Source organism: Sparus aurata, chromosome 18, assembly GCF_900880675.1.
Source record: "Sparus aurata chromosome 18, fSpaAur1.1, whole genome shotgun sequence".
Taxonomy (NCBI): Eukaryota; Metazoa; Chordata; class Actinopteri; order Spariformes; family Sparidae; genus Sparus; species Sparus aurata.
Genome location: NC_044204.1, coordinates 21,097,894 through 21,167,257, shown reverse-complemented (window position 1 = coordinate 21,167,257; position 69,364 = coordinate 21,097,894). Strand labels below are relative to the sequence as shown.

Here is a 69,364-nt window from a genome sequence, read left to right as displayed (position 1 = left end):
GTTGTTGGTTGTAAAAATCGACATAAGTGCCTATATTCTGTCCCAGCTACTGTTTAACTGTTGAAATATGGCTCAATGTACCTCTAGATTCTAACTATCCATTGTCTTTACAGTTGCTAGTCAATCAGAAAGCTGTGAAATTATGAGAATGTGTCATTTGTTGCTTATAGGACCTGAAACACAGCCATTCAACATCTGAGCTTCCCATCCTAAGCGTTATGCAGCAAAATGGCCACCATGTGAATACGGTCTATGGGGCGACAGAATGAAGCGCATAACAAACTGTACTCAAAAGCGTGCTCGGACCCAAAGGTGAGCTTTATGCCTTGTCTGAAATGCTCTCGAACATTACTTTATCATTAAGTGGCTCAGAGAAAAGACCCCAAGGATGCAGAGTAAGTGGTTAGTCCAGAAAATGTACATCCTGTTCTGGACCTGCGATAAAGAGCCAGACACAGATGCGATCAGGCTCTTCTGCAGGAAACATCTAGGAATATCAGCCCACGCAGTAGATGAGGGCTGAGGTTAGGGTTAGACAGCCCCCAGGAGTGCTAAGTGGCTCCGTGCTTGCTATTTTGAACTTCAACTACGAAAGTCAAAGGGAGATGGATGTAGCTGGCCAGTTCTTACAGCCTGATCAATGCGAGGGCTGGAGAGAAAAACAGGCACTTGCAGAGGTGACTGTTGATCCGTCTGTCCTCTCTTTAATGCCTTTAATGCTAAAGTCAAAGATTATTTTAAAGACCTTTTTGCACTCTTAATAGCGCAATAACATAAATCATGACACTAGGGCGTTATATCCAAGCGTTGAACTGACCAAGATGATCCTATCAAAGAGGAGGTATTTTATTGATTGGAGACGATGAGATGACTTCGAATTGATGACCTGCTGAAAAAGGTTAATTTCCCATTAGCAACTTTATTTCCGGGCCTTTAACCTACCATGTCATACCGAAAGCATGCACCTTGCTTCTTCACGGGATGTATTACTCACTCTAAATCATCTGTTCACTGGCTGAGTTTGTTGAACCCCAGACTCCATTCATTGACACCACATTTCTTCCCAGACGCTGCAATTTTTAGTTTCTTAGTCATACATATAAACAACACAGGAGGATTGTGGGGATGGTACTTTGATGAGGTTGTGAGGCCAGTGGTTTTGAATTTTAACTTGATGCTTCTGGAATAACTTGGGATTTTTCCAAGAAAAGGAATATATTCCTATTTTTAGCCAGTTTTAGCAGTGTGGTGTAGTCAGTCCACTGCCTTGATCCAGCCTGAAACATATCAAAGACTGTTTGATGGATTCTAGACACACAGTCATGGTCCCCAGAAGACGAATTATACTGACATTGATGATTTCTTGCACAACCAGCAGGCAGCATTTGTGGTTTTGAGTGAAATGTCTTGACAACTATTGGATGGCTTACCATGACATTTGATACAGACATTCATGTCGGCCCCCAGTAACAACGCCAGGCTGTGAAGCAATTTTAACATGGTGGCCAAACCCTGTAATTACAACCTCACACTGCACACTGGGCCCAATAAGATGTTTCCACATAAGCTTACATTGAGAAAGAAGCATCACAACCCAAAGAAAAGGACTAATTTTAGTATCAGAATTTGATCCATATGGTTGGATAAAAGTCTAAAAAGATTCCCAAATCATTTTTATAATCATTCAAAATAGGGGAGGGCCAAACCAGAAGATAGTTTGGTCTCTGGTGTGGCCACTGAATACCTAAGAACATGCCCCTTTTACAGCTGGAAGTGGATTTTTGGGCTTCATGCACCACTGAGCAATGATGACCTGCCGACATTCTGTCCAGATTCTCCGTAATACGTCCATGTCATTCCCCATTAAGGATACTAACTTTTGTCATCCTTTGACTTTTAATCTAGAAGTAGCTGTTCAGGTGAAACCCCAGATAGCAAAACTGCACCAGGCACCTTCATGTGGCCCACATACCGTTGGGACTGATGGCACTTGGGCAGTCCACTCCTGTTTGCCAGATTTGAGCCACAAGCAGGCCATAGCATGGCCACATATCAGCCAAGAGAAACCAGGACCAACCCAAAATTGGGCCACACTTTATTAAATTGTGAAGCGCTGGATCTGTTCCACACTTAGGCCAGTTCTGGTTTACTGGCAAATTTGAGTGGACCACCCAAGTGCCGTCATTCCACGCAGCATGTGGGCCACATGACCGTATCTGGTGTGGGCCAGATCTGATCAGATCTAAAAACCCCCCATATCCCTTCTATGATTGCACTGCACTGTCAGTTATAAAGCTTTGCCTGAATGAGTCATCTCCTCCTCTTATCTTACTATCAAGTTGATATGATAACCGAGAGAAATAAAGTTGCATAAAAACTATAAAAATGAGACTTGAGTTATAAAAACAAAATGAAAAGGTTATTTTATGTGAATTTGATTCATAACCACTGCTTTATTTTTTTAACACAGTATGTAAAACAAAGTATAGGATAATATAAGCCCCAGACACAGAGATTTCTACATAGAAAGATATTATTTTGGCACTCGCTGAGAGCCTCTAAAATTATTATGTGGGTGTAGGCCCTTCCGCCCACCCAAAAGACACGACATAACACTTGAAGGGGAAACACAGGCCCTCTACAAGAGCTTTGACCAGGAAAAGCTGGTGTTCCCTGCCTTGGCGCTCTGGTAGCCCTTGATATTTCATCACAGGTAAGCTAGGTTTGCAGACATGGGAGTGCTGTGTGTAGTTCGCTGACACAACAATACATGATGTCGGGGTATCAGTAGCCTCTTGCTGCCTTTTGAAGCCACCTATGTGTGACGGCGCCTGCAGCAGCAGCATTAATACTTGTCTTTGTGCTGAGAGCGTTTGTTGGAAATAGACTCAAAGTAGTGGAGAATTCATGCTTTAAAATGAATTAGTTAATTTCGGGTGATGGAGCTTGTGTCACTCCTGCATGGGCAATTTGATAGGTTGGTCTCACGGTGTGCTGCAAACAACTTCTTTGTAAGTTGTTTTCTCTCTCTCTGGTGAACAAAACGGCAATTACTTTCTGTGCTTGGCCTTTTCACACCTCCCATTGACATTTTTTTTTGAGCCTGTCCATTCAGCTGTTTAGAGGATGGGGAAGGGGGGTTGTATTGTTTAACTACAGCCATTTCCCAGTGAGATTGCTTGAGTCATTCATCTTGTGCCATACAGGTGAATTCACCCCATAAGGAAGAAAAATATGAACACTGACCCGGGCAAATGTATTTTTCTTCCCAAGAATGGCTGTGCCAGGGAGAGTGGGCTCTAAATTGAGAATAAGAGAGAGATTTAGGTACACAGGAAAAAAGAAAAGGATTTGTGACAAAGTGCGTGGTCGGCAATATATGGAGAGGACTAAGGTCATTGGGCCCTGACTAGAAAACGCTGGCATATGAGAGTGATAGATTATCATGACACAATATCTTCAAGAATCAAGGAGGTGACACTGCAAAATTTTGTTCCCCAGAAAGCCAGGACAAAAATAAAAGCAAGTAAAGTGCAGAAGACAGAGAGAAGTAAAGGGAGAGCGTGACAGAGCGGGAGGCTGAAGGGTAGATTACCTCTGGGTTCACCTCAGGTGTGCCTCTTGATCATGCTGTTGGTCTGGCTTAGAGGTTGTGATATGGGGAGTGACTGTTTATTGAAGCTGGCAGAGGTTGTGCTCTCGGAGGTGGCAGCTTCACATGAGCCTCAGATACAAGCAGCGTGGAAAACTTCCAGGGAAAGGAGAGGGGCCATAAACCATCATCCTGGCACATATAAAGGCTCATATAAACGTGCATCGCGCTCATATTTCACCTCCTTATTGGACTAAGCTCTGCGGGCACATCCAAGATATACAAGTGTCTACAAGAAGATAGGCTAAATTATCTCTCTATCAGTGTACCTGCTCCGGGTTACTGAGCAATTTGATGCCTAAAAACCCAAAGTGTAAACATTCCTCTGATGATGGAGTTGGCAGCAAAGCATGAAAAGTCTGAGTGGGATAAGGGCTCAGAGTATTCTGATTCATATCTTTTGAATTCTCTCCGGTGACACAGTTTTCACTGACATATTCTGAAGTTAAACATGACAGGATGAGCCGGAGAAACTCTCTCGATATATATACCGATTTAATGAAGCTGAAGATTTTACTTTATCTCTGTAGTTACGTCGTTGTATATCACGATTTAACTGATGCGTTGGCTATTGTGTGTCACATACGACAGAGGCCAGTGACAATGTTATGGTGGTTACTTTTTCTTCATCATTAAAAGTTTGATATCTCTCTCAAACTCAAAGCCAACTGAGTGATGTTCAAGTGCTGTTTGAACAGGACGTTGACTTCAACGAGGCAAACATTAGCACATCCACCTGTGTGTCATGTTTCCATCATACATACATGCTGATCAGAGCTGGAGCTGATAAAGACCCACAACAAGTGCAGAGTCATTTAACTTGGAAATAAATGCCAATTGTAGCTAGGCTCGTTTCTGCTTCCCCTCGAACTTTAAAGGAGTAATTATTGATTTTTGGCCATTTGGGGGCAGCAGAAACATCCTGTCAACACAACACTGACAAACTATCCCCTCTATCATGCTTCACTATGTTCATCAGCTTGTCTGTTTATTGCCAGACAGGTAGCATATTGCAGGTTTTTAAAACAATGATCCAAAAGATGCCAAAATGATTCAGGGGGAACTGAATGACAATTGACAATGAAGTTAACACACTACGAGAGAACTGCCAAACTATCACAAAATATTAATTAGCACAGCTACAGTCTTATAGTACACCGTTATATTACTATAGTATTAGTGACTTCTGTTGTGATATAAATAAGTCTAATGCTGATGATATTATTTATTCTTGGAGCCCCCTTGTAATCCTGTTCTGTAAAAAATAACTACATTAGCTGAGCATGAATAATGCATTTCAATAATAACATTTGAAACATGCTAATACTAATTAATTAATGCTTAATCATTGTTTTAGCATTAATAAGTGAACACTCATGTGTTGCTCAGGATTCTTTTGATATCCATTATGTATCATTGGCATGGTTGTATCCCTCTGGGGTTTTTTCAGTTCTTTACTGTGACATGTGAGTGTGCTGTGTGTCTCTGAGGTCCTCTGCTTTTCATTAATAAACACAATTACAGAGTCATGTCTCTGCTGATGGTGCTGCAGTGCAGCCAACAAGGTTACTCACAGAGGAGTACTGCTGAGCTCGAGGCGCGGCAGAAAAATTACAGCTCCTATAGCAAAACATCACTGTTTAATAAACTGCCTGAAAGTGTGAAAACTTGGCACAGGAAAAAATGCTTTTAGGGACGGGAACTTTCATGAAAGTGAGCAAAAACTTCAACTGTTAAAAGAAAGTTCAAATGTCAAACGTATGCCATTTCGCTTTAAACTAGCAGTGTGATGTACTATATTGAGATGCAGAAATCCTTACCAATCAAGTGAGGAAGCTAGTTTTCCTGCACAGTTCTTAAAGCTAAAAATGGGTCAAACGACTGCATAATGTGAAATAAAAATACACAGAAAATTATCACCAGATTCTGCAGCTCCCCTCGTCACTGTAACACACGTTTACCGTTTGGATCAGGCAGCTGTACTCAAAAGATACAAGCCACATAATCTGACAGTACACTACCTGCCCAGCACCAAACTGCAGCCAAGTGTGCAACTAGCCGGTGGATGTAGCGGAGCGCTTGGCAACTGAAGAGTCAGATATTTCCTTCAGGAGTTGGTGGAGACCAAAACAGAACTAAAAGGAAAATAGATATCTGATTTACATTTATAAGGTGACAAAAACTATTTGAACTTAATGCTGTTTGCTCACACATCAGTGTCCAAAGACATTAAGTACAATTTTGATGTACTTGTCCTATTTGAGTATTTCCATGGTATGCTAACTCTTCCTTTTTTTAACCATAATCTGTTCCTTTTACTTCCCTACATTTATTTGACAGATATATTTTTATTTTATTTGAAATTTCAACACTAGTATGTTTTAACTCCACTGAGGAGAAGGGTTATTGTTTGGTTAGCTTGTCAGCAGGAGTATAAAAAAACTACTGAAACTTGGATGGAGGATGGGTCTAAACCCAGAATAGACCCCATTAACATTTGGTGTTGATCTTAATAAAAGGGGAAGATCCAGGAAAAATCTTGACATTTTCATTAATGTCTCAGGATATAATGCATGGATCGTGATGTAAAAAAATAGGTGTATTTAGTTGGCTGGTATCTATAGGTGAGTACAGTTTGATGCAGATCCAATTGAAATACAGTAGCAAATAGGATATTACTGAATCACACCTTATTGAATGTAAACTAGACTTTTGGGATTTGACGGAGGTATGTGCTCTATTAAGTGCCATTACAGTCAATTCATAAAATACGATGCGTTGCTGTAGCTTAAACTGCTGAACAATGAAACAGGAAGTCAGAATTGGGTTCACCTCAACCTGCTACAACATAATGCTTTAATGCATCAGTGCACCGTAAATTTTAAAAATCAAATGTTGACCTTTTTTACTTGTGATTATTTCTTAAACTGTAGTATTATTACTTGTACTTTCACAGTTACTGAATGGCTTTGGTTAAGATGCATACCATATAACCGGAACACGTAAATAATATGCAGACAAAAAAACAGTAAGTGAAGAAGTGCAACTCTAAAAAGGCATTGTCATCGACTCCCCTGAACATGACTGCCTTGAGAGAACAGCCCTTTGCATGCTCAAAAGGCCACTTAATTGCACCAATTCTGTGTGGAATCAAAAAATCAATTAAGTTTACCCAAAGAGTTCCATGCAGCCATCAGCAAATAGATGGAAGCAGAGAGTGAGAGAGTGAGGCAAGGGCACAAAAGCAGTACGGTGCAGAGAAGGAGCTCTCCCGTCCTGATAAGGACTCTTAAGACAGACACCCTCAGTGAGAGTGAATTAATCATTGTTCGGGGAAATGGGAGACGTGGTCCAATTTACAGGAGATTTATAGATGGGAAATCAGACGCCACAGCATATCAATTAGCCAAGGTTCCACCTCCGCAATCCCATGTGCAGGAACAATGAATCTTGAGAAGGTATCGTATGAAGTAAAGAGGTCTGAAACCATTTACTGTAACATGCATCGCTGTTTTTTTAACAGCTATGAATCACTTAAGATCATATGATTCCTTATGATGGCCATTTTAATCAATGGGTGGTTCAGATTTACAGGCGGCACCTTGAGATCCTCATCTTCCACCAGCTTGTTGACTCTTACCCCACCGTGGTTAAATATAAGGCTGCCTATTCCTCCTGCAAAAACTCCCATCATCTGGCAGGGAAAGCCTCTAAATCTTGTTATAAGCTCAGAGAGGATAGAGTGGCACACCATTTATGAACGCCGCATTGACGCCCGGGGGATGTTATAAGAATTATTCCTCCTCTTTTTCGGTGCCAAAAAAACAATCAGGGGAAAAACTGGTTTTAATTGTCACAGGCTTTAAAGCTGTGTTTGTCTAAAACAGGACATCAGAGGACACAGAGGTGACTCAGACAGTGGCCTTCACCCCCAGACCTTCTCTTTCTGCAAAGACAAAAAAATCACTTGGGAAAAAGAAAAAAAAGATCAAATAAATAGCTCAAAGCAGCTACTCATCTATAAACTAACCTAAAAAATGGTTGGAAATCTTAAGAGATGCATGTGCCTAACTATCCAGTCCTGAATTATCTGCTCCTCAAAGTCATTGTGCCTGCTGCTCGGATGAAAAGCGTGGCAAACGGCTTAGGCTGAGCCCTCAGTCACAGGCCCTATGAGGGATACTTTGAATGTCTTTCCCTCTTCGATTTCACTATGTTATATTCGAACAATGGAGAAATGATTTCCTCCCTCGGGAGACAGAGCGGGAGCGAGAGGGAGGATGCTTCATATGTGATCAATAGTCCACAGAGAAAGCTGTGTATGTCTATAAGATATGCACACAGAATATTTACATTTCATCACTCACCCAATATGAAGCTGGTTTAGGTTTTAAGTTCAAGTTCATCAGGAAGCTGACATGCAGCGTTATTGATTTATGGCTTGGCAATGCTGCCCTTCAGTGGCAGCTGACTAGAATCACTTTCCTACAGATGAGCAGGAGGACTGAAACAGATGGTGGTGAGGAGAAAACTCACTCTGAGAAAATATAGCAATTCTCACGAGTTCTCTTATAGTAATCAACTTCATGCTGAAAACATTTCACAGTGATGAAACAACCATATTCTGGTCTCCAAAAGTCATTCTTCTCCATTACTTTGCCCCCACAATGCCAGGCGAAACACCAGCGATTACTCAGTGTCTGTCGGTGCGGGCCTCGTATTATGAAGGAGTGCACCCCCCTCTGTAGGTCAAGTGCGTTCAAATGTCAGGTTTTGTCCCAAAGAAATCAAGACAGATGTTTTGTGGCACTTGCCTGAAAACTAATCTAAGCTGGTGATCCATCAAGATCCCTCCCCAAGTTTCAGCCTCGCTCAGTGCACTGGTTTCATCATCTCGAGGCCCAAGGACAGAGCGATCCACAGGCTACCTCTGGTTCCTTTCTTCAGAGATCAAAGTGTCTACATCTGAAGGAGAACAAAAAGTAAGGCCTGCTTTAGATGTTGGGAGTGTAGAAAACCGCAGTGCCACATTCAATCTCGTTACAGCGTTGTCCTCAGCTGGCTTTTTGGTAACATAAATGTCAAACTGTTCCCCGAGTCCAGTTGAGTGACACGTGTTTAGAGTATTTGATGCTGCTGTACACAGAGTGGTGCTGACCTCACCGTGACATTGACTCCCTTCCAGGCCCCGCCATCGTACCGTTCAGCCTGACAGGGTCCAGACGCAATTAAACATAATTGTATAATGTGTAGTCTGTTTAAGGATATAATTTGCAATACTTTTCCACTCTTTGATGATATGATGAAATCATCAACCGCTTGTCCTTTTTCAATAACAACACCGGGCAATATTTACCAGGGCTTCGAATCAATTCTTCACACAGGACCACCACTCCATGTGCCACCCACAAAACAAAACAAAGTGCCAAACAAAGTACACCAATGAAAAATAGCCTGTAAGGCACGCATAAACAACGTGCATTGCCTAAGTGACCGACCCTTCCCATTCACACTCACGCGTAACTGGAAAATAAATCGTGTTGGAAGGTCACGAGAGGTGTTTTTTTTTTTTTTTTTTCCTGCCTCAAAGTGCTGAGTAATAATCACACAACCAACATATAGATTCAGATAAAGAGGGGGGTAATAATCCCACATCCTCTCATCTCTCAACTAGAAGGAGCTGCAGCTGCTCGGCGCGGCCTGTAGGTGCCGCTCCTCTACTGCACCTGGCGCATCCAGCCGTCCAACCTCTGGCCCGGATTGTCTGGGTTCGTAATTGTCGGCGGCCAATCACAGCCGAGGTGGGCGGGTATCCATTGTTACTACAGATAGTGGAAGGAGTTTGCACCGACCTGCCGCTTTGCTGCACCTATGAGCCTCCACGTTAATGAGTAGCCGCGGCCCGCGCCAGACAAACGAGACGAGTATGCGGAGATAAAGCGCGTCTGTCCCGATAATGGCATGCGGTGGTTCCCCCGCGGAGGACTTCCCGGACAAAGTGATGCCCAGAGCTGCGCCCTGCACGTGCAGCAAGAAGTGCAGGGGTCGGAGCGGCAGTGTCGTCTTCCTGGGATTATTCCTGCTGTCGCTGTGTCTCCACGCTGTCACCCTCGTCTGCTATTTGGACCTGCGCTCCGAAGTCAAAAGGGAAATTATCCACCAGAAGCGGGACTCCATGTTGACACTAGCGGGGAGTGACCTGGCTGACCCGGCTGCGGTGCTCTCGCCCGGACACCCGCGACTGGACCCCGGCGGCGGCAGCGGCAGCCGCGGCGGAGAAGGTCATGAGGTAAAGAAAAAAAAAAAAAGAAATAGAAAAGGAAAAAAAAAGAAAAGCATTGTTTTCATTCCTCACATGGAGGCTGTTCGTGTTCATTCACCTCCGTGCAGTCCTCCTGTTCCCGTATCACGGTGTCAGGTTCTGTGTCTGCGTTCTGTTAAGGCATGTTTTCTGGGCAACTTCTTCCACAGTAGCCTGTCACGAAGTTTTGCCAGCTCAGTTTCCAGACAAATATATTAGCGCTCCCGTGCGTGCGTGGTTCAGACTCTTCTCTAGGAGGGGGGGGATGCACTAGAAAAGGTATAAGCTTCATGTCTGTCACCTGGCCAAAGTCTCTCCCTGCTCAGGTAAACACATCCAGTGGGGAGGCAGGCATACCAGAGGTAGCTCTGGTGCAGATGTGTGCCTAAAAGAAAACAAGAAACAGCTTATGAAAGTTAACCTCAAAATGTTCTTTATGTAATATATTTTCCACAATCAAACCACATTTAACCCAATTTGTCTCCCTCCCTAAACAGACTAGAGAGGTGGATGCTCCAAAACTGTAGGCAGCCTGCCCAGCTGGAGTCACAGAGGCGGGGGTCAGTCAGTGTGCTGGAGCAGGTGGACAGAAAATTAACTGGATCACCAGCAGGTGCAAAGCCCAGGGGCTGATGTAAATTCATCAGGACTTAGATGGGGCAGTTGGTACTTGGAGCTGAGCCAGCCTCGTCTCACATGTGTTTTCTTTTTCTGGCAGCGGCCTGATTGAATGTTCATTGTGTTGTCTGTGGCTTTGGCAACAGCCAACCCCCTCTTCCCCTCCTCCACCACCACCAGCACCACCACCACCACATCACCTCCACATACTCCCTAATTTCATCATTACAAAGGGGCCGAGTACAGATTTCTCTGCTGGCTCAATTAGCTCATGTGTCACCGGTTGTGTAACTTTTTTTATTTCAGAAAAAATTATCCCCTCCGTGTGGGGCATTGGCTGGACACTGGAGCCATCAACTTGATAGCGACATGGAGAAATTCATGTTATTCAGGATGGAGGCATTTATTCCTCTGTAGTGAAGATTATTGAGATCAGTGGCTGCTGTTGGCTTTTGATCTGCAACATGGGGGAAGCTCAGCCTATTCATTTAGTCCTCTGCTAAGCTTATTTTAGTTTGGTTTCCCTGGTTAGAGCCGAGCGAGATGGGCCTGGTATTCAGCCCAGATGGTGACGCTTCATGAGGTGAAAGACTGTGGCCCAGCTGTAAATATTTAACAGCGCTGTGATGCTGTCCTTGCCAGATGTCTGCATTAAACAACTCTGATTACACATCCCACAGTTTACATAGTTGGAGAAACAGGAGCATGTGGCATTTGGACGCCGTGGCCGCACTTGTTTCCTTTGAAGAGTCTTTTTTGGGGGGGTAGAGCTAAAAATTGTTTATTGCATTTTTCGCACAAATCCTCATCAAAGGCACTTCAGCAGCATCAGTTAATTTGATGTGATCCGCAGGTTTACAGACAAGTGTAGCTTAACATGGAAAGTCCTTGTAGCAAGCAGTCACGTATAGGACAAACCATACTGACCTACATCCGGCCTGAAGAACAGAGGCGTCTTCATCATGTAGTATCAGAGTTTAACCTCCGTTCAGGTGAACGTAGTGAGCATTACAGCTGAGATGTGTTCTGATAAAGTGTTGCGGCTTCTCGTGCGTGTCAGTTTTCAACCAGGCTGATGCGTGTCGGAAAAAACCTTAGTAAAACGTGCACACAATAGAACATCCAGACACTTTTTTGGCACAATTAGAATGGAAAATAACTTTTCTTCATTTGATATCTTGGTGTTGAGAAACAAATTAATTCAGAAAAAAGTGGAAAACAATGTCGACATGACTTTAATAGAGTCAGATTAAATGTATTTTTTTCATTCAGTTTTAAGTTTTGGCAAATTTGATCCATTTCTGTCTTGCTCTACAGCTAGCACTTTTACAGCCTCGCAAACTCCATTTTTTAACTCAACATTTAGACGCCTATAAACACCTGATCTGAAAATTGTGTAAGCTGTAACTCTACGAGTCTCTGATCAGTTTTCAGACTGTCTGTGAACAGAGGAGGGACGGCTTCTAACTGGGGTGATTTGAGGCAAAGACAGACAGAGAATTTGATCAAGCTAAAGGTTTAACAATGTAACACAATTTGAACCTGTCAGAATGTCTATAAAAATGAGATTTTAACTCTGAGCCCTAGACTGCTGTGCAGGAATAGAAACAATAATGTTTTGTAGTTTAAACTGACACTTGAAAGGTTTATAGATCTTCAGAGGTTTTCCAAGTAATAAATCTCACCGCATTAGGAGAGCATACGATAAAATCATCGGGAAAAAGTAGAAAAATTTCTGGCACGCACTCAAAAGGTGACATACCGCTCGACATCTCACACTTTTTCCAGATCCGTCAGGTTGCTTCTTAACGAGAGCCGGTGATCTGCTCATTATTGAAGTGAACAAACAGTCTTCCTCTTAACAGTCACAGTTGGTATGCCCTTGAGCAAGGCAGTAAATCCCAGCTGTCCAGCAGATCTGTGCAGTTCCCGACAGTAAAAAAAAAAAAAAAAAAAAGCCCCTCCCAGGTGTGTGTACCAAGAGTGTGATGCTGGGCATTACTGAGGAGCAAGTGTCGCCCACACTCAGCCCGACCCTCGTTCACCTGACCTCAGTGTGCAAAATGTAATAAAAAGTCAATTCGTGGAAGAGTTAATTGTGTTAGCTCAGATAGCATTTTATTCTGGAAAACATTTTTCTTGTAACCATTATATGAAATAATTTTCTCCTCTGATGTATGCCTTCAAAGTCTCGCAGAGAACAGATGCTGAAACATCTGGAGCCTAGTTAACGGCTATTAAAAAAGTCAGTTTGATGGGACACAAAGTCCTCTGCAGCATACAAGCTCTGGGGCGTTCCAGAGCTTGAGACCAGAACATGATTAGTGGAAAAACAGCAGGATCATCTGTACAGATAACCTTCATATCAAGAATTGATCAGTGTGGACACAAGTGTCTTAAAAGCACAAGACGGAGGAGGTCGAAACATCAGAGATATGAGGCTGCAAGCTTTTCCATACTAGACTGAATTGTCTTGACAGACGGATGGTTTGGACGCCCAGTAAAGATTAAGTCTAGAGTCACAAACATCTATCAAAATAATAAATTCTCGAGATATTCGCACAGTGCTCAGATCGAAGTCTCTGCCAGCAGTGTTGCAACAATCTGAAATGTGATTGGCTGCTGACAGGCAACATTTCCCTTAGGTTGAGCTCTACGGCTTTCTTAGATGACAACCTATGGATGCCTTTTATTAAATTACCCAAGTTATGGTTCGAAACACATGTCTTTCCAGAGAGCATTTTGGCTGAGGTTAGGACACTCCTTTCTGTGATATTTAAGACAAGAACATGCTGTCATTGTTCTATCCAGAAGTGTGAATCACTGGAGTATTATGAAGTCTCAAGTCTCAGCACCGTGCCTTGCTGTTAAAGTTAGTTACCATCCACATTTACAGTGATGGGCACCAAGTCTGCATCTGGCACTCACAGCCACCAGCCCTGAGTTTCACCTCCTCAACCTTGCATTCTCAACCACAATTTAGTGACTAATTGTCAGTGCTCATCCAAGATTTAGAGGCTTTATTGCTGCCAGATTGTCTGTAAATGGGGAACACTCCAGCTGTAGCATCTTTATCTTCATCAGAAGTTCTGAATGTCAAGGAATTTCGGTAGTTTGAGTGCAGAAATGGGTCGAAATACAAGCTGTTGTTATAGCAAGTGTTTATAGGGCAAAAAGAAGTCTTGTGATCACGAAATTACACTTCCCCGGGGTCACTGATTTTTAGTCATATCCTTGCAGAGCAACAGGGAATCGCGTACTCTACACTCAACAACACCCCCCCACGCTTTGAAGATTTGAAAGCCCTCTAATTAATAGCATTTTTTTCCCTTGTGCTGAAAAAGAATGGTTTACTCAATAGTTGGCACTTGGCATACATACCAACACGTTGTCATCCTGATTTACTGTAACTCTGCGTGCCTTTGAAGGGTATGAAGGCTGTAAATGTTGTAATGAAGTGAAATGAAGCAAGCAAGGGCGCAAAGCTATTTCTCATAGTCGTATAATGGTATATCTTTTTTTTTTGTTATTACTTTGTTGCCTGCATCTTGAACAGTACCAGCCGCATCAGTCTGGTAGTAGCCTAGCAGATCGCTTGTTTGTTTTTTGTCATTCTGCCGGGGCTTAATCTCGGGCCAGAAATTGGCTGTTGACTCATGTTTGGCTGTCAGAACAGACGAAAGTGTAATGCCATATGCCCGAACATACACCCAGAATCCTTTGAGAAGTAAAAGCCCCTTATATGCCAACAGCTGGAGAGGAGATGTGGAGACACCTGTGCGCCAAATGAACAGCAAACGTCGCTGCTCGCGGGAACATCTGGAGTTGTGTGTGTGCCGATAAACCATTCCAACACATACTCCTCCTCCGTCAGGCTGGAATTCCCGTGCTTATAAGGTCAGACATGGCTGGCAGCTGGTCAGGGATGTAGACTTTAACTACTTTGAGCTTGCCCAACACAGCCGGCTGAGGGTGTTTGACATGATACAGCTCATCCCTCACCGCAGGGGGTGGGTTCCCACATCTGAGACGAGGTATAGAAGAAACTCAAAACATAACTTTTTCTTGTCTGTCTCCTTATGGTCTTTTCAGTGGCTCTGCTTGAGAAACCACACAAAGAGGCACAGAGAGTTCACGCTGCTTTCAAGAGAAGGGAGATTTCTCGCCTTCAGGGGGGTTTAACAACTATGTTTACTTGAGCGTCATGGATAGAGACGTGGAGTACCCAACTGGGATAGGCCCCCACATGGAAAAGAGAGAGGTCAAAGTGTCTGTCAGTAAGCTTGTCTGATCCATTCCCAGCAGTGCGAAGAAATGATACATCATTATTTATTATCTTTTGATCCATTACTAAGGTGCTGCACGTGTCACTGCTTTGGAGATGTCAGTTATCCAAACTCCAAGCAGATGTCCAGCGCAAGCACAAGTTGGCTGGTCGTCTGTCCTCAGCCATCGAGAGACTTTATCTCGTACTCTTACCATTATTTATGCTGACACTCCAAAGTGGGACCTAAAGCGCTCTTGTGTATCGGCAAAAAAGAAAGCTTTGGGTGGTCTTGTTGTGTTTCCAGTGCCAGAGTTTCTTTGTCTATCGAATGCTGGGAACCCTCCAAGGATGTGATCACGAGCTGGCTGCTCTAACTGAAGACGACTTTGAACAGTTTTAAACCCTGAATCCTTAGCACGAAACATTTGTCTTGTCATTATTGTCAGAGCCGGTCATGTCTCGAAGGTGTTACAGTCGGGTCACCATGTCCTACAGAGTTCATGTGAATCTAGGTCGACAAAAACCATAAGACAGACATGTGGTTTGTCCCGACACTCACTCGCCCATGGGAACACCCCAACACTGCAGCATAGCATTTCCTGTTTTGGGGGGATGAGCTCAGAACAGCTACATCAGATCCTTTTCTTTGGCTCTGTGGTTTTTTTGGCTTATTCATGCTACCTCTGAATAGGGCTGGGACCAGGTGCCATATGAATGGGTATTGCTCTCAGATTAACCGCAATTCATGTCCTCCTTTTGTATAAAAAGGTGAATTTTAGAGCAGTCTGTCCAGGTCACTGTCTCAAACGCCAGAGACCGAGACAAAAGTGAATTGGGTTACAGGATGGGTTACAGCCCCGATGGGACAGACAATGACTTGGCTGCAAATGAATGCGCTGGCTGACAGTGTCTCACATCTTTTCAAATGCCCCAAGTTGCCTCTGTGCAAACATTATACCCCCAAGAATAGAAAGGCCACTTGTAACACGGTTTTCACTCTTGTATCGCTCACCTCTTTTGTTTCCTTCACGGAACAGGATGAGGCGATCTTGGCTTGTTTCAATATTCTGACTCTTGACTTTTCTGCTACATCAACTCATTCATGTTGTCTTTTGTTTTTCACCAGGAGAAGTTACTGCACAGAAATGGCGACTTCCACGCCACAGAGGACAGCAGGGGCATAACTCAGCGAGCGAAAAGGAGTCCCGGCAAGCAGCCAGAAACAGGCACGTTCTCATCTTTTTACTACTGCCGTGTCATCTGTCCTAACACCTCGATACAGAAGCTGACACTTTAGCTTTATTGTCTGTATTTTTCAGGCTCAAACTCCAGATTCGGCCCATTTTTTGACAAGATAAACTCAACAAACCATTGCTCTGCAGTGCACCTGCATCAGTCTGTTCTCCGGATATATACTTGGCAGCGGCCTGGTCGACTGTTGAGCAATGGTTTCTGTAACTCATGTTTGTTTGGAGGGGATTCAGTACAGTGTAAATAACAGGCTTTTGGTGGGCTTAAGGCTCTTAAATTTTGAAAACAGTTTGTTAATGGTTTCTCACTTTTTTGTGGAATTGATTTTTTACTGCTCTGCGCTCACTTAACAAAGCGGCTCCACCACATCATGTTGCCGAGTTTATAGAGCGAGAGATTAAACGGAATGGGATTGATTATTTCTTGGACAGCAAACAAGGACAACAAGGAGTTTGGGAGGGTTTCACCAATTTGAAACAGACAGCAACAGACCGCGTTGATTTCCCCCGTCTCGAAATAATAACAGGTCCCCCGAAATATCTTCTGCATCAGATCTGGACATTAGAAGCCAGCTGTGGTCCAACGGTCAGGTCTGAATCGAACTGAGAAAATAATTTTAAAAAAATTGTAGAACATTTGCAGTCAGTTCTAGGAATCAAGGGCCAATTTCTGAGAGAGACTTTGATGGCTTTCATTAAGTCCGCCAAATTGATTTATCGTAATCAATAGCTCCGCAGACAGCCACATGGCCGATATGTCTGAATTTGCTTTTGTAGTTTTTGTTTAGAATGTGAGCTATGCAAATAAAAAAAGCGAGGCCTTTGAAGTTTCATGTCTGAGAGCAACAAGTGCAGCATGATCACAAGGCATTCCAACGTCTGTGGCGTGACACTGAATACTTGGGGGGAAGTTTAGTGATTGTGTTTAAATTAGAAGAAAAAACTCACCTTTGAGACTTTCTACATAAATCAGTAAAGTCCCGAGCCTCTAAACACTAATCATTCCCAGGTCTCTCCCCTGCTCTCAGCGCACAGACAAAGGCTTTTGTAATCTCTGCCTTAGATGTGTGTTTTTGCGTGTGTGTGTGTGTGTGTGTGTGTGTGTGTCCGCGCGCGTGCGTGCTCGCTCGCTCGCTCGCCCATGTTCTGGGCACTCCTAACGGGCACCAGATTCCAGATAGGGCTGCTCGTTAAGAGAAATCTCCGCGGATGCATCCAGTCATTTAGCCAGAGGAGAAACACTGGCCATATGTTTGAGGGGGACTCAAACTGTGAGGTTTTAAGGTTAAATGGCCTTTGTAGTTGTAATGACATGGTAAACACAAGAGCAGCGAGACGGCTTTTTGAAAAGGATTCCTCAGCACACACACGCAGATGCACACTAAGTGCATTTTGTCTTTCAAGCCCTGACATCGATGCCCCACCAACATGCATGCACGGACACACACACACAAACACACATGGTTATAAAGGGGAGACACACTCACACAAACGCATGCACACACACAGACACACTTTAATCTGCATTCTCCATCTGGGCTTAATTCAAAGAAAAGGATTTTGGCAGGACAAAGTATCTCTCTAATGATCTTCTCCAGTTCCACTGCCTGTGAATGCTTAAGGCACTTGTTCATACAGAGGAGGTGAAACCACACTTACAAATTACTACACTAGAAGATACCACAGACTGACATACCTCCACTCCAGTGTTCAGTGCCGAACATCTGAATCTGTTATTTTAGCCCGTTCAGGATACCTTCGCGGAATGAGCGGGATACTCGAGATGTTATCCGAGATGATAATTGTTTGGGAGACCGTTTCAAGCTTAATCATACTGTTTTTGTTTCTTACAGAATCAACTGGAAGGGAAAGAGGACAGAAAGGGAAGAAAAAAGGTAATACATAATTCAGCCTCAATTTCAGTTTTCCAGGTCATTGATTAAACTCATGCCTTCTCTCTGGAAGTATCCTCGAGAGGTCATCCAGAGTCCAATAACAGTGTTGGCTCAAAGTGAATGACAAGCTTTCAATATTTGATTCTGTCCATCATGAATGTTACTCCTGCCTCTTGGCTTTACAGCCGGCACAGATGCTGTACACACTATAATCCAATTCCTGGAGATAAATATGTGATTTCAGGCTATATAAATACAATTGAACTGACTGTCAGAAGATTTACTGCTCAGTTTTTTTTTGTTTGTATGCCAACCATTTTGCTTTCTCTCTTCCCAGGGAGAAAACGTTCTGTGCCAGGCCCCCCCGGGCCCCCTGGGCCCCCGGGTCCCCAGGGGCCACCGGGTATCCCTGGAATCCCCGGTATTCCAGGAAGCAATGCTGTGGGGCCTGCAGGACCCCCTGGACCCCCTGGGCCACAGGGACCTCCAGGCAGTCAAGGTCCAGCAGGTATAAACCCAAAATAGTAATGACACGATAACACGCTGAGACAGCCAAGACTCAGGCCGGAGTACTGGGAAACACCACCCGAGTTGAAAGATTTCATCTTAGATTACAGTATTTTCCTGCATGTTGAGCCGTTCCCACACTCAAAGAGGGCTCAAGTTGACAAAAATCAATGAACTCATTGCCTTCGCAGTGAGAGTTTCTGATGCAGGATGTCAAACATGGTGTGGGATCGCAATGATCTATCTTTAAACTATGTCTATGTTTGTCTTGCTTGAATCATCGACTCCTCTGTTCCTCAGTGGTGTTGAAGGCCATTTTATCATGTCTCTCTCTTATTGTTGCAGGGGTTCCAGATAAGACGAAAACAAAGGAATTCCAGGTAGAGTGTGTCACCTATTGGAAATTAAATTCTGTCCCACATAATGTCCCTGATGAGCCAGCTGTTTTGTTGTTTTACTGCACATCCCGATCGCTCACCACAGATCATTTTTTGTTTTACAGCCTGCAGTGGTTCATTTGCAAGGGCAGGAGACAACCATCCAAGTGAGAGAAGGTGGGTCTTCTGTCTCCTCTTACTTGTAGTCGCGCCACTGTGTTTGACACAAAACGATAAACACGCTTAATCCCTGTGTATGTCCCTCATCAGAGACATGAATCTGCAACTTTCCTACTAAATACATCCCTGCCAAGCCGCCGGCTTATACTAGAATAAATAGAAATACTGTAAACTGTCGACATTTGGTTGATTCAAAAATGTTTCAACATGCCACATTCAGCCACTTTATTCGGTCACCTTACGGAAAGTTAACACAATCATCTACAAGACTCAGATTTTTTGGGTTTGAGGGCTAAATGTTGCTACCATTATTTACTATAAGATTATAGTAACCCTAACGTAATCCCAAAGTTATTATAGGATTAGTTTAAAGGCTTATGTTTCAAGTCAGCTCAGGTCAGGAGCACAAGCCTCGCATGCTAGCAGATGCAGGTTATCGTGCAATTTGTCAGTATAAATGGAGTGTAAGCATCATTAGCAGGTTTACATTTTCTGTCAGTCTGGAGCTCTGGTTGAAGTTAAACACAGCTGATGTCAGTTTATATTGACTGTTTGCCTCTTGTTTATTTGTTGTGACATGTTTAGATCTCTCTGAAGGCATCCTTAGGAACTGGAAGATGGTGTCCATCCATCACCGTGTGTTCAAAATGCACTCTCGCTCTGGAGAGCTGGAGGTGCTGCTGGATGGTGTCTACTTCATATATAGTCAGGTAGAAGTGAGTACGGTCCTTGACGTAACTCTTATAATTTACAGTTCAAAGCCAAAGTACTGGCAAAAGCCTGCTTGCTCTGCTTGTCCGTAAATGTTGATTTACATTATGAGACATATTTCTTTTGCCTCTCGCTGTGGCTAAAATTGAACATCTGTAATTTCCATGTTGACTACTTTGATACTCCAGTGTGGGTTTCAGCTTTAAAGTAAGTTTAGAAATATCATGTGGACTTATTTTGACTACCCCTCTCAGTCTTCTGTGAATTTTCTCTCCCCTTCTCCACCAGGTGTACTACCTCAACTTCACCGACATTGCCAGCTATGAGGTGATGGTGGACTCCAACCCGTTCCTCCGCTGCACCTGCAGCATAGAGACGGGCCAGCGCAAGTTCAACACCTGCTACACGGCTGGGGTGAGCCTGCTGCGCGCCGGCCAGAGGATCTCCATACGTATAGTATATGAGGACACACTCATAAGCATGACCAATCACACCACCTTCCTGGGAAGTGTCAGACTTGGAGAGGCTCCATCTGCTGGACAGAACTGATAACTGCACAACACGGCAGCCCCTCTGCAGAAAGGAGAAGTCGGATCAGTAGCAACCAACTTGTAGCCCGAGTCTTGGCCCTGTTTTAAAGGAAACCCTCTGGATTATTAAAGTTGAGGGAGCCCCCTAGTGACTTTGGTTCACTTTCACAGCTCTGTGTTAAAAAGGACAATGTGGACTGTTAATGCTTCCCCCTCACATTGATTGTGTGCAAAGAGATCAGCCTTGATGAGCCTCATCGAACAAAAGTTTCTATTTATAGTCACCATATTGTGTCAACACAGACAGCATCTCTCTTTATAACAAGGAAGGACACTGCGCTGACATATACTTAATAGTTACATATTTTGAAGTGCTGTTGAATGATAATCTTGTACCTCCAAAAACCCCAGCCATTCACAATGTTTCCTTTGCAGCTGTTGGCCTTTTTTTATTAATTTAATTATATTAACAGTTATAAGTGGTTTAAAGCTTCTTATGCCCCATTGTTATAAAAGATCATATAAATGCTCAAAACAAGTATAAAGTTATCAATGCAAAGCAAAATCCACTAAAACTGGAGTTATAAGGTATTCACAGAGCGACAGCACTATATATTTTGCGCACATTTGCACTACAGCATCCCTGCAGAATACCAGTGATATGTTTTGTTACAGTGCTATTGTGTAGTTACCGTATGAATGAATCCATGTGGAAAAATGATAGTTGTTTATACGTCTATGTACATATTGTATATAAAATGGGATATACTTTTGTAAATGGAGTTGATTGATGGATTAAAATGTTTCATTTTCTGTCTAAACCCATTTGTCTGTCCTTTGTGTTTGTGGTGCGGGTGTTATTGATTTAAAAGGTTAAAAACTTTCTCTTTCAGATTTGGACTTTGCTGGCACGAGTACTGACAAGAAACAAAAGATGTTCTCCGAGCGAGGCCTTTTGTCTTTATTAAAACGTGGCTTTTTGCTTTGACTGTGAGTTTCACAAGACGCTGCAAATTTGGCTGTAATCTTCATGCGATCTAAATGAGTTCCATCTTGAGAAGGCAGAGAGGAGATAGTTCCTCATTTAGAAACTCATTTTGTAACTGAACATGTAGGTTTCCGGGGGTTAACTCATGTGTGACTTCACCCATTTGAGTAACTTGAGGACATACGGTCCGTCTCACTCGTCTCACAATGCTTTACAATGCTTTATTATCACTAACGGCGTTTATGTTTTGTCTCAGTCTTTTCCTGGTGCACAGAGCCAGCGTTTTAGAAAATGATTTTCGCAAACTCCAAGGGAACATAATTCTACAATTAAATCAGCCACGTTCTGAGGGAGTCAATGGGAAAATGGCCAAGATGTCTAAAACAAGGGAGGTATGTCACTGATTATGTAGGATGGAGTCATCTTGGACAATGTACTACTGAGATTTATGCCATTAGTGAGTGTTCAGATAGCACTGCAATAATAAATTTTCTCCTAATGCTTTGTTTTCTCTTAGGACATAAAACCAAGTGCTTTGCAAAATGCTCACAGCTCTGTGAACATGTCTTCTAGGAGAGTAAAACGGGAACAGAGCAGCTGCAGAGGTGGGTTTGCGCTGAGAACTGAGAATGTGTCCATTAGTTCCACTTTAATCTGGTAGTGAGACCATAAACAGTACATGCTAAGTTAATAAAATTAAGTATTATGTTTATTTCTTGCTCTTGCCAGGTCCAACATCATTCCTGCAGTTAAGGGCTAACACTAACAAACAGCCAGACATGAGAGGTAAAACTAAATTCAAGTCATTGGCCAAAGCAGCGCGCTGTATGTCATTATTTTGAATAAGTGTTTCTTGCTTTCTCCCGCAGGAAATATAGCAGTGATCCCTTGGACTGTTTCTGCGCAACGAGGAAATACAATTTCTCAAAAGGAAAACAGAATTGTTGTCCAAGAAGACGGTTATTACTTGGTGTTTGGACAAGTATTGTGTCACCGTAACTCAAGCATAACTAAGTTGCTTTTACGTCAGATTTGTTCCAACTATTGAGCTAATGTTCTGCTTAATTCACAGGTTTGGTTCGAAAGCCCAGGCAGAGTTATGGGTCATGTCATCCGAAGCTGGGGCACTGCGGAAACGGCGATGACGCCAACAGAGCTCTTGCGTTGCCTGCAGGAGATGCCCGACGACGCTCGGCATCATGCAAATACATGCTATACTGCAGGTCAGTGAGGCTCCACGAGAAACAGGCTTGTTCGCTTTTGCGTCCAAACACCAAGTAATAACCGTCTTCTTGGACAACAATGCTGTTTTCCTTTCGAGGACTTGTATTTCCTCGTTGCGTAGAAACAGTCCAAGGGATCACTGCTTTATTTCCTGTGGGAGAAGCACTTGTTCAAATTAATGACATCCAGCATGCTACTTTAGCCAAAGACTTGAATTTAGTTTTACCTCTTATGTCTTAAGTGTTAGCTGTTAACTGCAGGAATGAATAAAGCTTTAATTTCATTATTAATTTAGCATGTACTGTTTATGGCCTCACTACCAGATTAAACCCTGACTAATGGACACATTTGAAGTTCTCAGCAATGAGACGCTTCAAAGGCACCCCCACCCAAGTAGTCTGGCGCATAACCAAGCATAAAACCGCACTTTTTTTTGTATGAATGAAACAAACATGGGATGTGCTTGTAGGCAAAGTTTTGTTTATGCTTTGGATCCAGGTTAGTTAGTCTGTGCGCTAAGCCAAGCGAATCATCCGTCGGCTATAGCCATGTTTACAGTGCAAACATGAGAGAGGTATCAATCTTCTTTTAACGTCTCACGTCATTCTGAAGTTTTTCCGAGCCGCTTCAGGCAACACGAGCCAAACTAGCTGTTTCCTCTCTATGTGATAAATCAAGATAACCGTGCCATAGCGTTAATCCACTGGCCCAAAATTCATATTCCGTGTTATTTGATTTCCCACCTGTAATTCTCGAAAACCTGCCACCACCCTGCCTCAGACTGACATTTTGTTTCTAACTCAAACAATCTAATTGGAACCCTGACCAACCATCTACCTGCCCATCAGAGGGACAATGGGCGGGTATTTCTGGACAACTGAGCTTTTTTGAAATAATGGAGTGCTGGAACAACTGGGGATTGCCAAAGATAACAAGATGATAATGTTTACTGGCATTGATCTCCTCATCTAACTCCAGGCAAGAAAGTATATTTCTGCACAGTTCCTGAAACGTAATGCTGTACCTTTAATTTCAGCTGCCTCTCCACCATTTTCTCAAAACACCAAATAAGGAAATATCTTTTGTGAGAATGGTTCATCCCTAGAGTACAGCTCCAGAAACAATTGAGTCTACAGGGTCTAACTAGGGGGCTTCAGACTTGCTCTTTACACTGGTTGTTCTGGTGCACCTAACTATTTTATGTAGGTGCACCCAATAAGAGCAGACATTTTGATGTGATCTCTAAAGACATTATGTAAATGACTGTAAACAGCGATAAAGGTGCAGGCGATGTTTTAAATGCTTGACCAACACAAATAAATGAATCAAACTCAGATCACACTTACCAAGTTCACAGGTGCACCTAAATCTAATCCAGGTAGTTTTAGGTACTTGGATTGCGTCCCCCACCACATACAACTGGTGCCTTCTGCATATGTTTTCGCCCCTGCCCCTCAAACATCCTGAGTTCACCACTGATTGGCTTATAGAAACCATTAATTGACTGATAAAAATGTGTTAATAATATAGTGTTTCCTATCATCTTACTTGTGGAATTGTTGTGGATTTGCTTTTATTTTTTTGTTGTTTCCCGACTAATGAAAATGTTGCGATGCACATGACAGATTTTTGGGCGCCCGTGAGAGCAAAAACAGTCACAGCCTGGAGCTCTGTGTTAGGACAATTACAGTGACATTATAATTTCACCACCTTGCATCTCCTCTGATGCCTTCATCCTGTATGTGTCCTCTGTCACAGGCATAGTGCAGCTGCATCGGGAAGATGAGCTCGAGTTGGTGATACCAGACAGGCCCCTCATGGACAAAGTCCTCGTCTCCATGGACGCGGACGCAACTTTTTTTGGTGTCATACAGCTGAACTGAAACAAGACAGTATGAAGGTGATAACGCTGTTGGCAGGATGTAGGAAACTGACACTGAGCGGTGTGAGGGGATGCTGATAAAGGCATATGTCACAGCAGCAGGAAAAACTGTCAGGACACATCGTTAATCTCGTGAAGATACATCCGTGAACTTTTCGCCTCATCTCCTCTGTCAGCTCTTTGAGGACAGCTACTTTTACAATCCTGTGGCTTTAAAGCATCAACGTGTATATTTCAGGTCGTCCACCTGGGCTTGTGCTGTAGCATTGTTTATGTGTGCTGCCGCCTCCTTTCATCAGTCTATTTTAGCATGTCTCTTTATACCTCACTGGGGGCTTCCCTCCAGCTCCGGCCTCCGCACCTTCTGTTTATTTGTTCCTCTCGTCTATTTTAGAACGGCTTCCGTTTTCCTGAGACTATGTCAGGAACAAACACAGGGATAAAATTTATAACGCTGGGTAAGCGATTTCCTGGTCGGCACGAACTCCTCAACACTGTAAATACTTTCATATGTCATGATAAGATTAAAGTTCTTGTAAATGGTATTGTAAAAAAATGAATTCTCAATTGTGCATTTGTGTTCATAGCTCATTTTTTAATGGTTGCTTCTGTATAATTAGTTACATTAAGCTAAAATAGGACCACCTTTGGCTTAAGGAAAAAAACCATTTAATTTTAATTAACCATTCCTAACTCTGATGTTTCTTTTCATTAAAAGTGATAAATCATCAACAAAGCCTTTATTGTTTAAATATAGTATCCACAATGCCTATCTGGTGTCTGCAGCTGTTTTCTGTCTCCCTTCTTTTTTTTTTTTTTTTTTATGAAGCATGGCTATAAGAGGGTGTGAGTGAGTGTGTATATGAGCTCTGACAACAGTTAGTGGTTCGGCAGCAGGAGCAGCAAGAGAGGGAGGATGATCGGACATATGTTCTCTCATCTCCTACTGCTCTGGTCACTCAGCCGTGACCTCTTTATAACTGGGCTGACATATCACGAGCCAAAGGTAGGCTAACAAATCATTTAAATGCTAATTCTTTGTTCTTAAAGTCTCACATTCTACTGGCATGAGATCCTCAAACTGCTTGCGTTGTTTGACTTTAGTTTCCATGGTTCGCTCTTTGATTATGATTAATGTTCCTCTCATTTCAAGGAGCAGTCCTGGAACAACCAGAATCTCTCCTCTGTCCCCCTGGACTTGGATGCAAGGCTCAGAAGACTAGACCTGTCCAATAACTTCATCAGACAGTTGCACACACTTGCTTTGCCATACTTGGAGCAGCTGGACCTGAGCTCCAACCAGCTGGATCTCATCTCCGAAGGGGCTTTTGAAAACCTGGCTCGACTTGAGGAGTTGAATTTGTCCAGAAATGTGCTGAACAACAACCTTGGCAGTAACAGCAAAGCCCTCCAATCCGTCAGTGGACTGAAGATTTTGGATTTATCAATGAACGGTCTGAGGGATGAGGCAGTGGAACGCTACCTACAGAACAAATCTTCTCTTGATCAACTTAAGATGAGTGGTAATGCATTAACAAGACTTTCGTACAGCTTGTTTAAGGAGAGTAAAGGTTTGAGGTCCATTACTATTGAGGACAATCAGATATCAGTGATAGAACAGGGGACATTTGAACCGTTGAGACACTTGGAGATGCTAAACCTGGCCAGAAATAACCTCGCACACATCTGTGATTTTAAATTACATCAAGTTAAATATATGAATCTTAGCTGGAATTCCATTGAGTTCTTTGTTACGCAAGAAGACAATCTGTTTTACAGGCTTGAAATTCTTGATCTCAGTCACAACAAACTCCTTTATTTCCCAATCGTTCCGAAAATGAACCGTTTGAAGTATCTTCACTTGCAGAATAACATGGTTGGTGCCTTAAATTCAGAGGCTGCAATGGTATCAGAGGCCAATGCTCTTTACAGTGAGATTATAAAGGAAAGGACGGTTAGAAAAAACAACCTTCACTCAAACTGGAGGCTAATGCCACTGATTTATATCGACCTGAGCTATAACCACTTCAGGTCTTTCCCACTGGAGACTTTGAGCCTTCTCTCATCTTTAGAAACTCTGAATTTCAGTCACAACTGTCTGCAAAACATCATCTGGAAAGTAAGAAGCGCTAACGCATCAGGATACCGTCGGCAGCTTTTTTTCTCCTCCTTAAAGCACCTCAACATGCAAAGCAATGGACTTGTATATATTTCCCCGCTCTTTCTTAAAGCACTCACACAAATAGAAACATTAAATCTACAAGACAATTCTGTGCAACCCTGTGCCTCCATGGATCATTTGCAAAGCCCTCAGTCAACACAGCCAATGAATACCAACACATCCTGCATTGTATTCGGGCAGTTAAGCACTCTTAAACACCTCAATCTTAAAGAAAACAACATAGAAGTGCTTCAGCCAAACACATTTCAAAAGAACTCTTTGATTTCTCTGAACCTTGCACGAAATCCACGCATGGTGATGCAAACAAAAGCTTTCGAAGGTGTGCCGAAGACTCTCCAATCTTTGATTATCAGTGAAATAAACATGACAAGCTCAGATTTTTCTCTACCCTGTATGCCAATGTTAACTCAGTTGAACATGTCTAGCAACCGTCTAGATATGATCCCCAGCAGTTTAAGCTGCTCTCCTCTGAGAGAAATCGACATAAGAGATAATCGCTTTGTGTCTCTGAACCATTCTCTGATCCGTGCTTTATCTGAACACCTCAAACTCATATATGTTAGTGGGAATCATTTTAACTGCTGCGACAGTGAATGGTTGACAGTCCTGAATGAGTTGGAGATAAAGCTGCCAGATATCAATGACACCGTTTGCTTCACAATTTACGAAAATGTTGCGATGACGGGATATCGGAAAAAAACTTCATCGGATTGTTTGTTTCATCCAAAATCACAGGAAATTCACTTTGGACAAATGATCATAATTGTTATATTTGTAGCTGTGATACTAACAGTGCTGATCATATCCATAAGGAAGGTGTGTTGCACACAGATATCATTCATAGTGTAATGTCTAAGATCTACTGTCGGTCTTTTTGCACATGGTTCTATAAAAGCAACCAAATGCACTGGGGAGCAAAAGTGCAGTAATTGAAGCATGATTCCTGTTAGTTTCAGTATGCATGATCTATTTTACTATAAACAGAAGTGGGGGCTTCAAGGCTGCGCAGAAAGTAACAGACTTAAATAAATACAATGCAATAAAATCTTCATCCTCTGACACAATGACTGTTTTCTCATCTTCATTCAGGCTCTTTCTCTTTTATGACCCCCCTGCAAATTACTGGTCTGCAGGACTGTGTGACACGTGCAGCCAAAATGTTGCAACTGAAATTGGCTTTATTGACTCCCAAGCTGTTTGGTTATGGTGCGAGCCAAATCTACTAATCAGGCGGAGAATTTTTGCCCGTCCTTCATTGTGAAATGTTAGTTCGTGACAAAAGGTTTAACCTTGGCTCAAATTTTGATGACATCTGCAAGGCCTTGCACAACATTCCCAGAATTTGGAACTGCCAACGCAGATGGGAGACCCAGTATGAGTTTTTCTACAAAACTATGTATATTCAATGAAATGAGCTTATTTGACAGTGTGTGTGTATACAAATCCATGTTAATATATGTCTCTATCTTCCTCTGCTTCTGTTATAACTTATGTGGCTCTGACCCTGGGAGACTGTTAACAAATACAGTGGTAAATGTGGCAACAGTACGTAATAAACATGCTGTACTAATAACCAGAACGTGTTGGCAGTCTTCATTTAACAATATGAACAATCATTCAGAGGTCTTACTCAACAAGAAGTGCAGATACTTGTGTATAAAAAGACGCTGAAGGACTAAAAATAGAAGAACTGATTCAACTTCTTTAGTCAAGTAAAAGAAAATACAGGATCTGATATGTACTTGAGGTATAAAAGTAAAAAGTGTCCCTCTGATGGTGTTTTTTTTTTCTGTCAATTTGTGTGCAAAGCTTACTGAACTTCACATCATATTAATATACCTCAAAGACTTTAAAAGTGCATTATGTAAGAACTTTAGTAAAACATTTTAAAATTAACCAAAATTATTAACAGAATGTGAAGAAAAGACGCCTAGTAGTCTAGCTAGCTGCATGGTTACTTGAGCTAACAAGCTAACAGTAGCTAAAGTCGTGGATGGATTAAGGGAATACAGTTTGCAGCAGTTGGCAGTTATTCTGGTAATATCCTACCCCAATGTGTTGAGAGTATGAATTCAAGGTGACCACTTCTTACGTATTGCACCTTTAAAGGTCGAATCTGTAGGATTTGTTGTTGAGTCTCATTCCCAGGATATCAGATGTCTACATTTTGGGCTGGTAAAGGACCTGAAGGTTAAAAACTGAATGAGCAATGATTCCCCTGAAATGCATTAAAACTGATGTAAGGAGTAGAAACTACAGCTAAGTTTGTTCAAATGTGAGCAATAAAAGCAAAACATTTGTAGAAAAACAGATACTCAGGTAAAGGACAGATACCTGTAAATCTACTGGTGGGCCTATACCCACCTCTGCTCTTACTGTATTCAATGTGAGAAACATTCTCACTTGAATCTACTATTCTTAAGAAAATATGCAAATAATCATTTGAATTAGATTAAACGAACAAAACATGAACAAACTTTGAATTTTTTACCACACTGCTGATCCACAGTTGATTGTTTGGTGCCATCTGAAATGAAAAGATATCAAAACTTTATTACAATTTCAACAAGTAGCTGAGAATACAGCAACTCCTGTTGCAGGAGGATATCCTGTTGAGCATTCCTCTCACTGTCTTCTTATTGACACATCCATCTCCTTTATACTGATGCAAAGTGTCTTTTTTTGCAATTCTTATGCCCATTAGCGATTTGTCCGCTGTGCAGAGCCCAGGGCTGATGCCAGCAATAGCACCAAAAGAGCCAGGAGGATGCCTATCAATCTTGCTCTTGAGCAATATAACTGTAGGAAATGTTGCCCCACCCACAAGATTTAGGTACTAGATCAAGTAGCAGCTTGACAAGTTCAAGCAAAGAGCACTCAAAGAAAAGAACACTGTGTGGGTAGTATTAGGTGTAAAACCATAGGAATGCAAGGAGCAAATTGTACTCATTCTTCTGCCCGGTGATTACTGTTCGATGGCATTTAGACATTAGCAGCAGCTTGTTTGTAATCACAATAGAGCAGGTAATGGAAGGCTGTATCATTGTCAAGATCTCCCTCTAGGCTAACTGTATTTCCAGTAAAGCCCATGTTTACAAGTACAAGACTAAACTGTGGAAATCTCTCTTAATGAGCATAATATTATCTTACATCAGTGATATCCGTTTCCTCAAATCAAGCACAAGTTACTGACATTGCCATTTATTTTAGTTAAAAAAATCTGTTTTATCAGTTCTTCTGTAAACCTCCCTCTTGTAAAAACTAAAAATGCTATCTCAGCATTCGGCCAAGTTGTTTGTTCTGCTCTCATGTTCTATTCTCTTTCCTCTGTGTTCTATTTAGAAATATGCTGACCTGGAATTGTAGTTTTTCCAAACAAATGCATCCTGCTCCTTCGCCCGATACTCTTTTTGGTAGTCTATAAATAGCATAAAAGAAAAATACGGAAATTCACCTTATGAAATCGTTTACAGTGTCTTGCCAATACATATTTTCTTCTAATTCTCTTCTCTTAAGTGGATACAACACATTCAGGACAGGACACAACAGGATCTGGACTTAAAAAAAGCTCCATTATGTAAGAACAAAATATGAAAATAAATATCAGATTGTACTCCGTATGGGCAGATACTCAATGTCCGAGAAAGCAAGAGTGCAAAGTATGACTGGGACAGTCTCTGAGCTCTCTCAGTGTTCTGGTTTACAGGCCCCTTGTCAGAATAGGCCCCTGTGCCTGTAACCAGTAGGACAGTTCAGTTGTCCCTTCATGGCCACATCAGAAAGGAGCTCTCCAAAATCTATTGCTGTAGAAAGCGTTCTCAATTACAACCCAATACCAGATCGAATAATCTGTGGTGACACTGACGACTGATATTTAGTTGATTCTCACGGCCATTACTGATAAGATAACAGTTCATTTAAATACACACCTTGGGGCCAATGAAAGGTATAAATGAAGTGAGCAAATATGGAGGATTTGGTTTTCTCCGCCACTGGTGGCCTGCAAACAAACTTAAAGGTGTTGTAAAAGTTACCAATATACTACTGGCTGGAATTTCACCAGTATGATAAATAGCTGATTATACACCATTCAATGAGTTAGGGTTATTTTAGTGTTTCACTTGATTGTTTATTCTGTGACATATCTCAATTGAATGTGTTTTGAGAATATATTTGGTCCTCAAACATAATGAAACATATTTCATTTAGACTTTTATCGCATAGCTACGCATATGCATATACCATATCTCAATATTACTCATTTTGATTTATGATGATGACACATTTTCAGTCATACATGCATTATTTATTTCATCCCAGCAGTGATGATCTGTATCCAGGAGGGGTTATAACTAGGTTGTTTCCTTGTGGTCCACAGATTTGTTGAAGTCTCTTGGTAGACAGTTGTCAGAAAGAGGACACCTGTTAATGTTGGATTATTTAATCCATACATGAAGACATCTTTTTTCTAAAATTGTCTGTGGTGACAGAGAAGCTGAAGAAAGAGCAGGACACCCACTAGAAGGGAGGTTTCACCACACATTTGCTTTTCTTCAAATGAGTCAACTATATCGGCTGCAGACGCAAAACCAACGCTTACAACATGGCGGACACTGACTGCTCTACCGGATGATGACAGCGCAGGACGCCCGAGGTAGACTTCAGCAACCCCAAGCGGGAGCAGGAAAGTAAACATTTCACCCTCTGGTATGGTCCAGGACTAGAAAACTACCGCTTTGGACAAAGAGTGCCATCAAAACTGTTAATAACCAACGACTTTTACGTTTTATTTAGTTTTTAGGATTCGTTCTAGTTAGCTAGCTAAGCCAAACCAACGAAGAAGAAGCTAGCTAGCTGACGTTAGCCACACGGCGCGCCGGCAGAGCCAGGAGCTTCAGCAGCTGAAGCACCAACACAGTCCCGTCCCGCAAGACGACCATGACTCCCCCTCAGCAGGCCATCCACCGCCAGCCGCCCCCGGACACAATTAGCCAGAAAGTGCAGTTAACTTACAAACTGTTTCTGCTGGAAAATGCCCGGAATACACTTGAACAAGAGCTTCTCAACCTCACCAATAAGGTAATGGTAACGCCAGTTCAAAATCCACACATCTTTGACATTGTTACTGCTGTCATTAGCTGTTAATTTATTGTAACTAGCTAGCATTTTTTTAACAAAGCTATGTTGTGTTTTTTTTGTTTTTTGTTTTTTATTCTGCATGTAATTGTTGTCAGAGCTGCAATGAATGCATCTTTTTTAAATTCATATTATTATGGTTGGATATTTTTTAACTGTGGTCTATAATATGGCAGAAAGTCGTGACAACAGTACAAGATTCCCTCCTTTTTGAGCTAGGTTAACCAACACTAAACCCAAAAAATATTCACTGTGTAATTGTTACTTGTGTTGTTTATTTTTTTTAATTTGAAAGATTTTAAAGTTGAATGGTGTACTTGTACATTCACCAGTAACTTCTAGCATTAATGATTTGTCTCCTCATCACATTTCAGAAGGATTAAGATAGTAAATGTTCACCTAATTATCTGATAAAGTATAAAATCACTAGCATAGTTGTGGATAAGTTCTCTAAAAAGCTTGTGACAAGCCATTACCTTTATGTTTGTATAACTGAGAAAGTCCTTCCTTTGTTCAATGTGAATTTCAGGCCTATGAAGAGGTTCAAAGTTTCTTCAATTCATCTTCTCCCACCAGTGTATTCAGTGACCTTACAAAGGCTTTGGACTCAAAATGTCAAGCAGTTGAAAAGCTCTCTGCTTTATTAACGGACCTCACGGTTGGTAAGTCAAGAAGTAATCATTTGATTTTAGCCTGTAACATGATATTTCAGATACTCATGTGTAAGACAAATATACCGTTTGATCTTGGATCCCACCAGCATTATTTACACAGGTACGGTCTAATGTGTGATGTTGGAAAAATGTTCCTCTCTCTTTTCTGCTTTTCTTATCTTTACAGAGCCTCACATTTACATTGAAAATGGAATGAGAAAAAAACAACTTGAGCCTCTTGGAAACAAAGGGAACCAGATAACAGATGTTTTCAAGTTTGGGCCCATGTTGCAGAACTCGCTGATGGCGAGCTCCATAGCCAAGGCAGTCCAGGTGCTTGGAGCCACACTGCCCCTTCAACAGTTGAAACATTTCCTCATCTCCCAACCCTCGGCCGTCCTGCAGGAGGACAAGATATGCAGCAATGCGTCCAGCTACAATGGCACCGTTGTGACTACTAGCTCATCCTCTCACTTAAAGGCTGAAGAACAAGAACATGCTGTTGTTTTTGAAGAGGAACGCCCACCAGATGCTGGGATTCTTCCACCTGTCATTATTCAGAGTCCTGAGATTAGCGCAGAGAGGCCACCAGTACTGCTCCCTCCCATACAGGCTATATTCCCAGAGATCAGTAACCCTAACCCAATGAAAATAACACCACTAATTAGGTGGGGATGTGAGGATGATGTCCACATGCAACACCAAAAACAAACATCCTCACAGCTGCTTCACTTCCTCAGAGCAAAAGCTAAAAACATGGGGGCACTAGAGGTCGCTGTCATGGCGTGGAATATTAGTACATACACTTCAAGTTCACCACAGTCAAACTCACCTATCAAAACCCAAAGCTGCCAATTGAAACAAGTTGCAACGGATGATCTGATCGACACACAGGCTCCAAAAACCCTGAGCGCAGACATGGAAAACCAAGCCCCAGTGTTCAGAGTAAAAAGAGTGGAATCAAGTGGCTCTCTAACCTATGCTTGTGTGATTGCAACAAAGACTGAATTGTGGGATATTGGAGACATCTTTACAGAGGTTGGACAAGGGGCTTCTGAAACTAACCACTTGGAAATTGAAGACAAAAGCGGAAATATAGCAGCTCAACTGGAGAACTCCTGTGTAAACATGCAGTGGGAAACCCAAAATCTGCAATGCACAGAACCGGAACATGAGGGCGTTTCTGCTAGTTACAAATCACAAGGAATCAACAGTATCAACATTCCTGAGTTCCAGATTAAGAAGTTTGAAGAGACTGAAGTTGTGGTGTCGCATATTGTCAGCCCAGGCAACTTCTACATCCAACAGGTCAGCTCCATCATGAAGCTGCAGGCCCTTGTCACAGAGTAAGTCATTCAGCATGGATTCTAATCTCTTGTCTGCTTTTTCTCAGCTTTTCTAAACCCTATGATCACATTAACAGAACTTAAAGAGCCACTTATCCTTTTTGTTCAATACTGCTTTCTTTGTAGATTCCCCCCCCACCCTCTTTTTAATAATCCACATGTTTCTGGTTGTCATTATTTTTTTCTCATTTGCAGCAGCTGGAAAGCTACGACATCATACGCGGAGCAGAACTGCATTCCAGACATTGGAACCAAAGTAATGGGTTGGTTCCCTGAGCAGGAACAATGGTGCAGGGCTCAGGTGACAAAGATATGTGGAATAAGTGGAGGTGGGTTCAGCTCTGTGTACTGGGATGGTTTTGCAGATGCACACCTCTAGATGGTAGCAGTGTCACTTTGCTTGATTGTAGCCTCTTGGGAATTCCTTACTGATTTTTTTTCTTGTCTTTTTTTTTTTTTTTTTTTTTTTTTGGCCATGCTCTCTGTTTTTCTGGATGTTAGATAAAAATGCCACTGATGGTGCTGGGAGTGAGACATCTGTCAAAGTGGAGGTGAAGAGGCTGGACTACGGTGACACTACCTGCCTGTCACTGTTAAAAATCAAGGAGCTGGCTCCAGAAATGGCTGCCCTACCGCTTCAGGCTTTACAGGTCTCACTGGCAAATGTGAGTGGTTCCCTGCTGATAGTGTTGGCTTCATGATTTTACCACTTACTCATGAACACGTTAAGATTTCCAGCAAAAGGCATGCAGATTATCCCTCTGAGGATTTGCATACATGGAAATGGTTAATGTACTGTGCTCCGCTGGGAGTGTAGGCTCACTTACAGTATTGGCATTGTTCCACGTGATTAGTCACAGCCTTATCACTGCTCAGTGATAAAGGAAATGAATTATCTCAGTTCATGGTATTTTGTCTGTTTCCTCCTCCCCCCCAAGGTGACGCCTGTGAATGGGAGTGATTGGTCTATGGAGGCTGTGGGCTGGTTCCAAGCTATGGTCCACAACAGGACGCTCTATGCCAGACTTTACCCACAGGGGCCTAAAGTTACAGTTGAGATGTTCTTGGAAAAGGGAAAGCTCGGAGCGATGAGGTACTTCAGAATGAAAAACAGGCAGTTATCATGATTTGTTATGTGGAATTAAAAGATATGTAAGAATTCAGGTGAACTATCATATTGTTTCTGTCAGCAAGTGCCCAGTTGTCATACAAATATATAAAGTAAATTTGCCTGGCTAATTGTGGGATATGATCTTCAACATTTTTCTGATTATCCACTTTGGCTTTGATGCAGCCACCCCTCTCTGTGGAGTCACCGTTCTATTGCCTGTCCACAACACTGATTAGTTACATGTGACAAGTAACAGCTTATAAAAATTGAATGATCTGAATCTGCAAAGCAACTTGTAACTAAAGTAATCAAATAAATGTGGTGTAACAAGTACAATATTTCCTGCTAAGGTGTCATGGGGTGGGCGTATAATTTTGCAGAAAATTTGCGATTCAAGTACCTTCTTAATTTTTACTCATGTAAAGTGGGTGGCTGTAGCTTAGGGGAGAGCCAGTGTCTTGCTATTGGAAGGTTGCTGGTTTAATTCCCCTGGTCTGCATGTCGAAGTGTCCTTAGGCAAGATACTGAACCCCAAACTGCTCCTGATGTGCTTGTCGGCTCCTTGCATGGCAGCCACCGCCATCAGTGTATGAATGTATGTATGAATTACTGTAAGTCGCTTTGGACAAAGGCGTCTGCTTAATGCCCCAAATGTAAAGAACTTAAGTAAATAGTAATTTCTCACATTCAATTGCTTGTTATTCTAGATTTTGACACAAAAAAAATATTTTTTTACTGCAGATGTATATAAGGTCCAAATATCATTTCCTGGCCCAAATTTTGTATTGGCCCTGGCAAAATACATGGGTAGATCCCTATCAAGGTAGATAATTAAAGTGTAGTAGCTATTAGTGGTATAGTGACTGAATATATGTGTAGAGCTGCAATGATAATTTCAGTCATTTTCCAAGCAAAAATGTCAAATAGTTTTTGGTTCCAGCTTGTTGAATATCACCTGCTGCTTTCATTGTCATGTGTGATCTTCATTCTTCAGTGAAATGGGTCTGGGTTTTGTTGGACAAAAGAAGCAATTTGAAGACGCAATTTTCGGCAATAGAAGATTGTGATGAGCATCTTTAACAACGTTTTGACATTTGACTGAACAATAACTTGATGATGAACAATTCATAAGTTGCATCCATAATAATAACTATATATACTGTATGGCCAGTAACTGTCCAATATCACGACTGTCCAATGGTATTCTCTTTGTTTCAGGAGGGGAGCATCACTGTCTCTGAGACTGACTGAGAACGGACACGCAAAACACAGCAAACTGAGGAATTATGGTGTCAAGAAAATAAGTAAGTAGAGCTTCAGTTGGGAAAATGTTTACCCACAATTGTGCATCTACAGTAGATGGCAGTGCAGCCTGTTTGTGACCAGAGCAGCAGTCATTTGCATGCAAAATCTTCCTACAGTGCCACAACTCCCATTCTTACTCCAAATGTGTTGGTGTTGTTTTTGCTTTTCAGGCGCTGTTCAGGTAAAAATGAGACAACAGGACTCAGAGTGGGGAAAATACCTCATCTCCTGCTATACTCAGAGCAAGAAGTAGTACAGAAAGCAGAGAGTGTGAGTAGTTTTTTCTTTTGTTGTCAGTTTTGTCTGTCCTGTCTGACTTTCAACCAGAGTAACAACACTGAGATTAAACATTTAATGATTCTTATATGAGAAGTCATCCAGTTTTGATTGACCATCTGTGTACATGTGAACACAGTGGACTGACACACTGACAAACTGCTGTGATTGGCACTTGGCAGTACCATGATAAATCGAAGATATCTGATTGATAAGGACATAAATTGTAAATGTTTTGAGGTAAAACTGGATGAGTACGAGTAAGTCAATCAGCTTTCTTGTGTATTTTTATGTTTTATATTGCATTCAAAGCTACGTGTAATAAATGAGTGTAACACTAATGTTTTCTATCTCACAATTGTAACTCAAGAAAAATCTTTTTCTAATTTTTTGTTAACCATAAATTCTTCTTTTAGAGTCAGACAAATTGTGTCTATTGTCTTGCACTGTTAGAAAAGTGTGAAACACAAGAACATTTTTATGTATGTATGATGTAGGGGACATGAATACATAGTTTTGTATGTCTGCATTCTGTACGTTATACTTTTGTGCACAAGGGTCTCATGTGTATTCCAGCAATTAGACAGTGCCAGTTCAGTCACATTACCTGCACATTATCAAGTAATGCTTGATTTGTCTGTATTCTACATACAGAAGATCCATGTTTTTATATTTTTATGTCTAACTTTTCTTTGATAATAATTATGAGAGCCATGTTGCCTGAGTTAATATTGAGTTCTTGTACAATGGCAGATCTATTATTTTGAATGTATAGCACATATAGCTTTGTTAAGTAATAAAACTGCATTATCTACAGTTGTGTATGTCCCATGTATCTGTATTGTAGACTAGTGTGTCTCCTATAGAGAGAATATTAATGAGGTGAAGTTCATTCAAAGAATTACCCAGCCACCCAAACCCTCCCACTACATCTGTCGTAAGTGACGCAGATATGCGTATGCCACAGTGAACTGCTGTAGGTCATCTGATGGCACATGACAAACGACCACATTGTGTTTTCACTTGCATTCAGTTTGTTGCTACTGTAAATTATTGTTTCTACTGTTACAGGGAGGAGTTTGACCAGAACAAACTGTGAAATCTCAGTTCATAATGACGCAGGGTTCCCCCGGGTCCTTGAAATCCTTTAAAGTTTGTGAATCAATGTCTTTAAAGCTTTTTGCATATAGATATAAACAGACATCATCTATTGAAAGTGCATAGATTTCCGTATTTTTGCAAGAATATAAGTTCTTTTGATATATTTTTTTTAAATTGTTGTCTGTGAGCCTCTGTAATGTCTGCTCTTGTTCTCATTATTATATTTCTCAGTGTTGTAACAGTAATCGAGCCTGATCTGTATCTCTTTAACTCCTTTTAGGGAGTCAGGGCTGGAAGTCATTATATTTGATCTTAAACAAGGTGTCAGAAGCATGATAGAATAAATGTATAAAGACACATAATCTGATTTGAAATGATAATTGTGCAGATTGAGTTTTATCTCTCATTATTTAATAGTTTGTTGAAAGCACACTGTGCTTTATAGCAGAGACATAACTGTGAAGTAACACAAATGACAAATTAAATGCGGTATGATCAACTATGTCATGTGCTCACAAACCAATGTCAAACAATGAATGAATGAACCAAATTTTATAGAAAAGTAGTTTTGTGGATAATTAATTTTTCTGGTAAAAACATTAGCAGCAGCAGCATCTGGCACACAGCAGCTTAATTAAATTTCATGTTCGTGACTAGAATATATTTGCCCAATTTATGGTATTAAAGCATTTTAAATTTGTGGCTTGGTTACAATACAAAAAAACAGCATGAACGAATGAGAGGACTGGTCTTAATTAAATCTTGTGTATAAAGTAAAAACTGGCTTTGATTTTCCACTACTTATGTGTTTACATTAGTTGACCAGCTCAAGTATTTGCTGGATGAATCTGCAAACCCGGTCCGTGACTCTGTGCTCCTCAATGACAGTGGCTCAGGTCAAAAGCTTCCTTCACTCGCCTGCCCTGCCAAGCACAATAAATAATGTGGCAGGCTGAGGCCTTTTGTGTCCACACAGATTCCTTCTTTTGCCCGGGGTAGGCGGAAATCGAGGCGTTTGATCTGAATTCTAAAGAGTCTTGTTGCAGCCCAATAAAGGCCGCCATTGTATGTAAATAGTTTATATAAGAGCATATGACTGCTACGGTGCAGGGCAGTGGCTAGTGGCGGAGGAATGATTAGCATTTTCCAAACGCATGCTGTTCTCAATCCAGCCTTTTGGCTTGCTAAAAAACACAATATTTTAATTCATTTCCTCCCGATTTGTACACATTTTTGTGTACCACCACAGCTGAAGGTAAAATACATGTTCTATTGTTTGATTCTGTTTTATACTAACACTCAGTGTGCAGTGAGGTCAGACTTTATGTGACTAATGATTGACATGCCCCATTGCCTGGACTTGACAAATATATACGATGTTGTTGAAATACTCATGACCCTTTTTATGGTAGAAATATTTGGATGAATCAGCTTTTAGAGAGTGTAATGATTTTTCTCAGGCTAATCTGGTCTGTTGCCTTTCGTACAAACAATAGAGGGCTCTCAGTCATCTTAAAAAAAAAATCTCATAATGAGATGGATGTCTTGCTGGTTACTTGGAGAAATGCGTTGGCAGTCTGTCAGTCTGTCTGCAACTGGGCTGTAGGTCAGTTTGGGAGTACAGTATTAATACAGGGTGAGCCAATCACGTGGCTCGGCGAATGTTTCGCAATTGGTCTCGTCCCGTTGCGTCTTGTGACGGTGCACGACGGTAGGCCATCACCCCTGCTTTTTATACGGCCAGCGGGCTATTTGGCAATTCTTTTCTGTTGTTCCTTGCTCTGCCAAATCCAGCTTGATGCTCAGGCCACACCTCAAGATGGTCTTCTTTGGACCCGGCGCTGCTTACGCCGCTTGCACCGCCGGCTGAGCCTGGTAAACCTCTAAAAACTACTAATACAACAGTTAGACTTTTACTAAATTACAGTATCTTGTGGACAATGGTAACAATAGGCTATTTAAACTGATTAGCCATTTTTACAAATGTGACTTTTTTCAAGAACTGAATGGTATTTTTAATAAATTATATTATTGTCATTATTTTATTTTTCCTGGGAGGTATTTTGATTAATTTTGATAGGATCTCATGCTAGAGATACAGCTTTGCCTACGTCCTACAACCCTTAACTTGACTATACTTGTTATTTTTGCAGACCTGGAGTCGAAAATGAACTGGGGGTCCTTTTATGCCGTGATCAGCGGCGTAAACAGGCACTCTACTGGCATCGGACGCGTTTGGCTGTCTGTTATCTTCATATTCCGTATCCTGGTCCTGGTGGTTGCTGCCGAGAGTGTTTGGGGAGATGAGAAGTCCGGCTTCACCTGCAACACCCAACAGCCAGGATGCAACAGCGTCTGCTACGACCAGTTCTTCCCCATCTCACACATTCGCCTGTGGGCACTCCAGCTCATCCTGGTGTCCACCCCCGCCCTGCTGGTGGCCATGCATGTGGCCCACCGGCGCCACATCGACAAGAAGATCCTGAAGAGGGCGGGCCGCAGCAGCCCCAAGGAGCTGGAACACATCAAGAACCAGAAGTTTCAGATCACCGGAGCTCTGTGGTGGACTTACATGATCAGTATCATCTTCAGAATCATCTTCGAGGTGGCTTTTCTCTACATCTTCTACTTGATCTATCCTGACTTTAAGATGGTGCGTTTGGTAAAGTGTGACTCCTACCCATGTCCCAACACAGTGGACTGTTTTGTGTCCAGACCGACTGAAAAGACCATATTCACCGTGTTCATGCTGGCAGTGTCCGGGGTGTGTGTGCTGCTTAACCTGGCCGAGGTGGTGTACCTCGTAGGCAGAGCCTGCCAGCGGTGCTTACGAGGCTCTGACGAAGAGTCCAAAGCAGCTTGGATCAGTCAAAGATTGTCTTCTTACAGGCAAAATGAAATCAATCAGCTGATAGCAGACCATACGCTCAAGTCTAAGTTCACTGTGACCAAAAAGAGCCCGACTGAGAAGGGTGAAAGGTGTTCTGCTTTCTGAGACTGCCCTGCTCCCTTTACACTAATCATCAGTAATCACACTTGATGGAGCACGTTGCTCTTTAATGTCACATGATAAACTGTAAACTTGATAATTGTCGACATTTAGACTTTATTTGTTTCATTTTGTCAGTTGCTTATTGATTCATCTTTTGTTGTCTTTATCAGTTTAACTGACACAGGTAGATGCTGCTGTTGCAACTTTTCTAAACTATTCAGAGCCAGTCGTGAAGGTTAAAGGACCATAGCAGTGTTTTTGCAAGTCTGTGCATAAGATTTACATATAGAAATGTATAAATCCCAAAGGAAAGTCTTGTGCCAGAGATTACATAAAGAAAACATAAGAAAACAAAAACATCAAACTACAAAATACAAGAGTCTAAAGGGAGTACAGTATTGAGCGGTACTAAAAGTTTGTTGGCGTTGACATCGGTGTCAACAGTTTATCAAAGCTCAAATTGTTTTGTTTGATTTAGTGCTTTAATTTGAATACAGTATGAGAAGCAATTTTCAAAGTTTAATGAGCTCTAGAAACCATCCCTGTGTGCATCGTCCTTTATTCCTTTTTGTCAAACTTTTACCAATGTTGCTTGATAATACAGATCGAATTATCTTGTATCCTACAGCCCCGATTAAAAAAAAAAAAAAACCTGCAAAGCTGTATAAAACACAAACAGAATGTAATAATTAGCTCAGTTGAAAACTAAAAAATAGAGAATATATTTAATGTTTAAAATGCTGATTGTTATTTTTTTAAATCAGGTTTGTGTGTTCGAGGTGTGGCAGGTTGGCAAATTTGAAAATAACGAGCTGATTTTTAAAAAAACAAAAAGAAGATCACATTAACATGTATGATTTCACATCATGGAGGTTTCTGTGTGGAAACAAACAAATGTCAGTTTCTCCCCAGCACATAAATGCACCAGTGAGTAGATGATTGACACATTTGAGCTGCTTTATCGTGCAACAGTAATGTAGCTTTGACACAAACAGGGATGGTTCAGGGCGCCCTGGTTGCTCAGATGGTAGAGTTTGTACAGATTCTACATTGTTGCCACAGCAGCCCAGGGTTTTGAATTCAACCTGTGGCCCTTTGCTGCATGTCATCCCCCTCTCTCCCTTCTTTTCCTGTCATCTCTTTAAACTGTCCTGTTGAATAAAGCCATAAAAAGGCCAAGTAAAAAAGAAAAAGGGATGGTTCATCTATTGAAGAGTGTTCCATGAATTCTTAACAAATATATTTGTATAATAGCAAATAAGGGAAACAGGCAGCTGCTGAGATCACGTGAAAACATTATGAATCACTGGTACGGCCCTTTTAGATATGTAAAGATTGCCATAGAGATTAAAATGCTGGATAGAAAGTGAACTTTCTATTTACATCAAAAGTATTGTTCATGTGTACCATATTTAATTCAAGTATGAGTCACAGCCAGGTGATGAAGGAGAAGCTAATTCATGTGAGTAAAAGCCATTAAATGTAAGTAACAGCCTTTTAAGCCAATAATGGTATGCTTCAAATTTATTAGACACTTTTAGTTATTTGATTTTGTTTAACTTTGTGCAGATGGCTGCGACGATTACGTAACTTGGCAAACTGCTCTGGAAATACAGTTGGTGCTAGAAAACCAAAGGAAGTTAAAAAAAAAATACTGTTGAGATAAGGACAACGTGATTGAAAAATAAAATGTAATAGCATTACACTACCACTATTAATAACATTTAGTATCTTGACAGAGTCGTCAGAGCAACTGTGTGACATTTCAGTAAACCTTCGAAAACCTCCAAAAACCAGTGCAGATATCACACGATATTCAGCAAATGAATCTGGCAAAATTGCAATAATTAATTTGTACTTGTGTGTCACTTGTCTGCTGTGTCACGTTTGGAGTATTGCAAATCCCAGTACTGTACATACATCTTTGGATTTGTATATCTTTGAATTCAATTGTGAATACCGCCTACTGACTTCAATGTGGCTTCTGTTTGAGGTGCTGTTTTCTTTTCTTTTCCTTTTCAGAAAAAATGTTTGAGGTTGACCTACTTTTCAACAGAGACCCACCACTGTCTGATTGTTACACTTGCTTTCCCCTTAATATTATCCTCCGTAGCATATAATTCAGTATCTCTGTGGTCCGGGAATACGCTGGTATCTGTTTCTACAACTGTTGTATCATACTGTAGTGCACACGAAAACCCTGATGTTGACCTTTATGCCTAAATGTACATATTTATCAATTCACATCCGGGTAAACAATCCAGTTAATACTGTATATAATATGGGTTGAAACTATATGTGTACATTATGTAATATAAAATAAACTGGCTGATCATTTGAAAACATTTAAGTTATTCAGCAAAAACGTGGGTTCTTTTTAAAAAAGTTGCACCAAATGGGTAAAATGATTAAACCTGTCTCACAGACGTTCCTCCTTCCTGTCGCTGTGATTTGTAACTTGAGGATGCAAATGGCTACTCATCTCCAAATCATGCTCCCCATGATAGGAGAGACCCCTCATGCTATATTTAGACCCCAGAAGCACTTGTGGCCAGACAGACTTAGCGGGCAACATCATTGGCCAGCTGCCGTGTCACTCACTGTAACAAGAGAGTAGAGGGGCTTTAGTAGTTTACATTAGAGAGTGTACCCTGTGCCAAATTTAACCTCATGGGGGTGGAGGGGGGTGGGTTTGTGGGGAGGGCAGGCTGGACATGGTTGAGTGTGTGTCCAGCAGCAGGTTACGTGTGTGTGTGTGTGTGTGTGTGTGTGTTGTGGTGGTGGTGGAAGACTGGCCTGGATCTTGAGCAGTATTTGAAAGCAGAAGACAAAGTTGGTGGGTTTGCCGGTGTGGAACAGAGGTTGTGGCGAGCAGGAGTCCACTTTTCCTGTCCATTCAAGGGCATTGCTGGGGGCCCGAAGATCAGCTCTGGACTGAGGCCTGTCAGCGAAGCTGGCGGCCTCATGGACCCTCGGAGACGTGCAGGGCTCCAACACAGGGGATGTATAAGCTGACAAGGTAGGTTTATTAAGGAAATGTGACTTTTTCGCGATTATTTGTGTGTTCAAGTGGTTTTAGCAGTTATGTAGACATTAATCTTACATTTACGCTGTGGTCAAAGGCTGTTGTATGTTTACAGGAGATGCAGGTGTGAAAACTGCTCCTTTATTTTTCTATTAAATGTATCATATTATTATCTTGGGGAACACATAGTTTTAGGGTCAGATATTGAGATCCTGCACTTATTTGAAGTTGCATTCAGTCTGCAGTTGTAAAACTGTCAGAGAAGTGTGTTCCCGATCACTCCCTAAACATAATTTCGGCACACAGTTGCATACCGTGAACTTGCTGCCCTGCTAATGTACAGCCCATCCATCACCAGCAGAATATATTTATAACATAATGTGTTACAGGAACTGACAGTACCCGCGTTACTCAACTTTTTGTAATTCGCACTTCCACCACGTCTCCCCCGGTGTTTGATTTCAGCCTGTGTAGATCATGTTGCTATGACTCGGGGCCATGAGGGCCAAGGAGCCGCAGAACCACGACTGGAACCTGCCTTCCCTCCTGTCTGCACTTGCCAAATATATACCCTCCTAATGTAAATATAATCCTGTCTGCCTCCATGTGGAAACAGCCACTACCTGCTCAGCAGCAGAGTACCCCGGTTGTACACTCGATTAGCAGCCCGGCTCCCAAGGGACTCTTTTTGGTCTGAGCTGTGCTGAACTTGGTAAGATGTCTTGGAGAGATTGTTGTCTCCAGATTTGACTTTTCATGTATTTGCTTTGTCTCTACATCAAATTGAGAACCTGTTTTTGGTTGTTTTCAGTCCCAGATCTGAGCTCACACAGCCATGGGGGACTGGAACCTGCTGGGAAAGCTTCTAGAAAAAGCCCAGGAGCACTCCACGGTGGTGGGCAAGGTGTGGCTCACTGTCCTCTTCATCTTCCGCATCCTGGTCCTGAGCGCCGCCACAGAGAAGGTGTGGGGCGACGAGCAGTCGGGCTTCACCTGCGACACCAAGCAGCCCGGTTGCGAGAACGTCTGCTACGACATCACATTCCCCATCTCCCATGTTCGCTTCTGGGTGCTACAGATCATCTTTGTGTCCACGCCCACGTTGATCTACCTGGGACACATCCTCCATCTGGTGCGGATGGAGGATAAGCAGAGGGAGAAGGAGAAGGAACTTGCACAACATTCAGACAAGCATGTCCTTATTGGGGATCACAAGCACAAAAAGGCTCTGGTGAGGGACGAGAAGGGACGAGTGCGCCTGCGGGGGGAGCTCTTGTGCACATATGTCTTTAATGTGGTCTTTAAGACCCTGTTTGAGGTGGGCTTTATTGTGGCTCAATACCTCTTGTACGGCTTTGAGCTGAAGCCCATGTACACATGCGACAGACCACCCTGCCCCAACGTGGTAAACTGCTACATATCCCGTCCCACAGAGAAAACCATTTTCATCATCTTCATGCTGGGAGTTGCCAGTGTGTCTCTGTTCCTAAACATTGTAGAGATCTACCACCTGGGCTTCACCAAGTGCAGCCAGGGCCTCACCTTCAGGAGACGTCTGAATGCCTCTGGGGTCATCCCCAAGGAGCCCAGTGAGGCCTCGGTGCCGTTCGTGCCAAGCTACGACGACTACTTCCACCAGGTCCAGCCGGCCTACCCGCCAGTCCCCAGCTACGACCTCTCCCCTCTCCCGGACGGCACAGACTCGTCCTTCCACCCGTACCACAGCAAGGCAGCGTACAAACAGAATAAAGACAACTTGGCAGTGGAAAGGAGCAGCAGCAAGCCAGAGGAATGTGACCTGAAAGGAAAGAAGGGAGCAGGATCAGCCCCTGGGTCACCTACGCAGGCCAGGCCCGGCCGCAGTGCCAAACACAGCAACAACAAGACTAGAATAGACGATCTGAAGATATGAGGAGGTTTATGTTTCTGTGAGGGGTCTTAAATTGCTGTGAGGGGATCGGATGTTGTTGGGAAGCATTCATACATGCTGAACTGACCCCGCCCCCTTCGAGGTGGCATAGATTTGACTCATTCCAGCTGAGAAAGGGAGCGACGGAAAAGCTGCATTCGTACAGTAACATGTGACTGAAGACTGATGTGGTTCGGTAATGAACTGAAGGTTCTTCAAGGTGTCCTACAGCTGGGTAGTTTCTTCTTCTTTTGAAAAACTTAATTGGGTGTCACATTAGACTGCAGCATTAATTGTTCTCCATGCTTTCAGTCGATGTTGATTTGTATTGGTTTGTTTTTCTAATTCATTTGTGTTTTCACGATTCACTTTTGTCACTGAGAAGTACTGTCTGCTCAGGTTTTACTCCCCCCCCCCCCCTTTTTTTTTTCAACGTGTGATGAATGTGAATGAACTCAAAAAAACGCAACTCCGTGTATAAATCTTGCCTGAACTGTGGGAAACAGAATCCAGGGCAGAGACTTTGTTCAGCAGCGGCCTGATCTCATTCGAGGGAAATCAGATAGGGCGAATAGTTGAATTGAACTTCCTTTAACTGTTTTGAGGTCACCATCTAGCATAGTTCACTTGCTTCGACTTGAAGAGTTGCACAATACCTGACAACACGTTGGACACTGGAAATACTGTACGTAATTCCAGGACGCGCCTCAAAAAAAGAAATTGCACTGGTCTCAGGAGTTCTCACATTTTGTGCTCTCTGTTTTTATCGTGACAGCAAGAAAGTACATAATTATAAGCACATTGATTTGTTTATCCGTGTTTGTATCTCTGTTTCTGTCGTTTGTTTTCTGTAAAGCACTTGGTGACAGCCATATTTGTAAAACCGCTTGAAATAAATCTGTCTTAAATTTGCAACGCTAGCAGTGCGTTTGTGATCGAGGTCTTTATCAGGAAAAAGGGGAACTATTTCACTGGAAAATCATGTTGCAACTCATTGTTTTTTATATTCCTGCAACAGATAAATCAGGATCAGCTGAGAAATGGTGACATTGATGATGATCCGTTTCCGTGCACCAGGCCTGTTCAATTAAATCTGGACCAGCAACCATAAATCTGATACAGGCAGTGTTGTCATACTTGAGTAATAAGTTAAGATATCTTGTTAAAATATTACTTTGATAAAAGAGATAGTCACCTATACAAAAAGTACTTAAGTAAAAGTCTCTGATGACCTTAAGATTCAAATGTAATTTTCGGACAAAAAGTGAACGTAAGTATCAAACGTAAAATTAAATTATACGTGTATTGATATGTTGGCATATACTGTATACTATGGGTTAACTGATTATCAGCCTGGCCAATTATCTCTTCTGGCATTCAGCATTTTTCTGATTATTGGAAACAATGTATTTTTTTTTAATCTGATTGCCTTTATCTATCACTGGACATATATGACAATGTAAACAACAAAAACCAAACAACATGTCTGACACACACACATATATATGTGATAAACATTTAAATCACTGTATAATGCCATTGCTTTTGTTTACTGCGTTTATTTTGCATTTGTTTATAATCTGTCATGACCAAAAGCTAAGAAAAATGAATTAAAGTCTCACATAGGCTTCTGAAAATGCTCGACCCGTCCACATTCCCGGATGGTAAAAGGTTCTCCTTAACAGTTTTAGGAACATTTGAAACAACATTGCATAATAGGAAAGAAATGAGCTGGTTGATCAAGATCATTACATCTATCCATGTCCTGAAACAGAAAAACAAATAAGACAGCAAATAATGGGAGGAAGGAAAAGAAAAAACATGAGAAAATGAGCAAATTGTACTAAAGATTGCATTATTTATACTGACACTTTTTAAAATCTTGAACATCCCTGCTAAACAAGACAGCTCAGTTCTGTGTAACTCTGCAGCCAACACACACACACTTTGAAACACCATATCCCTGAAATTAGAACCGGGTGTAATTTGAGTCATTAGCATCTCCACGCAAACATTTCAGCAGTTAAAAACCGGCGTGCTCGAGCGGGAACAAACATGTCATGTGAAAAGCCTTTGCTGTCTGCAGTGTCCAACACATGCACATCTCACTCTCACCCCTGCCAGGAAAGCGCAGCACACACATGCAGCCCTGGTATGGAAACCTTGAAATTAATGACATGGCGCGCTCATGACGAGGAAACGCTCTCATACCTTTGGGCTGATGTGATTTTCTGTCAATGCTGGACGCGTCAGGGGGGAAGAACAAATAGACTTTTAACTTAAAAGTATTAAAAACAAAAGAGTCGAGTTTCTGAAGCTTAAGTTTCTGTAAGTGTGAAGATATGATTGAGTATAGTCTTGGCGTGCTTGTTCTTTCCTCTGGAGTGTTGCAATGCCAGAAACAATAGTCTACGTTTCAGATCTCCCAGACGAAACAGTCACGAGTATTATTGGTAATGTATAGCTCCATAAATCAGTAAGTGAGCCAGAGGAGTCTCGTTCTAAAAAAAATGTCACATCTATATTTCCAAATGAAAATAAAAACATGAAGGTTACTCAAAGAGGCGTGCATCATCTTAAAATATAATAAAGTGATCTAACGTGAGACGAGGGGTTTATGTGTTTTTTGAAACGCTGACAGATGAATCGAGGTGAGTTATGAGTACAGATGGACATCCAGCGCTTTGAAATCAAATCCTTTTTAGAGTTAAGGCCAACACTTCAGATTGTAGTAGCGTCGGAGAGTCAGGTCGTTACAGAAGACAAACAGCGTAGCATATTTTTGCAGTGGTAGAGCACGTTACAATACATATGTAGCTACAGAAGTTTAATATCAGACTACCATACCGCGCATCACCTCGTACTCTGAAGGCTTTGTCCGAGTCACTCAATAAAACTGTGATCTGTTAACATCAGACGACATGAAGCTGTTTTTATAGAACTGCCTCATCTTTGATCAGTGGGAGCTTTTGTATTTTTTTAGCTCTGTCAAGTGAATAGTGGTGATTTCAGTGCAGTTTATCTGAGGGACAGCACAAAAATGACTGGTCTGGACATTGTGTTTCACTTTGGCCCTCTCCAGTGTTATCAGTATTTTCTTTGGATTCTCCCCGTCACTATGAGAGAAACTGCAACACTCTCCACACAAGATAGGAATTAATATAACTGAATTTGTCAAATTCAATTAGCCTTCAGTAACTAAACATGCACATTACAAAGAATTTGATCAGAATTCCCTTTTTATTCCTTTATTTGTCCCGCAAATGGGGAAATTAGATGCTGTGTCCTAATCGGTGGCCTCGACCCCCCTGGTATGATTGCTATTCTCCCACTTCACCTCATTCTCAGTACTGAGGACCGTGTGCAAAATATGCTTCCATCTGATATTTCACATTAGATTCTACGTATTTGCATTAATGAAAATGAGATGAACATAAGCCAGACAATTTTGACCATCTGTCAACGACCCCTCCACCCCCGTGCGTTTGGCCAATCCAAGGTTTTGAGCGGTTGATGAAATAATTATGGGAAAATAATGGGAAATGGGAAAATAACATGATTTTTCCAGTCATTTCTCTCTTATTACTAATGATAACATCAGCATAACAACCTGAGTGAAAAGTTGCATCTCTTAGTAATGTGCATCTCCCTTTTGTTTTAATGACCAGGAATCGAGCTGGCACGGACTCAACAAGTTGTGACTCATGTGATCCCGGCGCGATCTGACGGCATTCCAAAAAAGCTTCTTGTGATGTCATGAAATACTTGGCTTAGTCAGTGCTGCGAGCTGCCTCCCCATAAATGTTCAGCGTTGTAAAATCACGCTGGGACATGATTCATCGGGTTTAACACACACTTGTGGAGTCCGTCGAAGACGTGCTGCCATTAAAGCAAAAGGGGGTACATCCTGAATACTGAGGTATTATGACATTCAGGGACACTTTTTTAAAAGATTAGACTTTTCCCCTTAAATTGGTAGGCCTTATATTCACTTGACCCAACTATATTACCTCTCCCTTTTCTTGAGAATTTTTGTACAGTCCCTATAAACTTGACTTTTAGTCTAAGTCATTGTCTAGTGGGTTCTTCTTAACTTACTCATTAGTGACGAGGGGCCAATTTTTGAACTCTCAGATACAAAGAGAAGCTCGGAACAGATGTATAAAGTGCTGTGAAGGGGGCAATAGTCGTCAAATTACCTTTCAGTTGAATCAAAATTCTAATGGCATAATCCAACATCTATATTTATATATGAAAAAAACACAATACAATGAATGTCAGCTATGCTTTTGAAATCTATGACGTTAACTGAAGACGTATTTGATTATGTAATAGAGTGTTTTTAATTGTGGGGCACAGCAAAACAAGGAGTGTCAAGACTGAGCATATTCCTACAGATCTTCCTAAAAATCTGTATTCATATAACCTTTATTTACTGGGCTTCAAGTTTGGGATAAATAAATAATGAATAAGATAAAACAGTGATCTCCCCAGTGCTTGTGTTTCTTCGGTTATTATCTTCTCAGAAGCACCTGAGCAGAGTTTCTTGGGAAATAACAGCGCAGACACAACACAATAAAAGCGCCGCCCTGGTTATGCTTAATGGTGGATATAATTCAATGTGTCCAGATGAGTTATCCTATCACTTCGTTCTTTTTGTACCCCGTGGTGTGCTCACATTATTTTCAAAGCAGCTGCAGCACGGTACTCTACTGCCCTCTCCCTTCACTTCTACTCAAACACTGTGCAGCTGCTCGTCTGAGGGGGTTGTGTCTGCTCGGCATGCCATCTGCTGGGCAAAGGAAATCCAAGTCATGGAGACGCAGAGTCACTTTTAATTTACATCTTGTTGGTATATGACTGAGTAGGTATTATGATGTATGTGTATATATATCACTCAGATGCTCCTCTAATTTGTTCAATTCTGTCATATATACAAGGCTGTGTATTTTGGGACATGCAGGATGAATAATAAAATCATTAGGCAGTGTTGTTGTAGTGTTTATTCAATCCCTGACCCAGTGTACTGTTCCGTGCTCTCTGGCCTGTTTCTATTTTTTTTTGTTTGTTTGTTTTAACCACACTGACACTATGCCCCCAACCTGCTAATGCGCGATAAATGACAAACAGCCAGAAGCAAAGCCTGCCCTTGCATCAACTTTGTGTCACCGCGGGTGTAAGCGTATGAAACATCAGCCAGATGAACGCGAGGCTTCTGATGTTTGCTGACTGAATCAGTCTGATTGCTTGCAGGCCTGTCACCTCATCATCACCAAACACCAGCCTTGTTAAACTCAACACAGACTTGCACAGCTCCGGCACCCAAAACCTCTGCAACCCAGAATCCATTGTGGGAGCAACACTGAGAGAGAGAGAGAGAGAGAGAGAGAGAGAGAGAGAGAGAGAGAGAGAGTCGCACAGCACAGAGGAAAATGAACAGAAATCAGCCGCTGACATGGTTTTTGAGGCAGAAAACATCATTATGGCCTGGCATCTGTCAGTTTTTCTTCTCGGGCTTCCATGTTGTGTTGTTTGTGGGAAGTGGCTGACTGTTTGCTGCCACCATGTGACAGCTGAGACACTCTGCAGAAGTCAGGAAGCTCATGGGCTGTTGTCTTGGCAGACTGGAGACAAAGCTGGAGTGGCTGTGGCCACATGATTGATTCTTTTCACTATAATCTCTAACAGGCCCGGACAAATCAGGGAAATCAATTCCGAACATCATCTTTCTTTCTGTGCACATCTCATAAAATGTCATCAGGAGCATTCAGCTTTGAAAGTGAATGGATCAGGGGATCAATTTTAACAGTTTTCACTATAGAATTTTGTTATTGCATCTCAGGCTTGTCTAATTTCTTGTATAACACCTTTTTACTGCACTGTCACTGTCTACCTGCCTCACCCTGGTGCATTTATTTATTTATTTGTTCATTTATATTGGATTTATTTAACTAATTTTAGTGTATTATTTCCAAAAAACTATAGAGGACACATTATACAGTTTCACCAACCAAACATAGACATCCCATGGATAAAACAGGAGCAGGAAGAAGAAAAACCTATAATAGCTGCCAATTTCTTGGTTCCACCTTTAATTACTGTGACTTTGTGACATCACACTACATCACCATGTTAAACATTTGCCTATTTTATACCTAAAGTATTAATTAGGCATGTAAGAATGGATCTAGCACAGCTGCTCTGTTGGTGTTAGCAGTGCTGGGTCAGGCGTGTGTAAGCTGACCAATCAGAGCAGACCTGGTATTCAGGAGGGGGAGGGCCTTAAAGAGACAGGAGCTAAAACAGAGTGTTTCAGACAGATTGAGAATACAGAGCAGCAGCACAAGAAAACTGATGTGTTTTTTGAGCACTAAAGCATGTAAAGCCATTCTAGTAGTAACCCAAAATAAAATTATGAACCCGAAAATGAGCAGAATATGTCTCCTTTAATGCAAGCTCTGTAGATTTTCAGGCCTAACAACAAACTTAAATCAACTAAATCTTTAAATTCCAACACGTGACTTGATGAACAGTCTGTGGGTATGTTCTCTTACATCCACCTTGTTTATAAGTCTTATGGCTCTTTTATGTAACACATTCACAGGTGTATTATGGGTCATATAACGCATGTGTTTCCTCACACCTCCATGCGGTAACCAAGATACTGAAGAGTAAGTGAACAGCACTAATCTAAACTGTCCCTTGCTGTCTTCAAAACAGCGGTTTCTACACACTTTTCTTTTATCATATCTAAATGAGGTTTCCCAGTAAGTTAGTCATTATTTGTCTTTTTTGATTAATGTGAACACCATCTGTAACCATTTTTATTTGATCATCCTCTTTTCTATCACCAAAAAGCACAAATTTAGTTTGATTACAAATCAAAGAAAAGATACCTTCATCAAACCACCTCTTTTGAAATTGTCATTAAAAGGTTCAGTATGTAAGAATTTGCATCCTGTTACATTCACACTCAAAACAAACAGGGGGCAGCATATCACAATCACAAGAAATAACGGCCAACTGCCGCTAACTGTAGCTGCTAACTGTAGCTGCCGTTATATAGTTGTTTTATTTAGCCGTGCAGCTAGCTGTCCAGACTGGGGGTTCGGAGCACTGGGGGAGCGCTGGAGTTTACACAGCTAGCACAGGAGCTTTGACTGGGACAGGCAGGGGCTTGCTGGTTAGCATGCTAACGTCAGTAGACATCTCCACAACACAATACACAGGCATCATAACATGTAAACCGTTATTTCTTCACATTCTGTTAAGTTTCCAGCTAAAATTCTTACATATTGCACCTTTGAATTCTGCCCAGAGCAAAAAAATATTTGTGTACATGAACAAATGAAAATGATCCTCTAGTATAACAGAATCAGATTGGGGTGTATTGCCAGGTAGGTTTTCACACGTAAAATTTGCTATGTTAAATTGGTTCATAACAAATGCATAGTGTGAAAAAAATAACATGAAGATAACAGCAACTACTGCCAGTGAAGAAGCATATACCGGCAGTCAAATATGAGAAACATATTTTAGAAACTATGAAAACACTATGACCATTATTTAAATGAAAGAGCTGTATAATTCTGGGCAAGAACTCAAAGTGCTAAGTGTAAGAGCCCAAGAGATGTGCGTTAATATTAATATTGTTTTAACATATTTCTGTTGCTGCGGGTCTCTGAGAGCCACAAAACATAATGTCGTTGCATGCCTGCCTACAAAAACAACTAAAGTGTCTTGTGTCTTTCTGTTGAGTTTGCCTCTGGGACGAAGACTAGAACAAATCTGACTATGACAAAGAGAGAAACACAGTGCCTCGACTCGCTTACACATCCAGTTTGTTTTCATCTGATTTTGACTTTGCATAGATAAAACTAAGCCATCCTCCTCCAGAAAGGAAGACTCCAAGTAAATAAATGCATGCACACACACACACACATGCGCACGTTTAGGTTTTGTGTGGCTCACACAACAGATGGTAGGGAAAGTCAAAGCCTCTTGTGTGATACGGCCTGTTAATCACACGCAGACCTCATTTAAAAGGTTTATCCCAGATTTTATCGCATCTTAAAGATGAAAATCTCATTTTATCGAGACACTGACATATTTTATACGTTGGCAGGATGAAGCTACAAACCTTTTCAATGTAAGATGGCTTATTATACTGGTATTATAAATTAATAAAAGATATCATATAGAGTAGGACGGCTGAAGAGCATGACATCAACCTGTTTTTGTAGGGTCTGTATCATCTGTATCTTTATGGAAAATATAATCCACAATCTTAGAAAAAATAAACACCACTGCATTTATTTGAAATAACAAAGATGAAGCTTTCGGAAACATTTCAGACAACTAAAACGTTTGAATTTTCAAGTTTATTAGAGTAACTCAACATTCTCATCTGCATCACGCCAACCTCACATACATCTGTATCCTCAAATCCACCAAACATCTTCAATACAAACTCATTCAAATACAATTTAATCTTGCAACAATTTTACTTATTCAAAGATCCAAAAATATCACAGAGCTACACTTCACAAACTCTTAAAAACAGAAAGAAAAACACTCATTTACAAGGACAAACGGATGAATCAGAATGATTTTGATCCAAAATACAGGCCTGGAAGGGAAGCACATTATGGAGTATTATGAAGTTAAGAGTAATCTTTAAATTGTCTGCAGATAAGAACTGAAATTTGAGGACAGAATAATCAATTCAGTGGCATGAACTCTGACAGAATGGATGGAGAACATTTTGGAATCAAATCCTTTAAACCCACAAAATTCAGCGTGTGTGTGTCTGTGTGTGTGTGTGTGAGCAACCAAGATGTTTTCCTACATGACAAACTCTCCACTGTGACAGGACTAATAGCATTCAGCCGAAGGGCAGCTTATAACAAAGCCTCTTAAAAATAGGGGCTGTCCTATGTCAACAAAAGTAACATTTTCAGAGAACAAAAAAGTCGAAATAGCGGGCCTGCTGAGGCTGGTGAACAAACACACCCAGCACTCTCCTCCCCCCAATGCCAGGGAATAATAAAACCGTTTCCTCCTTTAACCTTGGGTTAAAGCCTAAGCGCAAACCAGACCCCCTAACAGTCTGGTTGGTAGATGGTGCCGAGTTTAGTGCTGGAGCCCATGGTGGGGGGGGGGGGGGGGGGGCTATGGATCCATGCCCACGTCTGTCCGTCTCCTGCGGTCTCATGAGCCGATCAGGACACGCCTTAATCGTCTTTGCCCTTCCCTTTAGGCGTGGTGCCCTCATTCCAGGCCACGTAAACAAACAAAGCCAGAACCACATGCACGGCGAGCACTGCGACAATGGCTGCGTAGAAGTAGCTGTCGGAGCTTGACATCTTCATTGAACCTGGAAGAGGAGGTGGAGAGGAGTTAAACGTGATCAGATAATGCATTATACTACAAAGAAAAAAACAACAACAGGAGTATCTGCATTATTTTTCATGTGAAGCATCAACATCTGCATCTCTTATTCACTTCAATTCAACGCTTCGGAACAATAAGAACGTGATGATTATCATGAGGTGATCAATGTCCGGGCTCACCGTTATCGAGACCTCTGGTTGCGTTAGGTCATAGACGGCATTTTAAAAATCATTTAACAGGGCAGCTTCGTGGCAGAATCAGATAGTATCTTCACATACCAGTAAATGTAATAAAAGTACCCGCAACTATTTTAATGTGTAGAGCCTTTGCAAAAGAATTCACCGCCCGTTGGGCTTCTGCACAGTATGTCCTCATTTTCCAAATGACATTTTAAAATGTTATTGTGGTTGTTTGTGATGGATCAAGAAGAAATCATTAATGATAATCCTCCTAATACAGTCTGTTAAAGAACATTCCCAAAGAAACACATCATGACAACCCAGGAGCTCATCAAACTGGACAAGCAGGGATGAAATTATGGTGAAGTACAAAGTGGAGTTCGGTTGTACAAAAGGAATGACACAAGCTTTGAATACCTTAGAGAGCACTGTTAAATCCATCAGTGGAGGATGGAAAGAATATGGCAAGAGAAAGTCTGCCTGAAGTATGTGGGCATTTATCAGAGAAGCGACCAAGAAGCTGATGGAAACATCACTTAGCCTAAAAATTCCTAGCAGGGAGTCCGGGCTTCAAGCGTGAGTTAGGAAACCTCTTAAAGAAACTCAGGAACAGACAGAAAGTTTTATCTCTTACAGCAGCTGTGGTTGACCCAGTCGCTACGTGAGACACGTTCTTTTAAGAGCTGTGACTGGCTGATCAACAAAAAGGGAAGAAATGTACTGTTAGTGGTAACAGGCACCACGTGGGCAGTGACATCGATGGCCTTATCTTAAAATACAGACTCTATTAAGACATGATGCACCAGCTGATGAATAGATTTTAAGCCATACTTTGGAAGAAGCCTAAAAAAAAAAAAAAAAAGCCAAATTTCACAGTTGCGACAGAAATTTCTTTAGCATTATTACACTTTTCAAAAAACAGTTTTTCAGATGCCAAAGTATCTCAGTGTTGTGATCACATTAATTTCTGGCATCACAGCATTATTGCGTTGTGGATGCCTAGACTGAAGCGATTAACTAATTTCCATTCAGCGTTTGGAGAATATCTCTCCTTCCTCTTTGTCTTAAAACGAAGCTCTCTTGAGAGCTAACATGCTTTATGAATAACTTCTTTTCCCCTTACCAGGATCTAGTTTTTATTTTGAGGAAAACTTCTTACAAAACATTATAATTCTAAGCGCTTCCTTAGAATTTTGTCACGAGAATAAACTCTTGGTACAAGAATTTTTTTATGAAAGTGGCTCCTGGCCTTTATGCAAGTGTGTGGAGAAGAAAGCAGTTATTTAAAAAAAGAAAACAGGAGAAGTTCCTTTTGGAGTTTGTCACAAACCATGAGGGAGACAAAGCAGACATGTTAAAAAAGGAGGTCTGGTCAGATGGGAACAGACTTGAACTTTTTTGGCCTTGGTGCAGAAAGCTATGCTTGGCAGAAACCCAACCCTGCACATGAGCCCGAGCACAACATCCCCACAGCGAAACATGGTGGTGTGGCAGCATCATGCTGTGGAGATGATTTCATCAGCAGTTACTGGGGAACTGGTCGAGGAGGAGGACAAGATGGATGAAGTCAAATGGGCTGTGCAATATGAAGATAGACTGACGACAGAAAAAAATAATTGTTTCATATTTTTGCTTTATTGTTGATTCTGTTAGTCTGCTTCTCTTGGAAAGGGAACTGAAGCGGGCAGATTTAAGCAGTTTGTGAATAAACCTCCCTCGTCCTCACCACCCAACACCACTTTAACTCTTTTAACAGTGTTTTCTATTCATCTTTTTATTTTTTGCACATTGCTATTTTGTACACAGGTTGTAAATACAAAGAACAAAATACTCACAGCAAGAGTATATTTGTTGAGTATATGAGAAATCGTCTTTTGTCATGTTGTGATTTTATTTTAATTATCAACTGAATCTACAGAAAAGTGTGTGTGAGAAATTAAAGAGCATATGGGATTTTAATTCTTTTCTCATAAAAATGTTTGTGTGTTAATACGGTTACTCACTGTACTTCCCACTTGGCATACTTATGTAATCTGGAGGTACAGATGAGACGAGCCTGGTAGAGATTGCTCAGCTTTGCACACACACACACACACACACACACACACACACACACACACACACACACACACACACACACACACACACACACACACACACACCTCTGTATACATTGTGTCTATGTATACAAAGATCTTCTCTGTCAACAGGTGTCCGTTTGTATGAAACTCAAGTTTAAAACTCAACTCAGTTTACTCTTTTCTTCATAAAGGGAAGTTTGACCTGAACTACTATTCCACATCAATGTGCTCTATCATAATACGTCTTCTGTATATAACGTTTTGGTCATGTTGCACAGTCGGGTTCAAAATCTACTTTTTTGACAGACGGCCAAATGCCCTGGGTTTAAATGTCCCCAGCCCTTCGGTAGATTAACTTTTTTTGAGTGCCTGGTGAGTAAGTAAATCTAGCAGCCAATGGCATATTTTACCAGTATTTGGCTGGTGCTGACATGGAACCCTGCACAGAGGCCTTAGCCAAGTACATGGCAATTCTGGAAGAAAACCTGCTTTGAGACTTGAGCGAAGTTTAACCTTCCAGCAGGGCAGTGACACTAAGCATACGGCCAGAGTTACACTGGAGGTTCGAGGCAAACAATGTTAATGTTGTACGCTGACTCAAAGCCCACACATCAATCAAACTGAGAATCCGTGGCAAGCCGAGACTGTTCACAGACCGTCTCAATTAAATCTAACCGAGTTTGAGCTAATTTGCCATGAAAAATGGGCAAATATTGCAGTGTACAGATGTGCAAAGCTGGTATAGACATACCACTAGACTTGCTGCCGTTATAAATGATTGAATATGGAGGTGAATACTTCATCCAACAGATGTCTGTTTTCTGTCTTAATCATTGTTTGTGTCCATGTTGTTTTAATCAGATGACAAGAAGCCCCAAAACAATCAATTTGAATTTCAGGTCGAAACACTACAAATTGTGGAAAAAACAAGGGGGCTCAATACTTATGCAAATCCCTGTCATCTCCCCAATGTCAGCATGAAATAACATCTAAATAATGTGTATAAATGTATTGATTCTTTAATATTACAAAGGTAGTTTGCATCAAGAACTGCGTTGCTATAGCATTAAGACACTTCTCTGGGGGAAAATCAGCATCACTCATCAACCTTACTGTTGACTTTGTTTATATTTTTGGAATTGTGCATATTTGGATTTTGGAAATGTTTATTTGTTGCTACTACTCTACTCTCATAATCAATTAAGTATTTCAGTTTTTTCAGGCAAAAATATCAAACACTTGTTAGTTCCAGCTCCTTACATGTAAATATTTGCTGCTGTTCGGTCTCATGTATGATAGAACATGGTAGTTTTGGAGTGCTGGTTGGACCAGCGAAGCTATTTGAATAGATCACTTTGGTTAAAACAAAGTTAGAGGTTGTGCTCTGCGATTGATAAGCCATAACCTAAAAATACTGTGGCACATTGCTTTGCAAAAATTAAAAAGTCTTTTCATAAATAGGCTTAGCACCTATGCAGCTCAACTCAGGGTCTTTGTCAGGGTTGGGAGACACAGACAAACTCACAATAAAATATGAATCCTGATATGATGCCCGCGATATCTACATATCACAATATGAGCCATTCTGTGATAATTGATACAATGCAAGACAATCATCCAATGATATATCAAGATATCTGTCTCAATGATGAATACAAAATACAACTAAAAAAGGAAACCTGCAGGAAGTATGGACTTATTCACGCACTGTGGTATCGGCTTCAAAGAAGCTGATGCTAAGAGATGAAGCACTGACAAAAAGTACACAGAGCCTCTTTGTATCACATACATTGAGTGCAACTTGTCCATGTTTGTCATCAATCATGTGCCAAATATTTTGGTAAAAATAAAGATTTTTGGCGCCAGCGTATCAATCATCGCTTCTGAAGAGCAAGTATCGTGATATCCAAGCGCAACCCCGAGTCCTCATCAGGGCCTGACAAGCCCATATATTAAAAGCCTTGGTGTATTTTAAAAGGTTATGGCTTAATGATCACAAAGCAAAGTAAACATATAACCTCTCTCTGTCCTTTGGCTTCATAATATGTCCTTGGATCAAAGAGGACCTATTTATTGATACCTGCATCTGTGAAGTAACACAAAAGTTTGTTTTTAGGGGAATTGGGGAATTTTGATGAGCGCGTCTCACTTTATCTCCATTTTATACACCAAGGGATGCACTGATTAAAGATAAAAAAAAATCAATAAGGATAAGGATCATGGGCTGTAGCCTTGTGTTTATTTATTGCTCATGCTTGCACCTTCTACTGGCTTAAACTACAGCTTCTTCACATCTCTTTCCCACGGGAAAAATAAAGTGTAATCTTATCTATCTTGATTAAAAAAAAAGGGCAGTTCGAGCTCAACATCCCTCTTTCATCCAATTTTTCTGTCATCGGGCTGCGAAGTGCAAACACAAACAAGGTAGTATTGTGTACCGTACCCTCAAACACGTACGCCTTCGTGGCGAAGTACAGACCAATGGGCAGCGTGACCATGAGGACGGTGAAGAACAGCAGTGTCTTCAGGGCTGACACCAGGGAGCCTTCGTTCCTGCAGGAGGACAAGATTTGGTGAGTCAGCAGAGACGAGACAGCGACCTTACTGTTGAGGAGCTACGCGACTGTAACATGCCGACTACTGATGTGGGGATGTCCCTTGGCGGTGATGAATGGTGCGTTCAAGCATTAAGCCGCACTCAATGAAAGCTTTTTTATATAAGCTCTGGCACATGGTAAGCATCAAGGAGCCCAGGGAGAACGGGCTGTTTGAGGCCAGGCATCTTTCCTTAGACAGCAGCTAGTGCATCAAGCTAGGTAGCTAGGTAGCTAGGTAGCTAGCTAGCTAAGCTTAGCTGTTGGTTTAAAGTAGCTGATTTATGTCTCACCCTCTGTAATAAGGCGGCGGCCCGGCTGCGGCGTCTGAAGCTGCTCTGACAGATCCGTCCATTGCTGGGCTGATGGGAGGAGAGATAAAGATATGAAGGGTAAATTGAATCGGATCAAGTCAACGTTTCGCCGTATGTGTTGTGTTGTCGCTGCTGAAATCCACTCTTCCGCTTTAGGTCACGGGTCCGTCACATGACACCGTTTGACGCCAATTAGTCTCGCGAGGCTAGACTTTAAGGCGAGAGTGGAAGCCTGGTTCATGTCCTGCAGATATAACATGTATTTTTAGATCAAATATATGCGCTTCGCTGATTTATGTAGAGTTGTCAACATTCAAGCAATGTGTGTCCTTTGTTTTGTAGAGTTTTCTGTCAGGGTCAATGATAGAGAAAGTGTTCAGATCCTCTGCTGGAGTTAAGGAACACTAAAAATACTCCATTATAATTATATTTATGTACAAGTACATAAGTATTATTATTAGCATCATTGATCTATGTATGCAAAAGTATAAAAATACACATCAATTCTGTAGAAGCCTATGTATAGTTGGATTAGCATTAACAATCAACAGAAAGCCTGCGCATGAAGTATTTGAATATTGTAAGGAAGGGTAATTTGTACAGCTTTATAAACGTTTGATTATTTTCATTTTATAACGATAAGTATATAAACTTAAGTAAGTAACAAGGATAGCTTGCCGGTTAAAGAAAATTAGTAAATTGTACAATATTTACCATTAAATGTGTTGAAATATAGTGTCTGAGAATGGAATTAATCAAAAGTAAAGTACAAGTACCTCACAATAGTACTTCAGAGTGCAATATGTAAAATTGTATTTGGTTGAAAACATTCTAAAAGTATCAACAGATGGAGGAATAACAGTCTTAGCCATATTAGCCATTATTTTGTGTTGCATAGCATGTTTAGCATGCTGACCTGCTAGCTGAAACTCCTGCACTAGCAGTGTAAACAGGTTCACTAGCTAGCAGCAGCTGCAGTTAGCAGTTGCTCTGGTGCTGCCCCCTACTTTTTGAGTATGAATTGCCTAATTCTTACATAATATTCAATTATAACCTCTTGGGAAATGGCAAAGAAAAAAAAAATAGCCTAAACATTATCATACAAATAAAATAGTTAATGGGAAGGATCTTTTAAAAAATGTATTTTTAAGGCTTCTCATTAAACTTTAACTTAGGCTACATATAGTAACACGTTCTTTAACGTTCTTTTATACTACTTGATTGTATTAACCAATCTCCATATTAAAGGCTTTTAATTCAATACAAGATATTATTTAGGTGATGATTTGTGAAATGTTATGATATTATGCCGATAAAAATATGGATGTCAAATACAGTCATCTGAAATGAATACAAATGTCGCCTCTGTTTTTTTTAAATAGGCCTAATAGAAAATTTTAAAAACATGTGCCAATTAAAATATGTTAGTTTGGCAAAGTCTTAACATGCCTACACAGTCCCAAGAAGAGGTGGCAAAATAAATGAAAAATGACTGTGTGGGTAGAGCCAGTGTGTGCAGTGCCTTCAGCCTGTTTTCTCTTTTGTCCTGCACATTTTCCATAGATGTAGGAAGATTGTATTACAATATAACCTCTTTTGTCCAAGGTGACCCACAATACAATCGAAGTGTCTAAATCAGCGTCATAAAATGTCTTCTTTGTCCTTGAGAGATACAATTTGAGTGTTCTTTGGGCTATCTCTTCAGAATATTTGCTCTCAGGAGCACTTTAGACTTTTTTATGGATTGATCACTGCCTTTCTTTTTTCCATAAATAAACAATGTAATGGGTAAAAAAATAGCCACAAAAACAAGCCTGTCATGTTTGGGAAAGTAGATTTATCAGTAAGTTTGATTCTTGTCGGCCTCTTTCTTTGGTACAGAAGCACACTGATGTACCAGGGAAAGGTCAAATTGGGACCAAATAATGATTTGAAAGTTTAGTTAAGCTTTGCCAAGTTTTCTGAAAAGCAACATGAACTCCACCAATGTAATACATTAAAATGTGTTGACATGTCTCGGGGAGTCACACTGCATATGTGAAAACAGTAGTTTAAGGTGTTTAAGGTTTTGCTCAAGAGAAAACTGCATGTAATCTGATAAATTGCCTTCAGTGATGCCACTCAGTGGCCAAGTTGCATTGTGGGTAATATAGGCAGCAGGTTTTGAAAAGGAAAAAGAATGAGTGGAATTAAATAGGTGAAATCTCTGGTTCTGCTGCATCAGTTCTGATCATTTGTTTCTAAACTGTCATGAGTCCAGCAGTGTAGTATGAGGACTGCTTTTTCGATACCAAGCCTACATTACCCACAATGCAACACAGCGACTGAGCGACATCATATTAGATGCAGCTTCCTCTGGAGCCACAAACTTTACACTACTTTTCATATATGAAGTAGTACTCCAGGCTGTGAAATGTAATCAAAGATATGATGGATTTAAATGTGAGTTCATCATTCAAGGATCATTTATTGCAATTTTAAGTTACATCTCTAGTGATATAACATGACATGATATGGCCTCAGTGTCCCAAGTGGCTGTCCTCGCACAAATAACATGTGCAGTGTGTGCTTGAATACCCTACCTCCCTGAATAATGTAACGCTGTAGACTATTTCACGTTAAATTGCAGATGTAACAGAGAGCCCTTTAGTCCATTTCGTGCCAACTATATACATTCGGTGTCGTGCTCTGACTGTGTTTTCTGGTTAAAGTCTCCCCGGCTGAGTGTCAAGAGGTGGCACTTTCTGCTCCAGTTGGCTTTGTTCTCACTGGTTCCACGCTCAGCAGGCCCCCCCCCCCCCCCCCCCCAAAAAAAAAACCACATTTCATTTGAAAGGACTCTCAGAAGGGACCAGCTAGATCCACTAAGAACAATCCAGTGATGTGTGTTCAAAATAATCATTTTTGCTTTCTGTGGTAATTTCACTCCCGAGTAGTTACTCCGACAAAAAGCCTCATATGTCAGCCGCTCTGTGGAGGTAGAGGATTGTCATGCTGATTCATATTAATCTTAAGTATGTTCCTGCACGATCTACCAAGAACGATTGTAAAAATGTGTTTTCTGCCTTTTTTTGTTTTGTTGGACGTTGCACATCGGAGACAGACAGGAAACACGGGAGAGAGGTTTTCTGCAGCTTGCTTCACTTACGCACAGATAATGTGTTTGCGTCTTTTCATTCAACAGAACCACACGGAGACATCATGAGTACAGATGTTAACAATACATCTCTCAATATGAACATTTTTTAGAGGCATGGTTTATATACAGTATTAGGAATGTTGTTATTATGCCTAACAGGCTTTGCTGTCAAAACCTTAAACATCACTGTACCTAAAAACAAATTAGTAAGATTATGTAATAGGCAACACATTTTATTTATTTATTTTGTGGTAAAAGCATCCAATTAGATGCTGATGTGAAGGGACGGCCTGTGAATTTTGCACTGTTTTATGAATGATAAAATACACCTCACCTCCCAATATTTTTCCTCTTACCTGAAGTGCTTTTTATCCATCCAGCTTACTTTGGTGTGAGTTGATGACTTCTTAAGGTAGGGACCACAGAGATGTCTGCCCTCTCCAAAACATAATGGTGCCCAAAGCGGCCAAAAATAGCAGCGTCTCTTTCTAGAAAGCATGACCCGGTTACTCGAGATAATCCATAGGCCTTGTTGTGAGCAGTTTCGCATAGGAATTAGTTTCTTTGCGTGGCACTGCGCAGAAGACAGGTATCTTACTCAGGTGACAGGTCAGATAAGTGCGGATGCCATTAACGTTTACCGTCACATGTTACAAAAGAGGGAACCTGATGCAGGACTCAGAGGGGCAAGCAGGCCGAGAAGAATAAGCGAGCTATCATGAGCTGATGTCTGCACAGGCAGGGGAAAGTCCAAGGGAAAAAATACGTAACTGAAAACAAACCAGAAAAAACACTAGGAACAAATCAGGAAACACAGGGAAGCAGGCACAGGTGAATATGTGGATGGAAACCAGCAAAGAGTGAGGGAACAACATGGGCTTACAGTATGTACAAGCTAAACTAACAAAGGGACGAAGTGCTAATGGAGAGACAGTGGAAACAGGGCTGATGTGAGACAGGTGCGGGGGGGAGTCAGGCTGGGGAGGAGCACAGGAACACAGGAGGGAAGCAGAACACTGGGAACACAGATGAGCAGGAGGGGTGAGGACAAGACACAAGAGGATATAACTACTAAATGAAACAGGAAATAACTAAACCCAGAACCGAAACTGTGACAATTACATCCGTTCCGTTCCATTCCGAGCTCGAGCCCTCTGTCCATGAGGAGATGCACGTGTCCTTCTGCTCTGTGATAGGGTTGCAGAGTGCAGTTTGTTTGTTTTCAAACATTTTAGCCGTCCTACAAGTAATTACAACCCTTTATTCCAACAGTACAGAAAAAAAAACATCTGATCATTTGTGGGTGCAATAATTCTAAAATAAACAGCGTCCTCTTTTCCATAAACAGGTCATCAGTAATTACTTGGTCAGAATGATATCCTCTCGATACACTTGGATATACACAGTGCTTTATTTTCTCTGGACACAGATGCAAAACTAAAAATTAATTAAATACTTTATTGCATTGAGCTTTGGGAATAAATCGTAAACCACCAGAGAACGAAGTCGGTACAGAAACAGGACGCACATGTTCACCCCGTCATGGTGGGATTATGAATTTTAACTAAACAACCGCCTCTAAAATTGAAGCCTGACAAAAGTCGTGTTCTCAGTGGAATAACAGTATAGACCTGGTCAAGAGGTCTTCTACTGCAAGTTCAATATTAGCTTCTCTTTCCTCGCGGATCTTGACCTCTGACCTCCTGGAAGTTTTTTCCCATGGCTGGCTCTGTCTGGGCTCCCCGAGCTATGTCTTCTGCATTCCACGTGTCACCAGCGCTGCTTGTCAAACGCGAGGCGCCCCTTGACTCCACACCTGTTGTTTTCATCAATCGGCACGGTGTCCTTCGGGAGACATTTTCGAGGCTGCGTGACGGGGAACTATTACTGTCAATGAAGTTTCCATTTGAAATCAGAGTAAGCATAAAGCAACGCTTTAAAAATAGCTGCGCGCTATTTATAGTTCTGTAGGCCGCTGCTAACGGTGAGAGGATTCATGTCAACAGGTTTTATGTGCCAGCATTTTCCTCTAGTGCCATGCAGAGGGGGAAAGAAAGCATGAACCTCAATGGAAGTACTGCACTTACCCACAATGTTAATGTACTGTTACTTGACTTGAATATTTCTGTTTAATGATACTTTACACTTCAACTCTGTTACATTTCATGAAGTGAAATACTATATTAAGGCTATTTTATCCACAACATCTTTTTAACAAATGGGGTTATAACTTGTTTTTCCGATTACAACTTTACATAAAACAAGCAAAATAAGCTGAGTTAGATGACCAGATATCAGCCTCTTGTCTGCATGCTAAATATGGCTAACTTAGCTCAGTACAAAGATGGACGCCAGCGGTAAACAGCAAGCCTGGCTCTTTCCCGGTAACAAAATACGCCTACTGACACCTCCAAAGGTCACTAATTAACACCGTCAATCTCATTTATGAAGAGTTATGAGCTAGACTGGCAGAGACTTCAGGAAGTTACTGGTCCCGGCCAAGAAATAGTTCAGCATGACCAGTGGCGGACTCAGGATGTTTGAGAGGCAGGGGCGAACAAACAAAAACAGCACCAGCAGTATGAAAGTCGTTATACATTTATACCCTCGAGAGCACTTTAACATATTTTATCTACCATAGGGGATGGATCCAGGCTTGCTGTTTCCCATGCATCTCTCTGCAAGGCAGCAAATGAGTCGACGCTCTCCTGTGAAAGTTAAGCAGTTCCACCAAAAAGAAATTTCCCCTCTAATCTTCTCACATGGTTTCATTTAAATGAATATTTAAGTCACACAAAAGATTAAATTATCCAGCATTTCATAATTCAAGCAAATATTAGCGAACATCCCCCCCAAACACAATACAAATTTCAACAGGAGAACTGCTTTCTTTTTCTTGCCAGCCTTGTTAATCTTCTTACAACTCCCCTAGATTAATCTCATAACCCGCGACTCCAAGGTTGGGAACCACTGAACTCAACGGCAGAACTGGATATGTAGTAGTTTAAACAAGCTCCGTCTCCAGCAGCTACAGCAAGAGATTGTACTCACTGTATTGTGGCATCAGTATTGATGTTATGTGATGAAAATCTGTTTCACATGTGCTATTTTTCTGTGGAGCAGGTGCAGTGGCGGTTCTAGACCAGTTTTAATAGGGGGGCCAGGTTGGGGCAGGCTTTTTTGTTAGGGGGCACATACAACCCGGAAAAAAGGATAAATCCCTCATTCAGACAAAGCAGTGTTTACAATTTCAGCAATTTTGATTGGGTAGTAAACTGCTGAGACACTTTATTTCTTCCTTTCCCTTCAGAACAAAATCATTGCAAGAAATCTGTCATTGTATTATTAATGCAGACTCCCTCTCAGGGGGGCCACAGGGGGTTCCAGACTCAGAGTTACGGGGGCACTGGCCCCTGTTGGCCCCCCCTAGAACCGCCCCTGAGCAGGTGCTTTTAAAAAAAACAAAATCATGTTTCCACCGACTGTTGGAATGCAACTAATCATCATGAAAGAATATCATTTTCAACTGTATTACTTTATTTGACAGGGACAGTGACTAATAATAACATTTCTGAAATATATGCCAGAGTAAGCCTGAAAATTATGCTAGCTAGCTAAAGGCCTAATCAAGCCCCCAGGAAGACCACAAGGCTTTGAAGACAACTTTTGTTGTGGCCAAACAGTGTAATACATAGTCACGGGATGTACAGTAGCCCATTTACATTTAGATTTAGATTTAGGGCATTTAGCAGACGCTTTTGTTCAAAGCGACTTACAGTAATTCTTACATACATTCACACACTGATGGCGGTGGCTGCCATGCAAGGTACCGACCAACACATCAGGAGCAGTTTGGGGAAGCGAACTAGCAACCTTATGATAACAAGATGCTGGCTCTTCCCCTGAGCCACAGCCGCATAAAAACACTTTTTCCATAAACTTACATTGGAAAAAAGTGGCTGTAAAACCGCAGCCGCTTTTTACGCCCCGCAAAATTACTGTTGACTATCATACTTTTTCCGTTTGGTCCAGTAAAAGTTGGAAAAGTCTAGAAGCGGCACAAGTTAATTTTTTTTTTATCCCCATTCAAATTATCCAGAGGCCAAACCAGAAATTAGCTTGCTCTGTCGGTGGAGGTCTCTAGTGTGCGCCCTCTATGGGCCGCACAACACCATTTTGGCTTCATGCAACACTGAGCAGCTGTCATATGAAGGCCATGTTTCACCTTATGTGAACTAGCTTGACTACTAGTTTGACACACGTTAGCCTCTTTTAACAAAACTTGTTGACGAGAGTCTCATAATACCTGTTTGGATTCCTAGACATCTGATCTCAGGACCGCATCCAAAAAAGTACATTTGAAAGAAACGTCAGAAACACACTCTGCTGGTAAGTTTCTCTGGAAATTTCAAATGGGGCTCCGTCTTTGTCAACAAGAAGACAATCTGACTGAGCACGTGCAGAGTGTGCACCGTCCCGTGTCACCGCAGTACTTTAAGTACTGCTATACAGCGGACAATAGCCTCCCTCTACACTTTTTCAATTCAGTTGCTGTCAACATACAAGTAGCATGGGATGATACTGAAGTAAAGGGGAAATAATTCAACACTGCTAAATCTATATATAATCCCTCTTCTCTATGACACGCAGATAATCTCAATCATCCACATTCCCTGCTCTCGTCAGCCTCCTTGGCCCCACAACACCTCAAACCTCCTGGTAGTATTGTGACCCACAGCCCATTGGGACATGTAGGAACACATCATATGCATGAAAGCACAGGCAGTGCTGAACCCAATGCACAAATCCATTAGAAGTCTTGCTATTGGGGCAGCAGACCCACTGTGAGACCCCACCGCTGTAAAATGCAGTGATGTGCAAAAGCTGTAGAAATTCCTCTGTGCAGAGGGGAGTTACGTCTGGCTTCATCCAGCGGGCGATAAACCATTATGTCATGCCAGCGCTATATAATGCCTCATTCCTCATCCATTTTGTGGAACCACATTAGTAGCAGTGGGCTACTGTTGTGGAAATAATCTTTATCTCCCACAAATGAGAATTTGTTTCTTAGAGGCTTCTCCTACTCACCACTGAGGGGGAGGAAGGGGAAATAAAAAAAAGTAAAAACATGGCTCTTGTGGGAGTAGTCAAGTATCATGTCCTGAAACAAATTAAAGTCAATGCCTTGCTTCGTTTGTGCTCGATCCAGTCCGGGAAATAAATTCTGCAGAAGCTGCAAGGAGCACTACAGATCTCTGAGACATATTTACAGAAAAAGAAAAAAGGATACCTGCCACGTATCTGATATATGACGACAGATATGATATAACTTATGATAGTCAATTCTGATTTATCTCTACATGACAGCACATATGGATTTATGTGTCTCTTGGCTGAAACTTACTTGAGGCACAAAGTACAAGAAAAAAAAAAGGACTGAGCGAATGTTGCAGAGAAACCAGAGCGAGGACTGTAAACATCTCTCATAAAGAAGAAACAGAGCCGCATGCGTATCTGAAATTTGCAAAATAAAATCACGATTTATGATGGATATTATAACATGGATAGATCACGCTGTCCTTGAAACATACTGAGAGAAAAATGTCTCCACAAGCTACAGCCCTTCATATTAAATCACAGGCAGAATGACAGACAGTATGGTGGGAGGATGGACCAGTCATTTCAACTATCCATCCTGGACTGTCTGTCGTTTCTGTGATTTATTTGCTGAGCAACGTGAGTCATGCCACAATCTTTTCTATTTTTTTTTTTTTTTTACAAATGGCAGCTATTATTTTACAAAGACACGCCACATCTTAATCTGGCGTCACATGTTATCCAACACTTTAATGCTAAAACCATGTCTGGGTTCTACTGTGGATCAGATTTTAATTATTTTTTGTTTTTTGGAGTGGATGTTTTCAGCTGCATGAAAATGTACGGATTGACCTTTAAAGGAAAAGTCTGACATTTGCTTGGATAAGATCAAAACAATACGACATAAGCCGCTGAGCATAGCTTAAGTTAGCTCAAGGACTGGAAGCACTGGGAGACAGCTAGCTCGTTCCACTTAAGTCTCACTAATGAACACTGGACATAAAAAACAACAGTGTAATAATAATGTGATGGTTTTATGAGGGATTTGCAATATCTTTCTCTTGGTTTTACTGTCGGCTACCACAACTTGTCTTTTGTACTGATTAAATATATAAAATGTAATGAGCTCATTAGTGAGTGATCCTGTCT

General features: G+C 41.4%; 7 protein-coding genes and 1 long non-coding RNA gene across 14 annotated transcripts; 6 read left to right on the top strand and 2 right to left on the bottom strand.

Annotated features, from left to right (window-relative positions):
* The first annotated feature begins 9,449 nt into the window (after positions 1–9,449).
* On the top strand, positions 9,450–21,109 carry LOC115568830 (ectodysplasin-A). Of its 2 annotated transcripts, none has more exons than XM_030396482.1 (8): positions 9,450–9,941; positions 15,965–16,064; positions 17,942–17,983; positions 18,321–18,491; positions 18,836–18,870; positions 18,993–19,044; positions 19,633–19,757; positions 20,047–21,109. In XM_030396482.1, the coding sequence occupies exons 1-8, from the start codon at positions 9,609–9,611 to the stop codon at positions 20,305–20,307; spliced, it is 1,119 nt and encodes a 372-aa protein (XP_030252342.1). In that variant the 5' UTR covers positions 9,450–9,608; the 3' UTR covers positions 20,308–21,109. The 2 variants fall into 2 exon arrangements, with proteins under 2 accessions (XP_030252342.1, XP_030252340.1); XM_030396480.1 differs by having other exon boundaries at positions 9,452–9,941; positions 19,633–19,763.
* A 300-nt stretch (positions 21,110–21,409) lies between these two features.
* Positions 21,410–25,152, top strand: LOC115568832 (tumor necrosis factor ligand superfamily member 13B-like). Its single transcript, XM_030396486.1, has 6 exons — positions 21,410–21,668; positions 21,794–21,881; positions 22,006–22,062; positions 22,146–22,258; positions 22,349–22,499; positions 24,259–25,152. The coding sequence occupies exons 1-6, from the start codon at positions 21,483–21,485 to the stop codon at positions 24,381–24,383; spliced, it is 720 nt and encodes a 239-aa protein (XP_030252346.1). The 5' UTR covers positions 21,410–21,482; the 3' UTR covers positions 24,384–25,152.
* A 65-nt stretch (positions 25,153–25,217) lies between these two features.
* LOC115568829 (transforming growth factor beta activator LRRC32-like) lies at positions 25,218–28,143 on the top strand. The gene is made up of 2 exons (XM_030396479.1): positions 25,218–25,388; positions 25,536–28,143. The coding sequence occupies exons 1-2, from the start codon at positions 25,299–25,301 to the stop codon at positions 27,411–27,413; spliced, it is 1,968 nt and encodes a 655-aa protein (XP_030252339.1). The 5' UTR covers positions 25,218–25,298; the 3' UTR covers positions 27,414–28,143.
* A 551-nt stretch (positions 28,144–28,694) lies between these two features.
* Positions 28,695–30,927, bottom strand: LOC115568834 (uncharacterized). Its single transcript, XR_003981445.1, has 4 exons — positions 30,862–30,927; positions 29,919–29,982; positions 29,056–29,091; positions 28,695–28,748 (listed from the first exon to the last, which is right to left on the bottom strand). It is a non-coding gene; the product is annotated as an uncharacterized LOC115568834 (long non-coding RNA).
* A 4-nt stretch (positions 30,928–30,931) lies between these two features.
* Positions 30,932–37,996, top strand: LOC115568828 (uncharacterized). 2 transcript variants are annotated; one of them, XM_030396477.1, is made up of 9 exons: positions 30,932–31,643; positions 32,230–32,362; positions 32,541–33,699; positions 33,895–34,028; positions 34,201–34,364; positions 34,638–34,792; positions 36,029–36,114; positions 36,286–36,385; positions 37,463–37,996. In XM_030396477.1, the coding sequence occupies exons 1-8, from the start codon at positions 31,503–31,505 to the stop codon at positions 36,366–36,368; spliced, it is 2,055 nt and encodes a 684-aa protein (XP_030252337.1). In that variant the 5' UTR covers positions 30,932–31,502; the 3' UTR covers positions 36,369–36,385; positions 37,463–37,996. The 2 variants fall into 2 exon arrangements, with proteins under 2 accessions (XP_030252337.1, XP_030252338.1); XM_030396478.1 differs by lacking the exon at positions 37,463–37,996 and having other exon boundaries at positions 30,932–31,271; positions 31,359–31,643; positions 36,286–37,207.
* A 119-nt stretch (positions 37,997–38,115) lies between these two features.
* On the top strand, positions 38,116–42,910 carry LOC115568831 (gap junction beta-1 protein-like). Of its 3 annotated transcripts, XM_030396485.1 has the most exons (3): positions 38,116–38,747; positions 39,287–39,367; positions 39,646–42,910. In XM_030396485.1, exon 3 carries the CDS (start codon positions 39,660–39,662, stop codon positions 40,485–40,487), a length of 828 nt encoding a protein of 275 aa, XP_030252345.1. In that variant the 5' UTR covers positions 38,116–38,747; positions 39,287–39,367; positions 39,646–39,659; the 3' UTR covers positions 40,488–42,910. The 3 variants fall into 3 exon arrangements, with proteins under 3 accessions (XP_030252345.1, XP_030252344.1, XP_030252343.1); XM_030396484.1 differs by lacking the exon at positions 39,287–39,367; XM_030396483.1 differs by lacking the exon at positions 38,116–38,747 and having other exon boundaries at positions 38,754–39,367.
* Positions 42,911–43,189: 279 nt separating this feature from the next.
* LOC115568275 (gap junction alpha-3 protein-like) lies at positions 43,190–46,338 on the top strand. Of its 3 annotated transcripts, none has more exons than XM_030395405.1 (3): positions 43,191–43,503; positions 44,126–44,221; positions 44,321–46,338. In XM_030395405.1, the coding sequence occupies exon 3, from the start codon at positions 44,345–44,347 to the stop codon at positions 45,419–45,421; it is 1,077 nt and encodes a 358-aa protein (XP_030251265.1). In that variant the 5' UTR covers positions 43,191–43,503; positions 44,126–44,221; positions 44,321–44,344; the 3' UTR covers positions 45,422–46,338. The 3 variants fall into 3 exon arrangements, with proteins under 3 accessions (XP_030251266.1, XP_030251265.1, XP_030251264.1); XM_030395404.1 differs by having other exon boundaries at positions 43,975–44,221; XM_030395406.1 differs by lacking the exon at positions 44,126–44,221 and having other exon boundaries at positions 43,190–43,503.
* A 7,442-nt stretch (positions 46,339–53,780) lies between these two features.
* vma21 (vacuolar ATPase assembly factor VMA21) lies at positions 53,781–60,151 on the bottom strand. The gene is made up of 3 exons (XM_030397193.1): positions 59,959–60,151; positions 59,515–59,624; positions 53,781–54,794 (listed from the first exon to the last, which is right to left on the bottom strand). The coding sequence occupies exons 1-3, from the start codon at positions 60,018–60,020 to the stop codon at positions 54,652–54,654; spliced, it is 315 nt and encodes a 104-aa protein (XP_030253053.1). The 5' UTR covers positions 60,021–60,151; the 3' UTR covers positions 53,781–54,651.
* Between the last annotated feature and the right edge of the window lie 9,213 nt (positions 60,152–69,364).

Coding starts and splice junctions, on each gene's coding strand:
- vma21 (XM_030397193.1), bottom strand. CDS start 60,020: ATGGACGGATCTGTCAGAGCAGCTTCAGACGCCGCAGCCGGGCCGCCG. Junction 59,625..59,958: donor CCGCCGCCTTATTACAGAGG/GTGAGACATAAA, acceptor GTCCTCCTGCAG/GAACGAAGGCTCCCTGGTGT. Junction 54,795..59,514: donor GAAGGCGTACGTGTTTGAGG/GTACGGTACACA, acceptor CTCCTCTTCCAG/GTTCAATGAAGATGTCAAGC.
- LOC115568830 (XM_030396480.1), top strand. CDS start 9,609: ATGGCATGCGGTGGTTCCCCCGCGGAGGACTTCCCGGACAAAGTGATG. Junction 18,492..18,835: donor AGGCAGTCAAGGTCCAGCAG/GTATAAACCCAA, acceptor TTATTGTTGCAG/GGGTTCCAGATAAGACGAAA. Junction 19,764..20,046: donor TCATATATAGTCAGGTAGAA/GTGAGTACGGTC, acceptor CTTCTCCACCAG/GTGTACTACCTCAACTTCAC.
- LOC115568829 (XM_030396479.1), top strand. CDS start 25,299: ATGATCGGACATATGTTCTCTCATCTCCTACTGCTCTGGTCACTCAGC. Junction 25,389..25,535: donor TGACATATCACGAGCCAAAG/GTAGGCTAACAA, acceptor TCTCATTTCAAG/GAGCAGTCCTGGAACAACCA.
- LOC115568275 (XM_030395406.1), top strand. CDS start 44,345: ATGGGGGACTGGAACCTGCTGGGAAAGCTTCTAGAAAAAGCCCAGGAG.
- LOC115568831 (XM_030396484.1), top strand. CDS start 39,660: ATGAACTGGGGGTCCTTTTATGCCGTGATCAGCGGCGTAAACAGGCAC.
- LOC115568832 (XM_030396486.1), top strand. CDS start 21,483: ATGCTTTACAATGCTTTATTATCACTAACGGCGTTTATGTTTTGTCTC. Junction 22,259..22,348: donor ATTACTTGGTGTTTGGACAA/GTATTGTGTCAC, acceptor CTTAATTCACAG/GTTTGGTTCGAAAGCCCAGG. Junction 22,500..24,258: donor AAATACATGCTATACTGCAG/GTCAGTGAGGCT, acceptor CCTCTGTCACAG/GCATAGTGCAGCTGCATCGG.
- LOC115568828 (XM_030396477.1), top strand. CDS start 31,503: ATGACTCCCCCTCAGCAGGCCATCCACCGCCAGCCGCCCCCGGACACA. Junction 33,700..33,894: donor CTGCAGGCCCTTGTCACAGA/GTAAGTCATTCA, acceptor TCTCATTTGCAG/CAGCTGGAAAGCTACGACAT. Junction 34,029..34,200: donor GATATGTGGAATAAGTGGAG/GTGGGTTCAGCT, acceptor TCTGGATGTTAG/ATAAAAATGCCACTGATGGT.